The 70,485-nt window shown below is 36.0% G+C and overlaps 1 protein-coding gene across 1 annotated transcript; it reads right to left on the reverse strand.

Annotated features, from left to right (window-relative positions):
- Positions 1-34,023: 34,023 nt before the first annotated feature.
- On the reverse strand, positions 34,024-37,139 carry LOC105035372 (cytochrome P450 71A1). The gene is made up of 2 exons (XM_010910919.4): positions 36,156-37,139; positions 34,024-34,968 (listed from the first exon to the last, which is right to left on the reverse strand). The coding sequence occupies exons 1-2, from the start codon at positions 37,032-37,034 to the stop codon at positions 34,351-34,353; spliced, it is 1,497 nt and encodes a 498-aa protein (XP_010909221.3). The 5' UTR covers positions 37,035-37,139; the 3' UTR covers positions 34,024-34,350.
- Between the last annotated feature and the right edge of the window lie 33,346 nt (positions 37,140-70,485).

Consider the following 70,485-nt stretch of genomic DNA (forward strand, 5'->3'; position numbering starts at 1 on the left):
CTTGAGAACTTAGTTTGCTATACTGGCTTACTTATTTTTCTTTGTTATTTTATTTAGGTCATACTTTTTAAATGAAAAAAATATCAAAACAATTGGAATGCTGGACAATTGAGGAAGTTTCAAGTTTGGGTTATTTAGTTTCGAATGGTAAAATTTGGCTCTCGATATAACATACCTTATGTGAATTATTTGAGTTATTTGGTTTTTTTGAATGTGGTTGGAGATGGGTCCTTGCTTATTAGTTTCGTATGCAAATTTATAGTAGCCTTACCATCATCACAGTGGATCTACTACCACTTACTAGTTACCACTTATTAGGCTCTTGGCATAGCATAAATTAAGTTTTCACCTACATATGTAACTTCTATATCAAAGATAAGTAATTATAAGAAACAATGTCTGCAACAGTATACGTTAATTGCTTTTGGCTCCTATAAATAATCAAAGAGATCTTTAGTATGACTTAAGGAATGAATTTTTTTTAGAAATATATGTGTATGCTTGTAAATGTACCTAACATTAGATGCCAGTTCTCAAATGAATGTACACATTGAACCTAATAAATGCACAAGTGGTGGTAATCAGTGCATATATAATATTGGTCAATATAAATTTTAAAAATTTTTAGTTAATAATCAAAGCCTATAGGGACAGAATTATAATAGTTTAGTGGTAAAGTCCAAAATATATTGTTTCTACAAAATAAAAATAGAGCAAACTACTTTATAATATGGATTCCTTTTGCTAAACATCTCTATTAATAATATAAATATATACTCTAGAATCATCATAATTTAAGTACATTCAATAAAAAATTTTACATTATAACTTTGAGACACTATGAAAGCAAAAAAGAAAAATAATAATAATCTGTTGGACACTTTTGTCTGCTGTAATTTACAACCAAATCTGATGTTAACTGGGAGCAAAACCTCCTAGCTACATTGAGAGATCTAGTAGGTTCTCTTTGCTAGTTTGTTGCTACAATAACTATTGCTACTAGTATAATGTCAAGTTTGCACTAAAGAGTAGCTAATATACTTTGGTATAAATTTTTTTGACGTGACTCATGGTAGATTTATAATACCTTATAGTCTTCAGCAATATCATTTTTTATGAATAAATTGCAATATGTGCAGTTTCCAGCATAGGAGACAGGTTATAAAGGTAACACTTGAACTGCATTTAAATTTGAACCTTCAATCGCAAAGTTTTGCCGTAATATAATGTAATTGGTAAGATTTTTGATCATAAATATAAATTCTGGGTCTAATGACAACTAGGTGTCTATTTTAATATAACAAATGGAGGAAACTGAATTCTTCCCCCTTTTTTCTTCAACAGGAATAGAAAGCAGCATTTTTGATGAATTAGAGTTGGATTTTCAGCAGGGTTTCAAATCTCCCAACTTTTAGTTTTTCTCTTGGTCTCATATTTTTTGCACCATGAGTTTCTTGAACTAATGCTTTTAATGGAAGGGTACTTTTTTGATAAGTGTGTTTCAGTATAATATATTGTTCAAAAATAGAGATCTGTATGCAAATTGAAAAAACTTATACTGCAACTTTTTGAGTAATTGCATCAATTATGTTGTTGCAAATTTCATAGTTTAGTAATATATAAAATCTTTTTGGATACTTATAATTGATCTGAGAAGCTGACCAACAACAATAGACCAACAATAGTAGATATCAGATAGGAATTATATGATGCCAATGAATATCAAATAAGAGATTTCAGCTATTTTTAGAGCAACAATCTTGCAGCTGTTGTCTACTACCATGGCAATGTAATCAAGTCAAAGTAGATTATATATAGTGGAAATGATACCACAAGCTATCTTTTGGATAATTATGATTCATGTATATGTTTCTCTTTTGACTTCTGCATTTTTGTTAAGTAGTATGTGCCTACATTTAATGATTGACATAGACTTGATCCCTATTATAGTTATCTCAAATATTTGAGAGGCAAGGAATTAAAACTATATGTATAAATAATTGGAGTTATATATTGGTGGATCATATCTTATTTTTGTTTTAATCTAGCTTTATTACTCTTTCTATCAAAAAAATTTATATAGTATACCTATTTTTAAATTTTAATGATAATTGTTGCGGCTGTAAAAGCTTAGATTTAGAGGCAATACTCACAGATTTTAACGGCATAAATATTTGCTAGTTTAAGGTTTAAAAAAACTTTTTTCGATGATTATAATTGCCATAATATATATTCTAACCGTTGGTTAACTCATCCTATTACGGCATTAACAATTACCAGCTTAAAATTTGAAAATCTTTTTTCAACAATTATAATTGCCATAATAGGTGTTCAAGCTTCATCTGCCCAGTGCCCTATTACGACAAAAATAAATGCCGCAAACAATTGCAGCCAAAAGTTCTAACCTTTTGCGGCAATTAAAAGGTCTTTACTGACACTACCCTTAATCGCCGATAAAACCTTTCCTGACACTGCCTTAGGTGGCAAAATATCTTTTGTCGGTAAATACAATAGCGGTGAATATAATCGCAGCTAAAGGCAATAAAAATTGCCACCAAAATCTATTTCTATTGTAGTGCCACCCCTCCCCACCGTCACCTCCCCAACCGACCCCCTCCCCGACTGACCCTCTCCCCGTCGTCACCTCCTCGGCCGACCCCCTCCCACCGTCACCTCCTCGGTCGGCCCACTCTGTGGCTCTATGGTGCCATCGTATCATGGCCAAACCCCTCCTCGCACTGTTACGCCCCTAACTGCCAGTCGCCCCCTCTTCGGCCCCATCTCCATCGGCCAACCCCCACCCCGGCCTCATGGCACCACTGGTAGTCCACAACCCCCTCCCTGCCCCCATCTCGCCCCCGGCCATCCCCCACCCCCATTTCATCCCCGACCACCAACCGCCCCCTTCCCAACCCCATCTCTATCCGTCGACCCCCTCCCCGGCCCCGTGGCACCATCGGCCGGCCACGGCCCCCTCCCCGCCCCCATCTCACCCCCGATCACCTCCCGACCCCATCTCAACCCCGTTTCACCCTCGATCGCCCACCGACCCCCTCCCCAGTCCCGTTGCATCACCAGCCACCCATCGCAACAACCCCCCCCCACCCCGCAATCCCCTTCTTCCCCCGATGGCCCGATCAATACAAAAAAAAGGGGTTGGAACCTTACCTCCGGCGGATGGCAGCAACAATGGTGGAGAAGGGCTCGCCAGCAAGAAGAGAAGAGGGGGAGAGCACGGAGAGGGAGAGGGGAGATGGGAGAGATCAGGGAGAGCATGGAGCAGGAGAGGGAGAGGGGAGAGGGAAAGAGGATAGGAGAGAGGAGAGGGGAGAGGGGAGGGGGAGGGGGGAAGGATTTCACGCGAAGGGACGTCAAGTTGATGTGCATTGAATGCAGAACTATTAGCGATAAAAATTTTCGTCACTAATACAATTATTAACGATGAAAAATTATTTTCGTTGTCAATAATTTCTACCAAAAAAAATTTCTCCACTAAAAAAAAATTTCCACTAAAAAAATTATTTACATCAAAAAAATTACATCATTAATAACATTATTAGCAATAAAAATTTTATTTTCGTTGTCAATAATTTCTGCCAAAAAATAAAAAAATTTCTCCACTAAAACTATTTTCTCGCTAAAAGAATTATGCCCAAAAAAATTATTAGCAATAAAAAAAATTCATCGTTAATAACTTTATTAGTAACAGAAATTTGATTTTCGTCGTCAATAATTCCCATGAAAAAAAAAATTTCCCACTAAAAAAAAAAAATTATTTACGATGAAAAAGAGATATTTCATCATTAATAATATTATTAGCAATAGAAATTTAATTTTTATCATCAATAATTTTTGTCAAAAAAAAATTTTCCACTAAAAAAAATTTCTCCCTAAAAGAATTTCACCCAAAAAAATTAATTTTTTTTTAATCTAAAAAAATTTTAATCTAAAAAAAATTTTCAAAATAATTTCATCAAAAAATTTAATTTTGATTAATAAAAAATTATATAAATAGTTAATTTATGATTTTTTTTCTAAAAAAAATTATGTACATAAAAAAGCAACTTGGCAATCCTTTGTAATACATGCTTTTACAGATCTAAAACATGATAAAGAGCCTAGTTGATTTTCATATGGTTTTGTTAGGGTTGATCAATTAAGTGATCTGAAAATTCAGTGATATTTTTCATATGATTAGGAACTGTGGTGGACACAATGATTTGTTATCCGACAGAATTTGATTTTTATCTTTACAGCCATGCTAGTATAAAGATAATATTTTTTTATTTTTTTTCTCATTATTTTATTTTTTTAGGTAATATTTTTTTGGATGATAATCATTTTTTTGCTGATACATTGCAGATGTTAACAAACAATCTTTGTTACACGTGAGTTAAATTTTGATCATGTTCTTATGTTTTGACAGATACCTTGTTTGAACCAATTTTTAGGTGATCTGCTGGCCTTAATTTTTATATAGAGTCTGATCTTTCTGATGGAGGATCGATAACAATTGATGGTTTCAGAGATCGGACTGATATGGTACATCATCTGCCACAGATCAAGGACAGTATTTAAGAAGTTATGTTTTTCTATTAAAGATGTTATAGGATTTTATTGTCACAAAAATTTATTGACCAAACTTTTTTGGGATAGTTTAGAAGTAAATGACGTAATTTAGTCCATCAAACAGTTAATAAAGTTTTATTTTTTATACAGTTGTAAGTTGACATTTTTTCTAAATCAAATTCTTTACATTTAATTTTTTGAGGTGGTTTGCTCCTGGATCTTATAGACAGTTGATTCAATTGTGGGTAAAATATTTTATTGCATCATCTAATAAAGTTTGAATATTGAGAGAATGATTCTTTTTTAGTGTTGAAAATTATTTTTTTTTATTTTTAATTTTTTAATTATTTTTATAATTTTAGTAATTTTTAAATTTTTTATTTTTTTTGAAATATTGATGATGAAAAAATTTTTATCATAAATAATTGACTATTTATGATAGAAAATAAATTTTCATCATAAATAGTCAGATATTTATAATGCAATATTTTCATCACAAATAATCAGTAATTTTTATTTTTTAAAATTTTTTATTTTTTTTAAAATATTGACATTGAAAATATTTTCATCATAAATAATTGAATATTTATGATAAAAATTTATTTTTCATTGCTAAACTTAAGTTATTTATGATGTAATATTTTCATCATAAATAATTCATAATTTTTTTAAAATTTCTTATTTTTTTCAAAATATTGATGATAAAAATATTTTCATCATAAATAATTAACTATTTATGATAAAAAATTATTTTTTATCATTAAAACTAAGTTATTTATGATGCAATATTTTCATCACAAATAATCCATAATTTTTATATTTTTTAAATATCTTATTTTTTTAAAAATATTGGTGATAAAAATATTTTCATCATAAATAATTGACTATTTTGTTAAAAAATAATTTTTTATCATAAAAAATGAATTATTTATGATATAATATTTTTATCATAAATAATCTAAAATTTTTATATTTTTAAAATTCTTAATTTTTAAATATTAATGATGAAAATATTTTTATCATAAATAATTAACTATTTATGATGAAAAATTATTTTTAATCTCGAATACTAAGTTATTTATGATGCAAAATTTTCATCACAAATAATCCATAATTTTTGTATTTTTTAAATTTTTTATTTTTTTTAAATTATTGATGATAAAAATATTTTTATTATAAATAATTGACTATATATGATAGAAAATTATTTTTTATTACTAAAATTAAGTTATTTATGATGCATTATTTTCACCATAAATAATTTGTAATTTTTATATTTTTTTTATTTTTTTATTTTTTTAAAATATTGATGATGACACTATTTTCATCAAAAATAATTAAATATTTATGATGAAAAATTATTTTTTATCATAAATAATTAATTATTTATGACATAATATTTTCATCATAAATAATCTATAATTTTTATATTTTTTATTTTTCTTAAAATATTGATGATGAAAATATTTTTATCATAAATAATTGATTATTTATGATAAAAAATTATTTTTTATCACTAAAACTAAGTTATTTATGATATAACATTTTTATTATAAATAATTTATAATCTTTATGTTTTTTAAATTTTTTATTTTTTTCAAAATATTGATGATAAAAATATTTTTATCATAAATAATTAACTATTTATGATAAAAAATAATTTTTCATCATAAATAGTTAATTATTTATGATGTAATATTTTTATCATAAATAATCAATAATTTTATTTTTAAATTCTTATTTTTTAAAAAATATTTACAATAAAAATATTTTTATCATAAATAATTGACTATTTATGATGAAAAATTATTTTTCATCACTAACATTAAGTTATTTATGATGTAATATTTTTATCATAAATAATCTATAATTTTTATATTTTTAAAATTTTTTATTTTTTTAAAATATTGATGATAAAAATATTTTTATCATAAATAATTAACTATTTATAATAAAGAATTATCTTTCATCAATAAAACTAAGTTATTTATAATATATTATTTTCATCATAAATAATCTATAATTTTTATATTTTTTAAATTTTTTATTTTTTTAAAATATTGGCCATAAAAATATTTTCATCAAAAATAATTAAATATTTATGATCAAAAATTATTTTTTATTATAAATAGTCAGTTATTTATGATGTAATATTTTTATTATAAATAATTCATAATTTTTGTATTTTTTAAATTTTTTATTTTTTTCAAATATTGATGATGAAAATATTTTTATCATAAAAAATTAAATATTTATGATGAATAATTTATTTTCATTATAAATAGTCAATTATTTATGATGTAATATTTTTATCATAAATAATCTATAATTTTTGTATTTTTTATTTTTTTAAAATATTTGTAATGAAAATTTTTCATCATAAATAATGGACTATTTATGATGAAAAATTATTTTTTATCATTAAAACTAAGTTATTTATGATGAATTATTTTTATCATAAATAATCTATAATTTTTATATTTTTTAAATTTTTTATTTTTTAAATATTGGTGATTAAAATATTTTAATCATAAATAATTAAATATTTATGATGAAAAATTATTTTTCATCATAAATAATCAATTATTTATGATGCAATATTTTCATCAAAAATAATCTATAATTTTTTTATTTTTTTATTTTTTTCAAAATATTAGCGATAAAAATATTTTCATCATAAATAATTAAATATTTACAATAGAAAATTAGTTTTTATCATAAATAGTTATTTATTAGTGATGCAATATTTTTATCATAAATAATTTATAATTTTTATATTTTTTAATTTTTTTAATTTTTTTAAAATATTAGTGATAATAATTTTTTATCATAAATAATAGACTATTTATGATAAAAAATTATTTTTTATCATAAATACTCAATTATTTATAATGTAATATTTTTATCATAAATAATCTATAATTTTTGAATTTTTGAATTTTTTTTCAAATATTAGCAATAAAATATTTTTGTTGGAAATAACATTATTTTTGATGAAAAAATATTTTTCATCATAAATACTTAAATTATTTATGATGAAAATATTTTTATCATGAATATTTAAAAATTTAAAATTAAAATAAATATTATATTATTTATGATGAAAATATTCATCATAAATAATTAGTATTTGTGATAAAAAATTTTCATCACTAATAGCTAACTATTTATGATAAAAAATTATTTTTATCGTACATATTTTATTTTTTATAATAAATTTAATTTTTTATCATAAATATTCTTATCTACGATGAAAATATTTTTGTCATAAATAATTCTATTGTAAAAATATTTTTTTCTTGTAGTGTTAGCAATTAGGTCATCTAATAATCAAATCGGATTGAACCTAATTAAATCTAATTCAATTAGACTTGATCTAATTCTCTTTGTTCAATCAAATTGAGCTAACTAACAATCTAATTATTAATTAATTTTTTTTATAATTTATTAATCTTTAGCAAATTATTAGTTGCAATCTTTGCACAATGTTAATCATCAATCATATTGATGATTATATCTTTCAATGATTCTCAATTATCGATCAGCCATTAGATTAGACTGAAATTTTTATTGTCTGTGATCCCATAGGTTCGAACTTATATCGGTAGCACAAAATTAAATTTTTATACTAATCGAAGTGGCCATCTGACAATGATATCTGATATTTAGATAGGTCAAATGATTACAAAACAACATTCAAGAACTTAAGATATGGTTACCATATAATTCATTTCTTTGACCCTCGATGCTCAGGATGACTTAGGATTAAATTGTCAACCTTCAATCAGTTCATCCATATTATTTTTCAATCCTTTTCAAATCCTGTGGCTCTTCACAAAGATTATCCTGACCAAGATTTTACTGGATTGAAACATAGTGATGCATTAACTCCTATAATCTAGTGGAGGTCAATCCCATCTTGACTCACACACTGACTTCACAAGTACTTGACTGTATACAGTAGCCTTCCATCACTGTATTAGAAATATAGGTAGTCCGATACCAAAATATAATGAGTTGCTTGCAAGTCATCATGGTGATCTCAGGTCTAAGAAAACTTATACCTATATCCTTCATGAGCTACTCTTGACAATAGAGTACTCTGCAGTTTGATCACTATTCAGTGATAATGTACTCCTACATCTCATCTATATGCCATACCAGTATCTTCACACTCTTTAGTTAAGAGAATAACCAATCTATATGACACACAATTATCTATACTCAATAAATATTATTATCTTTATTAATAATATATCATTTGGTCGTGAATAAGTTTAAAAACTATACGATAAATCTTTCTTTATTGATTATAAGTAGTTCTAAGGATTTCATCACTACATAAGAGTTTAATTAAGGAAGATGCACACCTTATGATAAATTTGCCAAATAACTTATATTAATTTATAATCATATACATATAAGGAGCACAATCATCTACTACCTAGATGATTGACTTTAGAATATATTTTTTAATAAAAATTTAATATACTTAATTATAAATTAAAATATGATTATTAAAAGATCTAGATTTGAGAATTGAAGATTTTAAGACACCTCATAAACCGTTAGAGCTATGAGTTAGTTCGAATTAGGTCATCTAACTGAGTTAGACCTAGGATTAGTAATAAATATTGATCAAATAGAAAAATTTATTTAATCTAATCAATAGTTGAATTAGATTAGATTAAGATTTCTCTAAGATCAATCTCAATAGTTGTAGCTTGATCAAGTCCATATTTTTGACCATACCAAATGAACCTGATTATGACTTAGTGGTCTAGCTCAAATCCTTTGACTGATCAAATCAAAATTAATCGATCAATTGATGTCTAAGATAAGTTTGACAGTATGATCGATGGTTTTTAATTGGAGGCATACTTATCTAGCCTATATGGTATCTAATACAAGCATTGGCAACCCTCCCATCAATCTCACTTATCTAACCAATTTGGTAGATTATGTTAAGATTAGGTCACTGAATGATTCGACTTGGCCCATGCCATTAAGGTAAATCAGTGTGACTGATTCAAGTATTCTTAAGCTAGCTTGTTTCTGATCCTCTTTGATGACTTGGTGAAGTCAGTGGGAGGATCATTGAAATGCTAGTTAACCTCTTCTCCTTATTCTTAAATCAATTAGTTAAATCTTCTAAATTATTAGGTCCTTAAAGTGACATAGTTATGGAGATAACTAGTTCATAGCCTCCCATTAAGGTGCATGACAATAGATCCAGTATTTTAAATAAATATTGGAGGCACAAATGCTTGATGTTTATTAGATATTAGAATTATCATTCATCATATAACAATCTTATTGTATTTTTCAGATCAATGGTTAGGTTGGCTGAGCAAACTTGAGCCTGAATATTCGTTTGTTGGATGTACTGGGTATGGTCATATTAATAGTTAGACCTAATCGAGATTTTCAGTGGAGGCACAATGTCTACTGAAGAGATGCCTAAGGTAAAATATATTACTAAAAATTATTTAAAGAAATAATTGATTAAGAACGTACCTATAAATGCACAAAGGTTGGTCGAGCAAACTCGGGCTCGATAGAGTTTATGTGGATTTTAGTACCTACTAAAGAATTAATGTAATTTCTTGAATTGGAGATAGAGGTTACCAATTCATATAAAATAGTGGAAGAATTTTTAAACTAAAGTTCAAGTCTTTAGGATTAAATAATTTATATACTAATAAGTTTTGTATTTTTTTTCAGAAATGGATAACACTTTATCGCTCCACTCGCTGTTGGACAGCAACAAGTTCTCGAACCTAATTTCGATAGTTAGTATCGAAAGCTCAAGATTGTTTTCGAGCATGAGAAGATTTTGTATGTACTTACAGATCTAGCACCTGAGGAGCCCGCCTCGAACACTCATGGTGCAATTAGAGATACTTATCAGAAGTAGCTCAATGATCGAGTCATTGTGCGTTGCATTATGAGGGTCACTATGAATGATGAGTTTAGTTGCAAATTTGAAGATGCTCAGCTAGAGAAAATTCTTCAAATATTAAATGAGTTTTTTGACACTCCTGATGATATTAAGAGGCATAAAACATCTTGTGCTGTCTTCAACGCATAGATGAAGGAAGGGGCGTCTATCACTGATCATGTATTGTACATGATCGAGCACTTGAGCAAACTTAGATTTCCCTTACATGAGTAGGTAGGAAAAAATGCGATCCTAAATTCTTTGTCCAAGTCCTACCTACCCTTTCTTAGTCATTATAGAATGACTAAACCTCTAGTAAACTATCATAATTTGTTAGGGTTACTATAGAACTTTAAGAACGATAACCAACCTCAAAAGGAGTCGATGAATATGTTAGGTGGCTCTTCTTCTAGGCATCATCTCTTTAAAAAAGGAAAGAATAAGAACAAGAAGAAGGTGCAGCATGCTGGGGCTTCAAAGCCCAGTCAGAGCAAGAAGTCAAAGGTCGATAAGAGCCAGATAGAATACTTCTTCTGCAAGAAGTTAGGACACTAAAAGAAAAATTATCCTTAATATATAGCCTCCCTTGATCTCAACAGGCCGAACAAGAGAAAGTAGCAATCTATTACTGGATAAGGTACTTATATGATAACTTCTTATAATTTTTTTATGTGTGACACTACTATCGAGTATTGGATACCAAAAGTCCAATTAACATTTGTAATTCATTGTAAGGACTTTTAGGTCAGTAGAAAATTCAGAGATGGCAAACAGTTCCTGAACATGGAGATGGAAGCTTTGTTCCAGTTCTAGCTCTAAAAACTATTCAGCTTATTTTTGAGTATAGACTTGTCATGTTAGATGATTGTCATTATTATCCTTCTTTTTTTATGAATGTCATCATAGGCCTTTTGGCCAAAGTTTGTTTCAAATTTTTAATAAAAGATGAATTTTGTGATATTATTTTGAATGGTACTATAATTTTGCATGGATAATTAAAATATAGTATATACCTACTATTACAGTCTGTTAGTGTAATATACATATCTAATAAATATTCTAAAGTGGATAATGTCAGCGATGCTTATCTTTGATATTGTCGCTTGATCAATTGAACAAGAACAGGATGGACAGGTTAACTAAAGAGAAAATCCTTAACATTGACAATTGTGAATCGTTACTGACCTATGAATCTTGTCCTCTTGGTAAGATGACAAAGTCACCTTTTAAAGAAAAAGATGAGCGAGTTGTTGATGTTCTTAGTATATAGTGATGTATGTAGATCCATGAGCACAAATGACAGAGGTGGGTATAATTTCTTCATTACTTTCACTGATGACCTATGGATACGTTTATCTTATGAAGCATAAATCTGAATCATTTGAAGTATTCAAATAATTTTATAATAAAATAGAAAAATAAACTGAAAAGAGTATTAAAACTCTTTGATCAAATCAAGGAGGTGAATACCTTTTCAATGAGTTTCTAACATATCTAAAAAAGAATAAGATTCTCTCATAATGGACTCCTCTGGAGATACTGCAACATAATGGGATGTTAGAAAGAAGAAATCGAAAACTACTAGACATGGTTCGATCTATGATGGGCTTTGTGACTCTATCAATCTTCTTTTGGGGATACGCTCAAGAAACTGCATGCTATGTATTGAACAGGGTTTCAAGCAAGTCTATAAATAAAACTCCATATGAGATATGAACAAGATGCAAGCCAGTACTCTCATATGTTAGGGTTTGAAGATGTCTGACTTATGTCAAATATTTAAAGATAAATAAGCTTGGATCCAAATCTGATAAGTATTTATTTATAGGGTATCCAAAAGAAATTAAAAGATATTATTTCTATCTCGCTGAAAAACAAAAGGTGTTCATCAGTAATAGGACAGTCTTTTTGGAAAGAGAGTTTCTTAGAGAAGAAACTGATGCCATTAAGATCGAATTTGGTGAAGTTTGTAAGGTAGAAAATCAGACACCTCTAAGTAAAAATACAATACTAGATTTGATTGAAGAATCAAATCCAGAGCCTATCATAGAGGTGCTATTAAAGAGATCAGGTAGAGTACTATATCAACCAAACAGATACTATGATTTTTTAGTCCAAGATAATGATCCTGTCGAATTAGATGAGAACGATGAGGACCCAATCATCTATATGAATGCCATATAGAGGTCCAATTCTAAAAAATAACTAAAAGCTATGAAATCTAAAATGGAGTCCATAGAGATCAAGGTGTATGGATACTTGTTGATCCATTTGAAGGGATTAAACTCATAGGGTGTAAATAGATCTTCAAAAAAAAAAAAAAAGCGGACAAAAAGGTAGAGACATGTAAAGCCCATCTAGTTGTTAAGTGATATCATTAATGTTATAATATTAACTATGATGAGATATTCTCTCTTATGGCAATGCTCAAGTCCATTCAGATTATACTTGCTATAGTGGCATATCTAGACTATAAGATCTGATAAATGAATGTCAAAACTATTTTCTTTAATGGAGAGTTGAAAGAAGAGGTGTATATGACACAACCTAAAGGATTCACATCCATGAACAATTCTAAAGTATGTAAGCTAAACAGGTCCATTTATAAACTGAAGCAAGCTTTTGGGAGCTGAAACATGCATTTTGATAAGATGATCAAAAATATATGGCTTCATTAAGAATGGAGAGGAGCCTTGCATCTATACATGGGCTAATGGTTCTATAGTTATCTTTCTTATATTATATGTAGATGACATACTATTAATAGAAAATGACATCCCTGCTTTACAAAGTATAAAGTTGTGGCTATTATCATAGTTCTCCATGAAGAATTTGAGAGAAGCATCCTACCTCATAGAGATGAAGATCTATAAAGATAGATCTAAAAAGATACTTGGACTGTCTCAATCCACATACATCGATACCGTACTTAAGTGATTCAGTATGAAAATTTCAAGAAGGGCAATCTACTAATAGGCCAAAGAATTATTTTCTCTAAAAAAAATTATCCGATAACTCCTCAAGAGAGAGAGCATATAAGTAGAATCTCATACATCTCGGTAGTGGGATCTATCATGTATGCTATGATATGTGTGAGATCGGATATAACCTATTCGTTAGGAGTAATAAGCAAGATCAGTCTGATTCAGATGAGACCTATTGGAAGGTTGTGAAGATAATCCTTAAGTATTTAAAAAATACTAAGGACCAATGGTTAATCTATAAAAATACTGACTTTAAACTTATGAGATACACTGATTTTAATTTTTAGTCAAATCATAATAATAGCAAAAATATGTCTGACTACCTTTTCACCTTGTATGGAGGAGCGATATGCTGGAAGAATTTTAATCAACACACATTAGTTGATTCTATTTGTGAAGTGAAATACAATGCAGCATTCAATGCTACCAATAAAAAAAAAAACTTAGCCAACCTATTTACTAAAGCTTTTGGGACCAAAGAGTTTGATGATCATAAGTGAAAGATGGATATTAGATATAGTCCTGATTGACTTTAGTTCAAGTGGAAGTTATTGAGAAATGTGTTCTAAAGTTGATTATCTATTTGTAGATGATTGAGCTCTTAGTAATTTATATAATAAATTATTAATAAATAAAAATTATTTTTGACAAGTTCATCATAAAAGTGTATCTTTCTTTAAACTCTTGTGTTATGATGAAGTCCTTAGAACTATAATATAATCGATAAAGAAGGATTTATCAAATAATTTTTAAATTTATTCGTGATCAAATGATATGTTATTAATAGGGACAATAATATTTATCAAGTATAGATCATTGTGTGCTATATGGATTGGTTATCTTCTAAACCAAGGAGTGTGGAGACACTGATATGGCATATAGGTGAGATATAGGAGTACATCATCACTAAATAGTGACTCACCTATGTAGCGCTCTGCTGTCAAGGACAGCTCATGGAGGATATGAACATAAGTGTCCCTCCGACCTAAAATCATCAAGTGACTTGCAAGCAACTCACTATGCTTTAGTACCAGACTATCTGTATTTTTAATATAGTGATGGAAAGCCACTGGATACAGTCAAGTACTTGTGAAGTCAATGTGTGAGTCATGATGGGATTGATCCCTCTAGTTTACAAGAATTAATGCATTCTTATATCTCAATTTAGTAAAATCTTGACTCACAGGATTTGAAAAAAATTGAAATACAATGTGGATGACTATTCCAGAGTTGACAGTTATATCCTAGATCATCTTGAGCATTAAGATCAAAGTGATGAATTATGCGGTAACTATATATCGAGATTCTTAAATATTACTTTATAATTATTTGATCTATCCAGACATTGGGTATTATTGCTAGATGGTCACTTTGATTAGTATAGAAAGAGATTCCTATACTATTGACTTAGTGTTCGAACTTATAGAGTTATGCACAAAGTCAAACAACATAGAAAAGAATTAATCGAATATTTATGTGTTCAATTTAGAAGTATGAGATTTGATTGAATATATAGATTTACTTAATTAAGAATTAAATTATAGATTATATGAAACTAAACACTAAATATGTGCAGCTAGCACTGCACATGAGGCGCAGGTTTAATTTTAAGGATGAATTTGATCAAATCTATGATTTGAAGAATTATGAGAGTTTGGATTCAAGTCTTAATTATTTTTGATCAGATCTAATTTAATTGGATTTGATTTTATTGAGACTAAATTGGATTAATTATTCAAGTTAGACTTAGATCTAAATCTTAATTGGATTAAGATTATCAGTTTTTTCAAATTTGATTCGGATCGGATTTGAATTAAATTCAAATTGAACCCAAATCTGAACCAAATTAGATTTGATGTACTTAGCCATATTTCTCATGCATTCTCTCACCCATATGGTAGATCAAGATGGAGGAGAGGGTGCTGGAAACTGCCCCCTCCCCTTGGGGATGCAGCATGGTGAAGGGAGATGCAAGTTAGCATCTCTTCTACTTCCATTAGGAAACCTTATGGTTTAGGAAGTTTTAATTTGACTCAAATTTGGAGGGTCCTATTCCTAATCTATGAAGGTATTTGATTTGATCTAGAAACTCTTGTCTATTTAAAGAGGGGTGTTGAGAAGAGAAAAAGTGATCAAGCAATTAATATTGGCATGGAGCTCTCTCTTGATGTGGGCATCACCTATCTCTTAGGCGTCCCCTCTCTTTGGGTGTCTCCTCTTTTAAAATGTGGTAGCATGTAGAGTCCTCCAAGGCTTTAAGATCAGATCTCAAGCCTCTCTTCTCCTATCCTCCTGAAGAATTCTTCATCCCTCTCTCCAACTGTTTGGCATGCGAGCGAAGTAGAGGGTCTGGACATCCGGATCTCGTGAAGCAACTCAATTCAGGAATCAATCAACCTTGATTATATCTTCCGCTATGAATCAAGGTGAGATTTCAAAAATATTATAAAAATTTTAATTGCTAATCTATTTAATTTTCTTTCTAGCATCTGATGCGATCGAACTATTTTTCCTTCAAAGGTAGAGCCATTAAGGGGCTCAAATAAAGTTTTGAGAGTTGCACTCTGATCTTCTTCTTGGTAGAAGCCAGTAAGGAAGGCCTTTTGACATGAATCCAGGAGTTCCTTATAGAAAGCCTTGCTCCTCCTGAAGTCCTCCATGCCTTTAGCTATAGCTTTAGCAACATGATGCTTGACAATCGTAGCTTCATCCACCAACTGAGATCGGGCCACCCTAGTCTGGGTTGCCTCTACCTTGGCTTGGGTAGCGGCTTTCTCAGCCCTTCCAGCTTGATCCCATGCTTGAGTATTTTGGCTTTACTTCTTGAAGTTAAGCCATCTTTATCCAAAGGTTCCTTTTGAAGGAAAGCATGGTGGGTGATGTGTATGCATTTTAAATTTTTTTTTATAGCGGAGCATATATAGATTAAATAATTTAATCTATAATGCATTCATAGATTAAATCTACATCACCATACAGGATCTATGACATGAACTAATATGCATGTATGCACATCTGAAATCTAAAATTCAACAAATACAGAACATATCTAATCTATATTTAGATAATATCTAAATATTAATTGAATACAAAACTTTATATCTGAGTGCGGATAGCAGATCATCACATTCAAAATTTATGGTAGATAGTTTTTCATGATACTTGACAGCCGCACATGCATTCGGTCTCTACGGGTATCCACACAAAGTCCTCGTGCTGATCGAGCTCCTTAGGAGTGCTAGCTCGCAAAGATATCATCTTTTGGCTGATCTAAGAGGAATATGATAAAATTGAAGAATAAGAAGACCCTCTCCTTTTTCTTTCTAAATTCATGCATCTGATCTCTATAATAGAGATCAAGAGAAGAACTCTTTCTTCTCAATTTTTCATGCATAAGAGAGAATCTTTCTCTCTTCCTTTCACATCCTTAAGAAAAACTTTTTTTCTCTAATTTTTTATGATAAAAATTAGATCTAATCTGATTTTTCATACTAAAAATCACATGAAATTATGAGATTTAGAAAAATCTAAAAGAGAAATCCAAGAGAAGAGCCATTCTTCTCTCTTCTTCTCTCTTTTTCTTCTTGATCTAGAATTCTAGAGATCCCCAAATGCCCAATCAAATTTTTTTGATATTTTTTCTCTAAATTTTTATATTAAAAATTAGATTTAATCTAATTTTTATCTTAAAAAATAATAAAAAAATTTTAAAAAAAACTCCTTCTTCAAGGCTGCGCACAAGAAAGAAGATCCATCTTTTTCTTTGATCTAAAACTTCAAGAAGCCTCAATCCCCATTCAAATTTTTTTTGATATTTTTTATTTAAATCTATATATTAAAAATCAGATCTAATCTAATTTTTATCTTGAAAAAAATTAAAAAAAATCTGAAAGAAGAATTCCTTCTTCTTCAAGGCTGTGCACAAGAAAGAAGACCCATCTTCTTCCTTATCTTTCTCTCGTTGGGAAGAACTTTTCTTTTTTAATTTTTTGCTATATAACCAACAGAGAAGCCTCTTTTTGATGCCCAAAAATCAACAAGAAAGAATCTCAAAAACATACCAAGATGGGAAGGAGAGCAGGGGTTGGCGTGTGGATATTGGGGCGTCCAACTCTTGGACGCCCCCTCCTTATTTTTGGTGACAAGAAAAGAAGGAGAGATGCCCTTTTTTCTTACAAAAGAAATAAGGAGGTGCACATCTCTTTTGGGGCATGGGATCTCATGTTAAAAGGATTTGAGGCATGGAGAATTAATAGCACATGGGTTGGTTCCAAGTTGGTTAAGTCCTATTCCAAATAGGATTCAAGATCTTGGTTAAATTCTAACTAATTCTTGAATTCAATCCCAACCAATTTAGGAATTAGTTATAATAAACTAATTAATTGAATCCTAGCCTAATTAGGCCCCAATCCAATTAAAAATTAGTTAGATTAAAATCTCATTGATCCAAGAATTGATTCTTAATGGATATTAGGAAAGTTTTTTAATAATAGGGCTTCATCCAATCAAGCCTATTATCAAATGATATTTGATCAAATCAAAGCCTATTATCCAATAGGATTAGATCCAATCCAACTCTATATAAAATAATTTTATATTCATGCATCCCTAAGATCAATTGGAATAAGCTCTGTAATTCAACAGGGCTGCATCCAATTAGTCCAAATCTAATCTAATTGAATTTAATTCAATTAGATCTAATCTAATCTTCATTACTTAATCAAATTGAGTTAATTAATAATTATATTATTAATTAATTATTTTTTAATTTATTAATCATTAGTAAATATTTATTGTAATCTTTGCATAGGATTAATCATCAATCAAATTGATAATTAAACCCTTTAATGATTCATAATCATCAATTAGCCATTTGATCAGATAGGTACTTCTATGTGTGTGACCCCATAGGTTCAAATTTAAGTCGGTAGTGTAAGAACAATTCTTATACTAATCGATGTAACCATCTAGCAATGGGATCCGACGTCCGAACAGACCGAGTGTATGCCTAGCAACACTCTAGAACCTATGTGGATATAGTTACTGTATAATTCATTCTTTTGATACTTGATGCTCAAGGATGACTTTGGATTAAACTGTCAACCCAAGAAGAGTGGTTCACATTGTGTCTCAACCTCAAAAATTTTGTGACTCCTCACTAGGACTACTTTGACCAAAATTTTTCTGAATTGAAATACAATGATGTATCATCTTCAATTTTACTTGAAGCAGTTAATCCCATCTTGACTCGTACTCAGACTTCATAAATACTTGACTGTACCCAAAAATCTTCCATCATCGAATTAAAAATTTGGATAGTCTGGCACCAAAGCATAATGAGTTGCTTGCAAATCACTAAGACAGCCTCAGATCCGAGGGACACATATACCCATATCCCATCAGAGCAATCTTTGATAGCAGAGTACTCCAGAAGTGATCACGTTCAGTGAAATATACTCCTACATATCATCCGTATGCCATACCCGTGTCACTACACGTCTTGGTTAAGAGGACAACCAACTAATATGGCATACAACGACCTATACTCGATATAATTATCGTCCTTGTGATAATTGTATCATTTGGTCACAAGTAAGATTTAAGAACCATATGATAAATTCTCTTTTATCATTTTGAAAGTAGTTCTAAGGACTTCATCATAATATATGAGTTCTATTTTAGAAGATATATTCCTTATGATGAATCTGTCAGATAACATTTATTATTTTATAATTCATATACTTATATAGAGCACAATCATCTATAACCTCGATAATTGGCTTTAGGACATATTTTCCAACACTTTTCAGCTTTCTCTGAAGAAATTTTGTTCTCTTATAGGGCCTCTGGATTTTCCTACAGCAAGCGCCTCCTTGGCCTTATCTTACTTCTCCTCAACTACTTGAAGATAGCAACAAAGTTGATGCAACCTGCTAAAGTAGATTCCATATTGTGAAGGCTTCCTGAAGGACCACCACCTAGTTAGGAACTAGATACACCGAGAAGAAGAATGTAACCAAGACCTTACCTCAACAGCACCTTGAAGATACTCCTTAAATGATCATGCCCACAGCCTTGCTATTTTGGGCAGAGACATCAATTCCCTCAATAACTCTATATAGGCCTCAGCCAATGGCATGAAACCATTGGTCGAGGATGAATGAACGTTAGGAAGGGTTAGAGCATCTTCTCTCATGGCCTCGAGAGGACCAATAGGGATCAAGTTTCTTTTCTTCTTCGATCGCTTCTCCCTCGATTGATCTGTGGCCCCCATTTCTTTGGGCTTAACTGTTAGATGTGTGTCCTAGATGCCAGATTGGCTGACACATTCTTGTACAAATTTAAAGATAAATTTATAATTTTGACTATAAATCAATAAAAGGATTATTCTTCTATCACATTGTGTATATTGTGTTTGTGATACATCCTTTGAGTTAGTAGGAATGTTAATTCATATTTTCAAGAGTTGAAAATTTAAGACATGAATTTACATAACTAACTCATAAACAGCTCCTGACCATAAGATCATCACGAGGATGGTGATCGATCCGGAAGGTTGGTGTACGATCGCTTTCTTAGGATAGATGTGTCTTGAGTCTACGGTGTGGAGACACCGGAGTGAGAGTACAGGTATTCATTGAGAATGAGAGTACTGAGCGTGATCACTTCGAGCAGTCATAAGAAAGTCTACCTTCTCGTCAATGACTAGCTCGATACTGTAGTTGTGTGTCTAGTTCTTTGATCTGAGGTGCATCGACAGTTCACCTTGAGTGTGTTATAGTTTGACTACACCATAACTCGATCTCCTAGCCATTCGGAATTCTGAGGTGTATGTTGGCCGTAGCATATTCATTGTAGAAACTAGGTCGCACCAAGATGGGATCTATCAACCTCGGTAGATGAGAGGAGTAGTCCTATGATAATTGGAAGATCGAGTCTTTAAGTCCATGGCCATGGTAGAGTGAAATAATGAAAAAGAAATTTTCATTAAGATTTCACATCGAACTCGAATCGATCGATTAACTCATATGACTGATGTTGGGTTTGATGAGTTTACCTTAGTCCTAATTCAGTCGGGACTCATGATAGAGAAACTCAATCACACAGGTAGCTGCACTGAGAGGTTCATCTTCAATTCTGATGGGTTGTCACCACATACTGCTAGGTGTTACTAATAGATTTTGGGAGCAATTAGAATGATATTGATGATCGATCATTCTAATTATCTGAATCAGAAGAGTTCTGATCTATCGAAAGGAGTTTCGATGATGTCGATGATGAGATCACGACATGTCTCATTACCATACAGAATTGAACCTAACTGGGTCACACAAATAAAGGTTAGGATCTGGATGTCATCAATTGGGCTAACTCAATTGATTTGGATTAGATCCAATTAGGTTCAAGAAAATCATGCTAGCACTCGATTGAGCCTAACTTTCTCCTCGTGTAATCTTTTCTGTCTCTACTGAGCCAAATGTGATTTGGCTTACCCAGAGAACCTTTGGAAGGTTTTTCTTAGTCTAAATGAAGCTTGTTCAGCTCAGAAAAAGCTTGTCTTAATTCATGAGATGAATTTAAGACAAGCACCTGCTAATTCCTGTCACTGGCCAATTTCATTTTAGGACATCTGTTAAATGTTGATATATGGGTCTTAAACTGAAGAGAGCTCATTGGAGGATTTTTATGGAGTGTCCACATGCCAAAATCCAATTGAATTGGGTGCCATAATCAGATTATGATGTGAGTCCAATTGGATTAAAGTGGGTGCCCCAAATGGATAAGAACCAAAGAGTCCTGATAAACATGGACTCTTTGGCGCCACCTTGCTTGAGCTTATCCAATGTTGGTGCCAACTTAGGAAAGTGGGTGGGGTTCTTATCTGATGTGATCAGATGACATCACTCTGCCAATCAAAATTTTTTTGAAATTTATTAAAATTTTTTGATTGGTTGAATGATGTAGCACTGCACAGCATACAGGATCTATATAAACCCTTCTGCGCCTAAGGTTTTGAGGTAGAAATTGTTTTATGCATAAAACCCAATAGCTGCCATCCCCTCCCCTCTTCTCTACATCCTCCCTGCTTTCCTTCCTCCCCTTTTCACATCCAAAGAGTTGGACATCCATCTAGCAAAGATCCAAGGCGTGGTGACGCCTGGAACAGAAGGTTGCAGGATTTCTTCGACAGGCTACCGCTCCAACTTCAGGAAGACTTTTGAAGATCATTCTAATCAGATTTAGATCTAATTTTTAGAGCATAGATTTATGAGGAAAAGATATTCTAGATCCTATCTGAGTGGATACTGGTAGATGTCAGGTGCTTGCGTGGCTACATCAGAACCTCGGGCTGTGCAGAGATCATCTACAGAGTAATCAGATTATCCTTGAGGTATTACTTATTTTCTCATCCCTTTTAGATTTATTTTAGACTTAATATTAGATATGAAGATTAGATCTAGAGATTTAGATCTAAAATATATGTAGGATAATTTTTTTTTAAATTATTCCGCCCCAGATTTGATGAAATCTAGAAGATCCTACGAGGAAAAGTGGTTTTCCTCCTGCAACTGGTATCAGAGCCAGGTTGTTGGCTCTATTTCAGATCTAATTTAGATCTGATTTTAATTTTTATTTATCTGATATTATAGATTTTAGATGTCACATCAGATGTGATAGGATCTGAAATCAAAATATTTAAAATTAAATCTAAGAAGATCTAACATGCATAAGATGCATGACTAGACTAGGATTAGTTGAATCCATGAATAGTCTTAAGCCTTATATTTTAATGAGATTAAAATATGAATTAAATCTAATTTATTTTTTATTTTTTTTGATGTTATAATTATTATAATCAGATCAAAAAATAAAAAATAAAATTTTAATTATTTTATAAAATTGATCTATTGCATGCCTAGACTAGTTGTAGAATTATTCTAGTAACTTATCTAGAATAGTTTTTATTTTGAATAGTTCAATTTAAATTCTATTTTTTAGATATTACATGTGACATATCAGATCTAAAAGCATGTTAATTAGATCAATTTTTGATACATGAGATGTATGCAAAGCATGTATTAGTTAGATCTTAAATTGTATATGTGATATGTTAATTTAGATCTAACTAGTTTTGTAGTTAAATTTATATTTTTGATTAAGGTATTCCTTATGGCCGTCCGATCATAAGAACGAAGTAGGATTTTAAGATCCTCTCTTTCTATTTAATGGGGTGTTCATATGATGTGTAGGGGTGCCGCACGTTCATCCTTAATCAAAAATCAAAACTTACTTTTCTGCAAAACCATAGATCCTGAAACCCTAGGATTTATTTTACATGCTTTGTTTATGAACCCAAACTTAATTAATGAATTAAGCTTATGAAATTAAGTTAGATCTAAAATTGAGAATTTCAGATCTAAGATATTTTCATAAAATTAGGTTCGGGCTTGGGTAGCTCAATTAAGTCTAGCGGTTGATCAAACCGAATCAAGAGTTGGTTAGGTAGAATCATGAAAGCTTATAATTGACTAGCCTAATAGGATTAAGTCTGGGTCAAGGTCGAATCACATTTAGATGTGACTCGATCAAGTTAAGACCTAATTTGGCTCAGTGGTTAGAGCCTAGATTGTAGGCTAATCCAATTAGTTCTGGTTTGACAATTTGGTATCTAAGATAAGTTGGGCAGATGCGATCGATTGATTTTTAATTGAGAGCTACTCGACTCGAATGCATTCTTGTCGAGTTAATGGCATATCCCTCCCACCGATCTCACTTACCTAGCCATATGTGTTGATTCAGTTTTGATTAGAGGTGGCTGACAATTCGAGCTAACCTATGCCACTAGGTTAGTCATAATTGTTATAACTATATCAAGTCAAGTTTAAAGAGACCTAAATCAAATCTTTCTAAGAAAATATTAAGTCTAGGTCTTCCACCATTATAGATGTACGGGCCCTTTTCGGTGTTGATTGTTCTCGGTTGGTTACAGTGGCTGGTTACAGTGGCTCAGTTGCACTGGAAAGATGCAACCATATCCATTAGGCATTGGATGCTACGAATTAGAGGATGGGTTGGGCTCAATATTTTGAATACGATGAGGGACCCAATCAGGAATCTAGTTCGTGCAAATGGTGGGTCAGACTTAACTAAGGATTGGAGCAATATTCCGAGCACGGTGAGCTTCATGAATTAGAGACCAAATTTTGGATGCACCATGATTAGAGAATCATTGGACAAGAGTTGTCCACTTATCAATTAACCCATCACCAATAACTATTAGGTGAGATGGTGAGCCAGTTGATGAGACCGCACCACCCACTAAAAATCACTGATCACGGAGATTTTCACATCTCTACCAAGGGAGTGTAGAGATATGAGAAAATAGTGGGAGCTTAATTTGTTTAAAAATAAAACCCTAAATAAATTAGTTAAGTCTGATTACAAAATCTAACTAGAAACTTTTGACTCTCTACAAAAAATATGTCTGCCTCAAACCCCCTGACCAAAATACTAGACAACCACAGATTGACTTGACCCAATTTCAAGGACTGGTTGAGGAACTATAGAATTATTTTGAGTTTCAAAAAATTGACTCATGTCTTGGACCAGGACCCATCTGCCATACCAGCACGTCCGACTGCTGAATAGAGAGCATTTCTGGAAAAGTAGACGGATGATGATAACAAAGCAAGGTACTACATGTTGGGTGCAATGACTGAGAATATTTTGACTACCCACCAAATGTTGGCTCACCTGTAAGAGTTGTTTGGTGAACAGAGTCGCGTGGCCAAGTATCAAGTCTGTCAAAGATTTAAGGCCAAGATGCGTGATGGACAGTTAGTCCAAGATCATTGTTTAACAATGATCAAGGACCTTGAGGAGCTTGAGAAGCTCGGTATCATCTTAGACAAAGATTTTCAGATTGATGTGATCCTTCAGTCCTTGTTCGATGCATATGGTCAGTTCATCATGAACTTCCATATGCATAAGATGCAGTGTACCTTGGCCGAGTTAATGAACATGCTGGTTATGGCTGAGCTTTCAATGAAAGGTTCAAAAGGTTCAGTTCTTACTATGGAGTAGACTTCTACCAAGAGAAAGTCTTTTGGGAAGAAGAAGAAGTCTGCGAAGAAGCAGAAGGTGGATGAAAAAAAGAAAAAGATAGAATTGAAGAAGAAGGCTGCTGATAAGAAAAAATATTTTCACTGTCAATCAGACGGCCATTGGAAGCGAAACTATCCTCAGTACCTGGCCACCCTGAAAACAAGAAGGATGGTCCTTCTGGAGGTATGCTTATTTTAGAATCTAACCTTATGGTTTCTTCTGCATCCAGTTGGGTGCTTGACTCTGATTCTAGTGCTCATTTGTGCACTTCTATGCAGGATCTTAAGGAGAGCAGGAGGTTGAGGGATGGAAAGATGATCCTACACATCGAAAACGGAACAAGAGTTGCTGCCATGACCGTGGGAACCTACCCTCTGTGATTACCGTTAGGATTAGATTAGTTTTAAGAGACTGTTATTATGTGCCTACAGCAAGCAGAAATTTAATTTCAGTTTCATGTTTAGCACAAGAAGGCTATGTGATTAGCTTTCATAAGGATCATTGTAATATTTTTTATGAAAATAATAAAGTTGCAAATGATTTTGTCATTAACAATCTCTATCAGTTACATGTTGATGTATCTGTATTTAATATTGAGCAAAATATGAATGCCATAAGAATTAAAAGGCCTAGAGATAGTCTAAATAATAAGTATCTGTAGCACCTAAGGCTAGGTCATATAGCGGAAGACAGGGTTAACAAATTAGAGAAATCTGGGCTATTGAGTCCGTTGACTTTCGAGTCATATCCAGTTTGTGAATCATATCTTCAAGGCAAAATGACCAAACTTCCTTTTGTGGGATATGGGGAAAGGGCCACAGACCTACTTGCCCTAGTACATACGGATGTGTGCGGTCCATTTGATGTGCCGGCTAGAGGTAATTACGTCTACTTCATTACCTTTACCGATGATATGTCTAGGTATGGGTATGTGTTTCTAATGAAATACAAGTCTGAAGCTTTTGAAAGGTTCAAAGAATTCAGACATGAGGTAGAAAAACAAACAGGAAAGTCCATTAAGGTCCTTCGATCAGATCGAGGAGGTGAATACCTTAGTCGAGAGTTCCTAAACTATCTTAAGGACAATGGTATAGTCTCTCAATGGACTCCACTTAGAATACCTCAACTCAACGGGATTTCAGAATGGAGAAATCGGACCCTATTAGATATGGTCCGTTCCATGATGAGCTTCACGGACCTCCCGAAATTTCTTTGGGGACATTGTCTCATAACAGTAATTTATGTATTGAATAGGGTTCCCTCTAAAATTGTTCCTACCACACCATATGAGATATGGGATGGTAAGAAGCCAAGTCTGAATCATCTCAGAATTTGGGGTTGTCCGGCTCATGTCAAGAGACAACAGGCGGACAAGTTAGAGTTCAGGTCTTTTAGAGCTCGATTCATTGGATATCCTAATGAGTGATTAGGATACTATTTTTATATTCTGAAAGACTATAATGTGATTATGAGTCGAAATGCTATTTTTCTTGAAAAATAGTTTATTCAAGATAGTGGCATCGGAAGAATAATTAAGCTCAAGGAGAATGTCTCTCAAGAGCAACGAGCTAAAGAACCTGAAGAACCAAATCAATCAGAACCAGTCTTAACACAATCTCTTCCACCTCGTAGATCGACTAGAATTTTTTGTCCTCTTAAAAGGTACTTAGGTACCATACAAGAGGATGTAGAGAAAATATTCCTCATGAAAAATGGGGCTCATGGTGATGACCCCAAGACCTATGATGAGGCGATATCAGATATCGACTCCAAAAAATGGTTAGAGGTAATGAGATCAGAAATTAACTCGATGCACTCAAACCAAGTCTGGACCTTGGTAGATCCACCTAAAGGTATTATACCTATTGGGTGTAAATGGATCTTCAAGAGAAAGATAGGTGCAGATGGAAATGTGGAGACATTCAAAGCTAGGCTTGTAGCGAAAGGTTATAGTCAGCGTGAAGGTATTGACTATCAGGATACCTTCTCGTCTGTAGCCATACTAAAATCCATCCGCATATTGCTTACTGTTGCAGCCTATTTCGATTATGAAATATGGCAGATAGATGTAAAAATGACATTCTTAAATGGATATCTTGAGGAAGATATCTATATGGAACAGCCGTTTGGTTTCACATCCAGTGATAATGATCACAAGATCTGCAAGCTGCGAAGGTCCATTTATGGACTTAAGCAAGCATCTCGAAGTTGGAATACTCATTTCAATGATGTGATCAAAATATTTGATTTCATCAAGAACGAGGAGGAACCATGTGTGTTCAAAAAGGTCAGTGAGAGCGCAGTTGTCTTCCTCGTATTGTACGTAGATGACATCCTCCTAATTGGGAATGACATTCCCATGTTGACCTCAGTCAAAGTATGGTTGTCTAAGGAGTTCTCTATGAAAGATATAGGAGAGGCATTCTTTATACTGGGTATTAAGGTCTATAGAGATAGACCAAATAGGATGCTCGGACTTTCATAGAAGATGTACATAGAGGAGGGCTAAAAAGATTTAGCATGAAAAACTCCAAAAGAGGTTTATTACCTTTTAGACATGACATTCATCTCTCCAAGAAGATGTGTCCTAGCACACCTGAAGAGATTGAACGCATGAGAAAGATCCCTTATGCTTCGGCAATAGGGAGCCTCATGTATGCCATGCTATGTACACGACCTGATATAGCCCATATTGTGAGTGTCACAAGTAGATATCTGTCGAATCCAGACGAAGAGCACTGGACTTCTATGAAATGTATCCTTAAGTACTTGAGAAGGACTAAGGATATGTTTTTAGTCTTTGAGAATGGAGAACTCCAGATTCAGGGATATACAGACTCAGACTTTATGTCTGATATAGATGATCGAAAGTCGACATCTGAGAGTTTGTTCATTTACAATGGTGGTGCAGTCAGCTGAAAAAGTTCCAAGTAGATGGTGATTATTGATTCCACCATAGAGGCAGAGTACATTGTTGCATCGAAAGCTGCAAAGGAGGTATTTTGGTATAAGAAGTTTGCCGCAGAGCTTGGAGTGATGTCATCGGATGCCATACCTCTTTACTGCGACAATAATGGCGCCATAGCCCTAACTAAGGAGCCAAGATCTCACCAAAAGTCCAAGCACATTGAGCGGTGATTCCATCTGATCCATGATTACCTCAAAAAAGGTTATGTCGAGGTCAAGAGAGTCGACTCCATAGATAATGTGGCAGACCCATTGACAAAGCCATTAGGCCAGTAAAAGATCAAAGTCCACCTTGAGAAGATGGGACTTAGATATGTAGCCAATTGGCATTAGATCATGTGAAAGTTTGTTAGATGTGTGCCCTAGATGCCAGATTGGCTGACACATTCTTGTACAAATCTAAGGGCAAATTTATAATTTTGACTATAAATCAATAAAAGGATTATTCTTCTATCACATTGTGTACATTGTGTCTGTGATACATCCTTTGAGTTAGTAGGAATGTTAATTCATATTTTCAAGAGTTGAAAATTTAAGACATGAATTTACATAACTAACTCATAAACAGTTTCTGACCATAGGATTATCACAAGGATGGTGATCAATCCGAAAGGTTGGCATATGATCGCTTTCTTAGGGTAGATGTGTCTTGAGTCTATGGTGTGGAGACACCAAAGTGAGAGTACAGGTATTCGTTGAGAATGAGAGTACTGAGCGTGACCACTTTGAGCAGTCATAAGAAAGTCTACCTTCTCGTCAATGACTAGCTCGATGCTGCAGTTGTGTGTCTAGTTCTTTGACCTGAGGTGCATCGACAATTCATCTTGAGTGTGTTATAGTTTGACTACATCATAACTCGATCTTCTAGCCATTCAGAATCTTGAGGTGTATGTTGGCTGTAGCATATTCATTGTAGGAACTAGGTCGCACAAAGATAGAATCTATCAACCTCGGTAGATGAGAGGAGTAGTCCTATAGTAATTGAAAGATCGAGTCCTTAAGCCCATGGCCATGGCAGAGTGAAATAATGGAAAAAAATTTTCCATTAAGATTTCACATCGGACTCAGATCGATCGATTAACTCATATGACTGATGTTGGATTTGACGAGTTTACCTTAATCCTAATTCAGTCGGGACTCATGATAGAGGAACTCAATCACACAGGTAGCTGTACCGAGAGGTTCATTTTCAGTTCTGATGGGTTGCCACCACATACTGTTAGGTGTCACTGGTGAATTTTGAGAGCAATTAGAATGATATTGATGATCGATCATTCTAATTGTCTGAATCAGAAGAGTTCTGGTCCATCGAAAGGAGTTTCGATGATGTCGATGATGAGATCACGACATGTCTCATTACCATATAGAATTGAACCTAACTAGGTCACACAAACAAGGGTTAGGATCTGGATGTCATCAATTGGGCTAACTCAATTGATTTGGATTAGATCCAATTAGGTTTAAAGAAATCGTGCTAGCACTCGATTGAGCCTAACTTTCTCCTCATGCAATCTTTTCTGTCTCTACTGAGCCAAATGTGATTTGACTCACCCAGAGAACCTTTGGAAGGTTTCTCTCAGTCTAAATGAAGCTTGTCCAACTCAAAAAAGGCTTGTCTTAATTTATGAGATGAATTTAAGACAAGCACTTGCTAATTCCTGTCACCTGCCAATTTCATTTTAGGACATCTGTCAAATATTGACATATATGTCTTAAACTGAAGAGAGCTCATTGGAGAATTTTTGTGAAGTGTCCACATGCCAAAACCCAATTGAATTGGATTCCATAATCAGATTATGGCGTGAGCCCAATTGGATTAAAGTGGGCATCCCAAATGGATAAGAACCAAAGAGTCCTAATAAACATGGACTCTTTGGTGCCACTTTGCTTGAGCTTATCCAATGTTGGCACCAACTTAGGAGAAAGGGTGGGGTTTTTATCTGATGTGATCAGATGACATCACTCCATCAATCAAAATTTTTTTGAAATTTATTAAAATTTTTTGATTGGTTGAATGATGTGGCACTGCGCAGCATACAGGGTCTATATAAACCCTTCTGCGCCTAGGATTTCGAGGTAAAAATTATTTTATGCATAAAACCCAATAGCTGCCACCCCCTCCCCTCTTCTCTACATCCTCCCTGCTCTCCTTCCTCCCCTCTTCATGTCCAAAGAGTTGGACGTCCATCTGGCAAAGATCTAAGGCATGGTGATGCCTGGAGCAGAAGGCTGCAGGATTTCTTCGACAGGCTGCTGCTCCAACTTCAGGAAGACTTTTGAAGATCTTCCTAATCAGATTTAGATCTAATTTTTGAAGCATAGATTTGCGAGGAGAAGACATTCTAGATCCTACCTGAGTGGATATCGGTAGAGGCCAGGCACTTGCATGGCTAGATCAGAACCTCGGGCTGTGCAGAGATCATTTACAGGATAATCAGATTACCCTTGAGGTATTACTTGTTTCCTCATCTCTTTTAGATTTATTTTAGACTTAATATCAGATATGAAGATTAGATCTAAAAACCTAAATCTGAAATATATGTAGAATAATTTTTTTTAAATTATTCTACCTCAGATTTGATGAAATTTGGAAGATCCTACGAGGAAAAGCTGTTTTCCTCCTTCATTAACAGCCTCGACAACAATGATCCCAACTTCAGCAACAGTGACTTTGATTTTCTCAGGAGAAGAAGACACAATAACCTTCTTCTTCTTCTTTTCCTTCTTTTGCTCAAGAGGACCAGATGGCTCACTTAAAAAAAGCACTATGCCTGCACCAACACTAAAATTAGCATGATCAACCTTATAATCAAGGGACTCAAGGTGTTGACACTCACCTCCAGGTGTCAGACCATCAAAATACAGCCTCTTAAGGAGATCCTTATGAAGGAGTTTGGTCTACGATAGCATTTTAAGCCGCTTCAAGCTCTTCACTATTACCTTCTTTCCTATAGATAGCTTTAGAAGTTCAAGCAATACAGACTTCATAGATGATCTCCACGCTATCGGAGACCCCCATGCAGTCGGAAGCCTCCATGAAGTTGAAGAACATAGGAAGAAAAAATGACTCTTCCATTCATTAATGGAAGAGAAATTAGAAGGAATGTTGATCACACCTTTTTAAGGAGAAGTGTACCACCAGCTACTGCTCCAGGGATGCATCTTCATTTGAAATAGTGCTTGGAACAACTTCGCTTGGAGCGGCATGCTTTGGTGTAGATGGAAACAAAAGAACTGAACTATCATCTACCAGATATTGGGAATGAGTTGGGTGGGTCAAAGCTGATACCACTTGAGCAGCTCAATGAAGACATCAGGAATTGGAAGCCTTGGGCCTGCCCTGAAGGCTTCTTCATACAAAGCCACTCTACCTTCTTAGGAAGAGGTAACCCTTCTAGAAAGGAGGGGTGCTTCAAGAGTAGTATCTTTCGGAATCTCGTATTCCCATTAGATTCACTCAAGGTCTTTTTCACCCTCTAAAATGGATTTAACCATATCTGGAGCTTGAGGGACCCAGCACTGCCACAACAGATCCCTCATAAACACAAATAGGTGGATTTGGGTCTCCAAATCCTTATTCCAATGATTTTTTTTAGGAGAGAAGCCATGGAAACAATGAAGAAGCTAAAAAAAAGGAGTAAAGAGAAGCCAACCCAGCAGTAACCTCAAACAAGAAGAAGATGATAGCTACAGCACTCTCTTTTCTTCCACTCTAACTCTACAAGCAGGAATCAGCAGGTGACACCCATTCATCTTGTATCTCTTATGACATGGCCCTGGGGTGACAATTCAGATGGATGGTCCAATCGATGCCCACAAGTCAACTCTTCACTAGACAACAAAGCATCTCACAGATCATTACTGTAGAACAACCACTGCACTGACAATCCACATACAATGATAATTTCTTTCTTGAAAGAACGAGCTCATGTCCTCTATAAATGCACGCGTCCAATTAGCTCCCTAGGTGGCATGCAATGTCAAAATTTCCCATTTTCTCTGGCTAGCTATTCGAAGCCAAATCTACTGCAGCCTCATCCGTAAGGTTCGGCCCTCATCAGTCTCGAAGAGTAAGAGACTTGGTCCAAAGCTTTAGCTACCAACACACACTAATTCTCTGGATCCTTCAGATAAGTAAATACTTGCTCCATATGTCATTTCTCTAAGATGGACTCTATACACACTAGATTCGTCTCTCCCATCTACTCTAAGCTCACCTTGAAATCCATCGGTACACTCCAAGTATCACTTGGAGCCTGCTAGACTTCCTTACTCCATCTCTCTATCTACACTCCACTTCTTCTCGTACTCGATCTTGATCATCAGAAATCCAACTCAAAAGCTCAGAACTCTTTTATTTGCTTCTGCAGGAGACTGAGTTAGGCATCAGACTATTGAAAACATCTGGCATGAGGACTTTTTCTATTTTTGGTGGTTTTGCATGACCTGGCTTGAGGGATCACTCGAAGACTAAAGGCCAGTCTGCGTGCTTGGAAAGGTCTGACCAACCCTCTAGAGAACACTTCATCCCATCTTTTAGGCTACAACTCAATGGCCTAAGCTAGATCATCTCCTCGACTGCAACACCAAGCACTTGCAATATCGTAGATAGGACCATTACACTTAGGGTGGCTCTGAAGTATGCATTTGAAGCTAATAGTTGATCTCATAATAAAGTAAGATGCTATCTTGATAATCCTCTACAATCTATCATCACTCTATGGGTATTCAAATCGCTCATGGACTTAGTGCATCTATATTTAATGGTAGGATTTGAGAGAATAGTTTCTATTTTAAGACTATTTTAACAAGAGTTCAATTTGCCAAAAGGGGTTGACAAAGACACTCAGCATCTTTCTCCACTAACTCACAGTCTTGTCTTATCCTTAACTAAAACAACAAGAAATTAGGCTCAACGCCATCTCTTTTGAAGGAAATCAACCTAGGCGTCACATTTGAGAAACTATTCTCCAGTAAGCTTCATGTATTAGAATTTTATGGGATAATAAAACTTACATAAATATGAAACCATCAAAGCCATCTAGAATCTCTCCCATCAATCTATCAAATCAATATGCAACAACCAACAACCATAAGAAATTACTAAGCTGGATATGCTCCTCACTATCATCGAGCAGCATGTTGATTTCCTAATCCCAACTCTAAGTATATCTGATGGAAAAGATCTCACAAGCTTTCGAGTGAGTTGGGGACCACGTTTGTGAAAAGTATCCTTTTATAACATGTCTCACCTATCAGATGGACATTATCCACAATAGTCTGTAAAGGTTAATATCACAATAACTATCAAGTATATCCTTATTATTTTATTAGAGGCTTATCTTTAGTCAGAGTCCAGATCCATTAAAACAACTAAAATAAATCCTGATACATGTTACTGTGGGCCATATCCGGATGGGGCTAAATCGGATAAATTCCAATATCCTGATGCTAATCCACTTGCTTATTTAAAAAGGCCAGCTCAAGCCATTCAAATTGTTACAAATTTTTGCATGTAATGATCCTTGGGAAACTTTGTTTTGATGTAAAATTATTTGAAATTGTTAGATAATGCATGCAATGCTTGGGGTGCAGTTTTTTCTTATGTTTTCCAAACCATTCTTGACATACAATATAAAATAGATATAATATAATAGATAACAGGAATTGAATAAAAAATAATAGATATAAGAGCTTAATTAATCTCTAAAATAAATAATTAATCATATTAATGATAATAGTAATATGATGTTCATGTGGTGAATGGAAAGCTTAGCATAAATCGAGGCTCCATTTTAGTTATGTATAATATATTAGTTTCTTGATGAAGAAGGGCAAGAATTTTTCTTCAAAAGAAAAGTGGATCTCAGGGCTGAGATACGTGACCATTACTTTTCCAATATATTTTGGAGACTGAAAGGTCTTAGCATCTTTAGGGTGTGGCATCCTGTGGACATTCTGTAGTCTCCAGAGAAGGCGCCAACCTGAAATTGTCATGGACTTGCCAAATTTTTTGGACTCTTTCTCATTTTGGATACTAAAGCGAGGGATTTGAATAATTGAATCTGAACATGGTTGTAGAACTTTGACATCTTGATGCATATATAGTTGTATCTTGCTAGGAGGTTATTTGGAATTATATATTTGTATAATTGATCAATCAGTTGCAAACATTAAAAAAAAACAAAAAAAACAAAAAAACAAAAAGAACGTCCGGCTCTCTCTTGAAACTGCATTGCTGGTAAAATAGGCATATCTTGATATACCAAGTAGGCTGTCACTCCAGTGCATAGACCTGGTACTTACTTGACCTGGACCTGATCAAAACCTAAAAATGAATGGTGTTGGATATTGAAGCAGACACATCAAATTTTTAGATTGGGTATGGACCCAAACAGTATAAATTAGCCGGTTGATTATATCCATACGTACATATACATATGCAAACATAATAAATTCATAAATATATGCACAAATGCGTATACATACCATATTAGTTTAATGCATATAATAAAACATTGTTAAACTTGTAATACTTAGATTCCAACCAATAAGGATAAGGCATAACCTTAATGAACTCTTGAAATCAACTGACCTTCTTCCTAATATGGATTTCTTTTTCCTTTGTTCCTAGGAAGAGATTAGGCAAAAGCCCAAGCAGATTCATTACGATAAGAGTATATATTCTTATCATGTCATCTAGAAGCAATCTATCCATCCTTAATTATAGTTACAATCAACCATGATGGTGCTGATAAGTGCGCTTGGTTCATAGAGGAAGCTCTAGGCAGCGATAGATGTTGGGGTTGCCACTAGAATAAGAGGTGATTTCCGGTGAATTACCAAACCAAATTGCTCTTCCATGTCCATATCTTCTTTGCTCATTCCGTTAGGCAAATCCCAATTGAACTTATAGAGAAGATTGGCAAGTGCAAGCTCGGCAGAAACTATACCCAATGACATGCCTGGGCATATCCTTCGGCCACTCCCAAAAGGTATCAACTCAAAGTGTTGCCCCTTGAAATTGATATCATTGTCCTCAAACCTTTCAGGGATGAAGGCTTCTGCATCAAGCCAATACCGGGAATCCCTACTAATAGCCCATACATTTATGTATGCCCTCGTCTTCTTAGGAATGTTATATCCTTTTATCTTGCAATCTTGCATGCATTCATGAGGAATCAGCAATGGAGCAGGAGGGTGCAATCGAAGAACTTCTTTAATTATGAGCTTGAGATAACGAAGTTGTTGAACGTCATCCTCTTCCACCTTCCCTTTGTTTCCAAGCAGTCCTCTAACTTCATCTTGGGCTTTCTTCAGAACCATTGGGTTCCTCATGAGCTCAGTCATTCCCCATTCTAAGGTAGATGCAGAGGTGTCTGATCCACCAACGAACACATTCTGCGAGGCATGGAACTGATTATCAGATCAAGTATAAAATAATTATTGACGTTTTTCTTTGAGGAATCGATATACTTGTGTGGATAATATAGAAAGAAGCATGTACACGTATCATAATTATATAGAGTTCATGTATAGGAGAGGAATATAATAGCATTTAGCATAGGAGAAATTATTTATGCATCATTATTAATTATATAGTGCTGAATTTGAAGGTGGTGCATATCTTATAAAAATAATCAAAAGTATGACAAAGAAAGCTGATATAGGGCAAACTATTTATTCATCATTATCAACTAGACAGTGCAGAATTAATTTGTAGGTAATGCATATCTTATACTAGAAACAATCAAAAGTATGACGAAGCTAGCTGATCCAACTTTTTTAGCATAAGACAAATTATTTATGCATCATTATCAACTACTCGGTGCAGAATTTGTGGATGGTACATATCTTACAAAAACAATCGAAACTACGACAAAGAAAGCTGATCTAATCTTTCCCCATATAATCCCTTCTAATTCCTTCTTGGGACCACATTCCCACACCCTGCATGTCTCACTCGGAAGTTGCCAAATATGTGCATTTCTGTGCTATCTTTTCGTACTTCTAACCAAAAAGCGAATCTGATTTTTTTTTTTTCTCTCTGATATTATCTTTTCTGGTTCTGTATGGAGATCTTCCATCACATGAGTTGTCACTTTGTAACTATTAGGCGATTTTTATCCTCTCGTGCTGGTATGGAGACGGCTCTACTCTGTGGAAAATCCAATTATACTAGTTTCACGTTGCGAGAAATCATTAGTCAGATGGTTGGTCACGAAATTTTGAAATCAAAGCTTCTAGCAATATATGTGATAATCACAAGGCTGGTTTCATTATAATTGTAATCGATATATCATACATAGAGGTTATTGTTGTTGTTGTTATTGTTGTTGTTGTTGGCCCGTATTTGTCCTGTATATGGACTTTGCCTCAGCTATGTTGGACATGCTTGGTATACTGTTAAGAAAGCTAAGCTAGCATGCATGTGTCTGCCTACACAATTTAATCATGCAAAAAAGAAAATAGTTGAACTATCCATGCATACGTGTCTCAAAGATGATAACATAATTGTATAATTTCTATAAACATGTAGGTGTGTAAAACAACTCACAGCACTCTATATGCACAACAAGGTTACTAACCATGACGATGCCTTTGATATGATCTTTTGTGAGGGGGAATCCAAGGCTTAAATCCTTCTGAAGCTCGAGAAGAACACCAATGAAGTCATCTCGGCTTCCTCCATGCATGTGCTTCTCAATCTCCTCCTCAAGAAGCTCATCCATGCCATGGAAGCTCCTCTCGAGCCTCGCTCTCGTGCCCGTGAGCACATCCAACCACTCCATCCAGGGAAAGAAGTCCCCTAAAATAAACCCACCCAGTAAAGACATCATCTCCCTTAGGAGATCATGGTATTTGCTCCTAGTGCACTCACCATCCCTCGAAATCCTCTTGCTAAAGATTTCTCGAGTAGTGATATTATTAAAGAGGCAGAAAGACATCTCACTAAGATTCACTAGACCACTCGAGGATTGTCTTAATATAGTTTGGACTAGGGTATTTACTTCTTCCCTCCTTATGGACTGAAAGGCTTGCACCCTCTTTGCACTGAAGACTTCTAACATGCCAATCCTCCTCAATTGTCTCCACTGGTCGCTGTAGGGTGAGAAGGCCATGTCTCGTCCGCCATAAGAGTATCGCTTGTAGGCGACGAGTGGAGGCCTGGTGCAAAAGATGTGATCTTGGTTCTTCAGAATCTCGGAGGCCATCTCCGGGGAGGATATGATGATGGTTGGTATGCAACCAAGCTTTAGGCTCATGAGGGAGCCATACTTCTCTGAAAGCAGTCGGAATGAGCGATATGGATGCTCACCCAACTGATGAAGATTGCCGATGATTGGGAGCCTTAACGGGCCAGGAGGGAGCCTCGGGATCGGCCAAGTGGCCTTGACACACAAGAATACAGCTATTGGAAATAGGAGGAGACATGAGTAAGCTAAAAGAGTAAGCAAGGACTCCATTGTGTTCAATGCCCTGTATAGTAATTTTGGGAGGTGAGCTCTCTCTTCCTCATATTTATAGCGACCCTTCGAGGGGTTGTGAGGTCTAGAGTCGTGTTGAGAGATGAGAACGGATCCATTTTGCTAACGGCAGCTGGTGCAGAGTAAAGGTGAGGCCATGTTCATTTTCCCAAGGGCTAAATGGACAAATAGGCATGTTCGAGGGGTGAAGTACGGGAGAAATTTCGTTTTCCCAAGTCGTAAACGGACAAAGAGACGTTCATGGCGTGAAAGACGGGAGGAATTTGATTTTCCCAAGTCCTAAATGGACAAAGAGGCATGTTCAAGGCCTGAAGTACCTTCCCAAGTCCTAAATGGGCAGAGAGATGCTCAAGTGGCGCACGTCAGAGATATTTCAGTTTCCCAAGTGCTAAATGGACAAGAAGACCTGTTCAAGGGGTGAAGTATGGGAGAAATTTCATTTTCCCAAGCGTCAAATGGACAAAGTGACGTGCTCAAGGGGTGAAGTATATATGGGATCTCATTTTCCCGAGCTACCTCCGGCGATCCAGAAAGGAGAACCCAGCCTTTGGGTAAAAACCCAGCCATGTATACAGTGCTTTATTTTTTCTTCCCTCATCTTAGTTTTGTGGTGGCGGGTTTTCTTTTTCTTTTGTTTTTTTTTTTTTGGTAATGTTTTGTTGCGTGTGTTGAGGACCACGCAATGTCGTTTTCAAAAGGCAGCTATGGTGCTATGGGACATGGCTTCATTTCCCCGTTTTTTTTTTCCTCGATGAGAGGGACGTGTGGACCACCTGTATTATTAACGCAGATTATAAAGCAGTCACGTCAAGGAGACCTAAATGGACTGGGGTGCTAAAAAGGTGGTCCCTCCTGAATTTGTGCAAAAGACAAAAAGTTAAGCATTCTTAAACCATGCAGCGGATATTTTTGCATGGGAAGCAAAGGCAGCAGCTCGTAGTGCGAAAGCTCCCCCATGCTCCGTACTCACCCTCTTAATTCATTCCGTTACACTTTCGGCTCGAAGTTTAATCATCCTCCCCACTGCTTGTCAGATAACCTTTGGAGGATTTCAGTGATACTGGATTGATATTTCCCCTCCTTTGGCTGTCCATCTATGAAGGTAAAAAATAATCTGCTCCATAAACAAAATTGGGGCTTTTGCCTCGAAGCGGAAGATTGTATAGTTATGTTCTCTCCAAAAGCACTAGATTGCAATTGCTGGAAGGTTTCTTCTTGCTACTCTCAAATCCGAGTTTATTGTTCCCGGTAACTAAGGAAAAATTATTGCATGCACGGGTGCAAGTGAATTAGAGCAAATCCTGAAACATATGCACGGTGGATAACATACAATCGAGAATTGATGAAATACAAGAAATAACGTGATGGAGTAATTCTTTGTACACCACATGCAGTGCAGAAAAAATGCACCGTCTCATCTGATTGGACCACATAACTACCACTTTCCAACACAGATTTAACACATGTAGTTCTTTTTTTTTATTTAAAATTTTGAATAATAAAAATATTCTTTCTTTTCTGAAAAATTATAATATCCTGTGGCCATATTATAATATCCTGTGGTCAAAGTATGACTTTCTATTCATAATTTGACTATAGGATAGAGGAGTATTTTTGTCATTTAAAAATTTTATAAATTTTCAATGATAAAAATTAATATCCTTTCCTCTTTATGACTTCTAAAAAAAATTATGACTTAAGTCATAATTTGACCGTAGGATATTATAATATGATCTAAGATATCATAATTTTTTCAGACTAGAAGGAAGATTTTTGTCATTCAAAATTTTAAACGAAAAAGTAGAATTATGGATATTAAATGTATTATTAAATACGTGTTGAAAAGTAATGACTACGTACTTCAATATGATTGAGTAGTGCACCTCACGTTAATTTTACAAAGACTTTCTCTAACATGGTCCAATTGCACCTGGTGCAATATGGTTGCCATACCATGGCACGATAGCTGCCTTTTGAAAACGACATTGTGTGGTCCTCAACCCATACATCAAAACATTACCAAAAAAAATCAAAACAAAAAAAAAGGAAAACCCGCCACCACAAAACAAGGATGCGGGAAGAAAAAATAAAGCACTATATATATGACTGGGTTCTCCTTTTTGGATCACTAGAGCTAGATCGGGAAAATGAGATCCCATATATACTTCACCCCTTGAGCATGCTACTTTGTCCATTTGACGCTTGAGAAAATGAAATTTCTCCCGTACTTCACCCCTTGATCGTGTCTCTTTGTCCATTTAGCACTGGGGAAAATGAAACATCTCTGATGTTGGGTATCGCTATAATTTTTACTTTTAATTTTTAACAAGTGTTTAGTGAAGAGCCACCATATGTAACAAAACTTCTTGTTACTCTCCCTTCCAAAAGGATCATAACTACAGGACAATCTTGCTAGCTCCACACGCATGGGTGACTGTAGTTATGATCCTTTTGGAAGGGAAGGCAACAAAACTTTTTGTTACATACGGCGGCTCTTCATCAGACACTTGCCGAAATCCGGTCAATTTCCAACCGGATGTAGACCTGCCCATCGAAGCTTGTGGGGCCGACAAGATTGTCCGTTTCCCAATACTTTGGAATTCTTGGGGGGCTAACAAGAAATTTTGTTACATAGGATGACGGACAAGGTTTGTTTCTTTCGCACGAGATGAAGAGTCAAAATCCGCTCCAAGATTATCCGATAGCTACTTCGACATCTATACAAATAAATAAATAAAATTTAAAATATTTTAAAATTTATATAGGATACAATTCAATGGACAATCTTATAAAAGATCAACCATCTTTTTGAATGAAAAATACAACCCAAATCCTCCAATAATAAATAAAAACTCGTGGCTGGATGCTAGCTTGGCAAAAAACATCTATACTTTCGCGGCACTATTTTTTCCTTCTTTTTTCAAAAAAGAAGATAGGCGATGCTTATCAATCATTTCATAGTAGAAATTAAACAAAGTATAATATTTTAAAAAAAAATTACTGTTGTGGATCTCCACCTCGGTCTTGGCCAAGTGCATCCTCGGCACCGATCAAAAACCTCAGAGACCAGATTACAGCGAGTTGGGAAACTTTTTCTGGCTAGCCTAAGGACATCAGGAATGTGCCTTAAAACTTGAGCACACTCGCGAGGAACATATGGACGACAACTCGAACCACAGTTTCGGCCGAAGTGGCCATACTTCGGCCATTGACGAGGTATGTTTCAGGTCAGCCCAAGCCGACCTCCGACTAAGATGTGTAGCTTTCTTCATTGACAGATTGCACCCCCTCTTTCGACTCTGAAATGTCTTGATAAGGAAAGGTATCTTTGTGATTGAATCATGCCCCCAATGGAAGTAATCATCACCAGCTTAATCTACACATAATAATCAAAAACTGGCCAAACTCCAAGGCATGTACGACTCTAATTCTCCCTTTATAAATAAAGAGGCATGGGGGACCCCCAAGGTAAGCTTTTAAAAAATTATTCTCTCCTCTTTATTTTTCACTTTCTGACTTAAGTGTCGAAGGATCCTCACTGGAAAATATGTCAATCAAGACTTTTTGTAGGTATTTAGAGTCAGTCTCCACTCAACCTCATCACCTCGGCTACCAGGATCGTCTCCAACCTCGGGCATGGGATTTCAACAATAATAGTTGGTGCCAGAGGAAGGGCACCTAACTTGATTTGGGATTCTAATATGAGAAGGAAAGTTCTCAAGTTCACCATGAGGCCACGAAAAGAAACATCAAATGCATCTTGTCATTCAAGCGGAGGATGGGCTAACAACATCTGGCAGGAGGATGTTGCACTCGAGTCGATTCAGAAAAATTCTTACCGACCATCGGTGCTGATAATTTTTCATAAGTAACACAATAGCCTTGTCTAGTAGATATATATAGGCTTTGGCCGTGGTTGCATGGGGGATGCAACAGACTACCGCACCTCACCCTACCTCAGAAGTTCTGCATCAAGATAGGAGTAGCCAACCGACCTTCTCTCTCACATAGCCCTAGGGTAGGTAGTCACATTAGCCAACCAGCTAGTCTCATCCGAAGAAGACACAGGCGCTTGCTAACTCCATTGTCAAGAAGGGATTCTACACCGAACAATTTTTCTCCTCATCATCACTTTACTTAGGAAGGTGAGATAGAGAGGAAGCTCCAGGAGATGAAGTGTTGGATCGATGCACTACAAAATCAAACCCCGCAACAACAACATATGAAGCTCGATTTCAATACCAACCCCCCATTTACTCAGAGGATTATGAAGGAACCACTGCCACCTCGGTTCAAAATGCTTTAGCTAGAGCCTTATGATGGGACCATCGATCCTGTTGATCACTGAAGAGAGAGAAAGTCTGTTTCTATCAAAAACACAATGGATTGCTAGGGTTGCATCTAAAATTTTCTATAACAACTTGATAAAGACCAGATCTTTATTTGATATGCAGTAGAATGGGGATCAAATCTCTAAAGAATCTGAATCCAAAGCCTCGTGTAGGTCTGAATTCATAAATCCTCTACTTCGCGCACACGCCAAGCTTCGCAGGAAAGTATGATGAAGCTTCAGATTGAAGTACCTTTGCAAGGCACCAAAGGGAGGGGAGAGAGCCTCTGATGTGATGCCTTACACCAGCAAGAGGGACACCCAAACAAGCTCTACGCCAAGGAGGATGGGATGCCTAAGGGGAGGTGACGCCAAGGAGAAGGGAAGGGGACACCCACTAGACCTTCACACCTCCTCTCTCTCTCTCTCCTTAGCATATAATCCAATTATTTTATCATGATAGTTAGAGCTCTCTCATATTTATAGATGATTTTTCATAACCCATAAGACTAGGATTTCTAATTCAGACAAGCTTTGAAGTAATCCACATCTTATCAAAGGAGTCCTAAGGGAGGAAGGATTGGCGCCTATATGCACCCACACCCACATCTCATGTGAGGCGGTAACTGTTGAAAATTATATTCTAAAATCAATCGTGTGACCATTGAGTTTCTCTTTATATATGAATTATAGATTAATGAATAAAATTTATTCTGATATTTTTTCACCACAAAGTTATATCTTCCTTGTAGAACTCTTGTGTTGTGATGAACTTCTTAGAACTATATTAGTGTATGATAAAGATAGGATTTATCATATAGTTCTTAAACATGTTCGCGATCAAATGATACATCATTATGGGATGATGATGTTTATCGAGTGAAGGTTATTGTATGCCATATAGATTGGTTATCCTCTTAACCAAAGAGTGTGGTGACATTGGTATGACATATAGGTGAGATGTAGGAGTACATCGTTGTTGATCCATAAATTGATTTTAATGATTACAATACATTTGAGGGGGTTACTAATGATTTTGGCTTGAAAAAAGATTTATTATATTTCAGGAATAAAATCATAATTTTATCAAATTCTGATTCGAGAGCCTCAAAAGTAAGAATAGAAGATTTGTGATATATTGGAGGTAATTTCATATTTTTTGGATATATATTTTTTGAGAGAAAATCAAGTTAAAAAAAAAAGTCGATCCTATGAGTCGACTCCTATCAAAAGGGACTGAACGGCACGCTATTTTTGGCTGGCACACCCAAAGGAGACAACCTTATGAGTCGACCTCTATTGTTGTATAGGCCAAAGATATAGAACAGTAATTTTCTGTTCTACACCACAGAGGTCGATCCTATGAGTCGACCATTGCGACAGAAAATCTCCGTAACGACTAGTTTTTCAGCTCATTTTGATCGTATTTAATACTTATTTAATGCATTTCAATGGCTCTATTTTAGCCCAGATCACTCTCTAGCATCCATTGAAGATATAAAGGGTCTTAAAGGAGGGAAAAAAAAAAAATTTCAAGAGATTTCAAGAGTTCATTTCAGCCTTAAGCAAAAAGTCATCTTCAAGCAAAAGAAGGTTTCATTTCAAGTTCGTCAATCCCCTAAGAGCTCATTCAAGTCTTCAACAACCTTGAAAAAAATCAGAAAAGCTTCTTCCTTGTTGTGTAAAATGTATTTAAGATTTTATTTGCTCATTAAAGGAGCTAAACTTGTATTTTCGTGTGATTAACTCTTATACTCTGTTTTTATCTTGATCTTTAATTTTGGAAGGATTTTAAAACTTAGAAAGATTGGTCCGAACCTTGAATCAGATTGTATTGAGTTGGATTATATCTGAGAAATAAGTGTTCTAGTTTGGGATAGCTAGAATCGGAGGTACCGATGTTGTATTCTTGTTGAATACATTTTAGTGAATTTAAAGTCTCAAGTAGGAGCTTGGAGAGTAGATATAGGTGCAAGGTTGGCACCGAACCACTATAAATCTTGATTGTTTGTGGTGTGCATACTTGCTCTCTATCTAAATTTTTTTATTTTCTTACATTCTTGCATCTCATTTTTATACCTAGCTTAAATCACTTACTACACATAATTTACTTATTATTACTTAATCCTTGTGGTTCTAAATTAATTTTAAAATTTTAGAAATCTAATGCACCCCCCTCTTGGATTGCATAGCTGGACAATAAGTAGTATCAGAGCTCGGTGCTCTAACCCTACTTTGATTTAACCATCAAAGAGCTAAAGATCTATGGCAACTCAAGTTGGTGCTTCACTAGCCGAGGGGCAGTCCACAAACTGATCTTCACTTTTCAATGGGTCAAACTATACCTATTGAAAAGCTTAGATAAAAATTTTTATCGAAGCTCTTGATTATGATATATGGAGTATCATAGTTAATGGACCACACACACCTATTAAGATAATTGATGGTGTAGAATCAACCAAACTCGAAAGAGAAGGGATGAGATTGACAAGAAAATGGCTCAACTCAATGCTAAAGCCATGAATATTTTATATTGTGCTTTAGATACTAATGAGTTTAATCACATTTCAACATGCATGTTGGCTAAAAAAATATGGGATAGATTAGAAGTAACACATGTAGGCACTAATCAAGTTAAGGAATCAAAAATTAACATGTTTGTACATAAATATGAACTCTTTAAAATGGAACATGATGAATCAATAACTGAAATGTTTACTCATTTTATGAATATTATTAATGATCTAAAAAATCTTGGTAAGTCTTATTCTAACAGCGATCTTGTGAGAAAAATTCTTAGATCTTTACCAAAGACTTGGGAGGCCAAAGTGATCGCAATCTAAGAAACCAAAGATCTGAATGTTTTACCCTTTGAGGATCTTCTAGAATCGCTAATGACATACGAGCTAAGCATGAAACAACATCAAGAAGAAGATGTCAAGAAGAAGAGGACAATCGCTCTCAAATCCACCACTCAATTCGATGAGAAATCCGATGAAACAGAAAATGAAGAGAGGATGAAGAAATAGCCCTCATCACTAGAAAGTTTAAAAGATTTATGAAGAAAAGAAAATAAGAGATGAGGAAGAGGCCACCTACAAAAGGGGAGCATAGCAAGGAGAAGGACAAGGAGCAGTTTCTTATTTGTTAGGAATGTAAGAAGCTAGGGTACTTTAGGTCTGAATGTCCACAACTTAAAAAGGACCTCAAGAAGTACAAGAAAAAGGCTATGGTAGCTATATGGAGTGATAGTGATGAGTCAAGCTTCGAAGAAGAAGATTCATATGAACAAGCCAACTTGTACTTATGGTACATGAAAATGAGATAAACGCTGAAACTCTTAGTGACTTTATCTTTGAAGAACTTCAAAAAGTATTTTATGATCTAGTTGATGATCAAAAGAAGTTAGAGGTAAAGAACAAAGAATTGAAATCAAAGAATCAATCTTTACTAAAAAAAATGAGATTAATTATTTCAAATGAAAAATTGATCTTGACACAAAAAAATCTGAACTTGAAAAATAAAATTACTAAGTTAAAATCTATGATAGAAAAGTTCAGTCTAAGTTCAAATAAACTTCAAATGATACTTGATAATCAAAAGGCCGTTTATAATAAAGTTGATCTTGGATACAACCCTTTAAAGAAATAAAAATTTTTGAAAAATATCTTTGTGAACTTATCAAGTAACAAGTTTTCAAATATCACTTACTTTAAATGTGGTAAAGTAGGACACAAATCTTATACATGTTTCTCTAGCAAATCAGAAAATTTTAATGTAAAGAAAATATGGGTTCCAAAAAGAACCATTGTGACTAACCAAAGAGGATCCAAGAAAACTTGGGTACCTAAAGTGAAAACTTAATTTTTGTATGTAGGTATGTCTTGCATCCCAAGAAATAAATCAGAAATAGTATCTTGATAGTGGGCGCTCAAGACACATGATCGGTGATGAATCTAAATTTATCACACTTGATGTAAAAGATGGAGGGATGGTCACCTTTGGAGACAATAGCAAAGAAAAGATCATCGATATAGGTAATATTGGTATCACTCTCTCCAAGTATATTAAAAATATTTTATTAGTAGATGGTTTGAAACATAATCTATTAAGCATTAGTCAATTCTGTGACAAAAGATACAAAGTTATTTTTGAATCTTCATAATGCATAGTAACTAGTCCCAATGATGAAGGTATTAAATTTGTTGGGCATAGACATGGTAAATTTATATGGTAGTGTTGGGTATAAAATACCCCCAGCCGAAGTTCGTAGGAGGCCGACCCTCCCAGGACTCTTCCGACTTCCGACCTTGTGCGACATCTTTCCGGACTCCTCCAGCAGCCGACCTTCCACAGTGTCCCCCAGATTCCTCCGACGGACGAACTCCTACCATACCCTCCGGACTTCTCTAATAATAAGCTCCTTCAGTCATCTATCGGACTGCTCCAAATGCTCTCTGGGCTCCACCATCAGCCGATCTTCTACAGCGACTGACTATTATCCGAACCTCTTCTAGACTTCCTCTTATCATGATTGACTCTACTCTGAGCTTCTTCCAGACTTCGTCAAGGTCCAGGCCTCTCCAGCAGCAGGACTTCTACAGTAACCAGACTCCATCCAAGTTTCTACGATGGTCGACCACCTTTCGAATTTCATCCAAACTTCTACAGTAAGCGACCTCCATCCGGACTTCCACGGCAACCAGTCTCCGTCCGAGCTTCTGCAGCAAGCGGCCTCCCTCCGGACTCCTACAAGAATCGGACTTCGTCCGAACTCTACAACAGGATTGTAGAAGTTTGGACGAACTTCTACAATGGATGGGCTCCAGTAGATGGATTTCTACGGCAACCGACTGTCTTCGATGTCTTCCGTACCTCTCCAAGCCATCAGCCTTCTACAAGTGCCAATCGAACTCCTCCGACGAACGAGCTCCCACAATGCCTTCCGGACTCTTCTATCGGACCACCTTCTATAGCGCTTTCCGAATTTCGGACGAACTTCTCTAGCAATCGGACTCCAGCCAGACTTCTCCAATAGAGAGTCTCCGTCCGGACTTCTACAGCAGATGGCCTTCGTCTGCAGCATCAACGTCTAAGGCGCCCGACAATAGTTAACCCGTCAGCAACCTCAGAAACATCCAAGCTTCTTTTAGACAGAGAGCTACCCCGCTCCACCAGATGCCCCAACCGAGCTTCAACCGTCCATCCCGAACTCCCCAGCAAGTCGCGACAATGGACACCACTACTCTCTGTAACAAACTCCATATGGTCCCACCACACTCTGGCAAGTCGCGACAACGGACACTACTCCACTTTTCGTAACAAACTCCACGTGGCCCCGAACAGCCCACACTACAAGAAATTTGACTTTTTGCGATGAAATTTTTTCATCGCTAAAAATCATATTTTCGTCGCTAAAAGTATTTGCGACGAAATATATCATCGTTAAAAATTTGTAGAGAAAGCCTCGTAGCAAAAGACCTTAGCGACGAAATGATTTTATTTCGTCGCAAAAAATAGTAAACATAGACGACGAAGTATGTGTTGTATTAGCGACGAAAATATTTTATCGCAAGAGCTTAAATTTTTGTCGCTAAAATTACAACGAAAAATAATTTCATCGCTAAATATTATGATTAAAAAAAATATTCTCTTATTTTTGGCGATGAAAACGAAATTCATCGCAAAACTTAGCGACGGATTTCGTCGCAAACAAAATTTGTCACAAAAATTTCATCGCAATAATTATGATGAAAAAAATATTCGTTGCTATAATTGCAATGAAAAAAAAATTTCGTCGCTATAATGGCGATGAAATAAAAATTTCATCGCTATAAGGGCGACGAAATAAAAAAATTCGTCACCATAATTACGATGAAATAAAAATTTCATCGTAAAAAGTTAAAATTTTTAGCGACGAAACTATTTTTTCGTCACAAAAATAGCAACGAAATAAAAATTTCGTCGCTATAAGGGCGACGAAATAAAAAAATTCATCACCATAATTATGATGAAATAAAAATTTCATCGCAAAAAGTTAAAATTTTTAGCGACGAAACTATTTTTTCGTCGCAAAAATAGCAACGAAATAAAAATTTCGTTGCTATAAGGGTGACGAAATAAAAAAATTCATCGCCATAATTGCGACAAAATAAAAATTTTGTCGCAAAAAGTTAAAATTTTTAGCGACGAAACTATTTTTTCATCGCAAAAATAGCAACGAAATAAAAAATTTCGTCGCAATGTATAATAAAAATTTTACTTTTTTGGGTTCACAAATTTTTTGCGACGAAATTAATATTTCGTCACTAAAATAAATTTTGGATAAAAAATAAAATTTTTATTTTTTTTCAAAAAAAATCTGCTCAAATATAAATTCTCTGATCAAACATATTTTAAATAAACAATATATTAACACAATAAAAATATTCTAAGTCAAAAGATCAATTCCAAGTATCAAAAAGTTTCATAACCATCTTTGTCATATACAAAAATATAAGTCCATACACCATTTTAAATTTAAAATAACTACAAACTAGGTATGATCTGACTCGTTGGCCTCGTTCCCTTCTCCAAGCGTCGATCCCTGATCCGATATGTATCACGATGGTGGTGCATGAAGGAACCAGATCTAGGGTTTCAGGGTTAGATCTTGAAAAAGAGGGTTAGATCTTGAAACTTTTTCAAGATCATACAGCGGAAGACTAAAATAAATCAAAATTTATTTTCTAAGATCAGAAAATTCCTAGATCTAAGATCCTATTACATGATTATTACATAGCATTAAATCAAAAATTAAAATATATAAATATAGCATGAACTACATGTTGATCATATCAACATGTTTCTATACTACATCTAATGTATGTATTAAACAATAGATCAGATCTATTACCTTGTAAGTTAGACGTTCTAACCTTGCTGATCTGGGCTTGAAGATGATGTTGCAAGCCGCACACGCGTCTGGCCTCTAGGAGTCATCCACACGAGCCCACGAATCTCGATCAGAAGTCCTGCTTCAGGAAATCAGCGCAGTATGCTAGTACTGCACTGATCCTTCTTTGATGGTTGATCAGGTACCTCCTTCTTCTTGATTTGGACTCTTCCAAAGATGAAAAGTAAAAGAAGGAGTTTCAGATCTGAGACACTCTCAGGAAACTCAAGATGGAGGGAGGAAAGATATGAAAACAAAAACCCAAGAAGAAGACCCTCTTCTTCTTCACGTTTTTCTCTCTAGATACCCAAACTTGCATCTTTTATATCTCCACGACCCAAAGGTATTTCTCTCTGATTTTTGGATGGAAAAAAGGTCTATCAAATTTCTAATTTTTTCTAAAATTTTACAAAGAAACTCATCTTATATAGAGAGATATGATAGAGTCCTTGTCTAGGTCAAACACCTAGTCAAGGCTTATCCAAACATGGCAAGTTAAGGGACGCCAAACTCTTGAGCACCTCCTTCATATTTTCATGTATGGATCATCAGAAAAGGGTGCACAATATATACCCTAAAATCCATAAAAATTTCAAAAAAAATTTGGATAAATTCGATGCAAAATTGAAAGAGTTTTGGATTTCTAAAACTCTATCTCACAGAATTCGAAATCCAAACTTATTCCTTTTAGATTTGATCCAAACCACCTTCCATGTAAGAAAGAAGAGAGGAGACCTTTTTCGAACGTGAGAGAGATCTGAGAGAGGGCTTTTATCGCACAAAATAAGTGGAGATTGGCGTTGAATAAGAGAGAGGGCGTGGAGAAGGCTTATGTGGCGCAAGGTGGAATCCTAGTCTTACTAGGATTCTGTCTTATGACTTGTTTTAATTTGGTTTCCCAAACCAAATCAAATCAAAATTAGATCAACCCAATTAAAATAGGTTTTAACCCAATTAAGAACCTAATTTAATCAGATTAAATTAGATTTAAATCTGATTTAATTTTCTAATCAAATTAGAAATTAGATTGACCCAAGTCCTAGTTGAACTAGGACTAGTTTTTCCTTGCACTTGGCTTATCCAATAAACCAATTGGACTTGATCCAATCAAGCCCAAAATAAATCTAATTAAATTATATTTAATTAGACTTAATCTCAGCCCATTGGCTTAATCAAATTAACCCAATTAGCAATCGAATTGCTAATCGATCCTCCTGCAACTCTTGCACTGGGTTAAATGTCAATCGTATTGATCATTTAACCCTAGAACGATTCTTAATCGTTGATCAACCATCTGATTGGATCATGAACTCTAATGTGTGTGACCTCATAGGTTTGAACCTAAGTCGATAGCATAGGAACAAATTTCTATACCAATCGAAGTGATCATCTAGCAATGGTACCCGACGACCGGATAGGTCGAATGTGTAGAACAACATCCTTAGAACCCATGTGGATATAGTTTTCATATAATTCATCCCCTTGACCAAAATGATCATAGGACACCCCAGAGTTTAACTGTCAACTCTAATCAGGTTGTCCGCATTGTATTTCAAAATATCAAATCCATCTGATGGATTACCCTGGCCAAGATTTTGCTAAATTGAAATACAGCGACTCATTCTTCTCCAACTCTTGGAGTGGTCAATCCCATCTCGATCACACTCTGACTTCGCAAGTACTTGACTGTGCCCAGAAGCCTTCCGTCCCTGAATTAGAAATTCAGTTAGTCCAGTATCAAAGCACAGTGAGTTGCTTGCAAGTCACTGAGGTGATCTCAAGTCTAAGGGACACTTATACCTATATCCCATCAGAGACATTCTCGACAGTAGAATACTCTGGAGTTAGTCACGTTCAATGATGATGTACCCTTACATCTCACCTGTATGCCATACCAGTGTCTCCACACTCCTTGGTTAAGAGGACAACCAACCCATATGGCCTACAGCGACCTATGCTCGATAGAAGCTGTCGTCCTTATTAACAGCCTATCATTTGGTCGTGAACAGTTTTAAGGACTAATCGATAAATCCTCTCTTTATCAAACCTAAATAGTCCTAAGGACTTCATCATAACAACGAAGTTCATTAGAAGATGAAAGCTTATGATAAAGATGCCAAATATATTTTATTTATTAACAAATCAATTACAATACTTGGTTGCTCAACCGTCAACAGCTTGACGATTGGCTTTTTGGGACACATTTTCCAACAACTCCCACTTGTCCTAAAGCCACTCGGCACAGTATCTAATACCCATCTTCGACTTGTGGTTGTCGAACTCCTTTATTGCCAGGGCTTTAGTGAAGGGGTCGGCTAGGTTCTCCTTTCCGTCGATCTTCTGAAGGTCGACGTCACCTCGATCTACGATCTCTCGGACCAGGTGGAAGCGGCGCAAGATGTGCTTCGTCCGCTGATATGCTTTGGGTTCCTTCACCTGAGCTATGGCACCAGTGCTGTCGCAGTAGAGCAGGACTGGACCATCGAGGGAGGGTGCTACTTCGAGCTCAGTGATGGATTTCCTCAGCCACACAGCTTCCTTTGCAGCATCCGATGCTGCGATGTACTCCGCTTCACAAACAGAGTCCGTCACAATATGCTGCTTGGAACTCTTCCAGCAGATGGCTCCATCATTCAGAGTAAAGATATAACCCGACACGCTCCTGCTGTCATCATGGTCAGATTGAAAGCTAGAGTCTGTGAACCCCACAAGTTTCAGATCTGACTCACCATAAACCAACCATTGGTCCTTAGTATTTCTCAAATACTTAAGGATGGCTTTAACCACTTTCCAGTGATCTTCTCCAGGATCAGATTGGTATCTACTCACTACTCCTAGTGAGTATGCCACATCTGGTCTTGTACATGTCATGGCATACATGATAGATCCCACGGCTGAAGCATATGGGACTCTACTCATACGCTCTCTCTCTTCAGGAGTTGTCGGACAATCCTTCTTAGAGAGAGAAATTCTTTGGCCTATCGGTAGATAGCCCTTCTTAAAATTCTCCATGCTGAACCTCTTCAGCACAGTGTCTATGTACATGGACTGGGATAACCCAAGCATCCTTTTAGATCTATCCCTATAGATCTTCATCCCTAGGATGTAAGATGCTTCACCCAAGTCCTTCATGGAGAACTATGATGACAACCAAACTTTTATTCCCTGTAGTGCGGGGATGTCATTCTCGATTAAGAGAATGTCATCCACGTACAAGACAAGGAATACCACAACTGGACCATTTGCCCATTTATAGATGCAGGGCTCTTCTCCATTCTTAATGAAGCCATACGTTTTGATCACCTTATCAAAACGCATGTTCCAACTCCGAGAAGCTTGCTTCAGTCCATAAATGGATCTCTGAAGCTTGCACACCTTGGACTCATCTGTGGATGTAAACCCTTCAGGTTGTATCATATACACCTCTTCAGTCAGCTCTCCATTCAGGAAAGCTGTCTTTACATCCATCTGCCAGATCTCATAATCCAGATGGACAGCTATTGCAAGCAATATCCGAATAGATTTGAGCATTGCCACAGGGGAAAACATCTCGTCATAGTCAATACCATAACGTTGGCGATACCCCTTGGCAACCAGACGGGCTTTATAGGTCTCCACCTTTCCGTCTGCGCCCCTCTTCCTTTTGAAGACCCATTTACACCCAATGGGTTTAACCCCTTCAGGTGGGTCAACCAATGTCCATACATCGTTGACCTTCATGGACTCCATTTCGGATTTCATGGCTTCAAGCCATTTTTCGGAATCAGATCTCTGCATAGCATCCATATAGGTGATCGGATCCTCATTATTCTCATCAAGTTCGATGGGATCACCGTCTCGGATCAAGAAACTGTAGTATCTGTCCGGCTGACGCGATACTCTATCGGATCGCCTTAATGGTGCAGGTATATAGGGCTCCGGATGTGATCTAATCATATCCGACTCAGGTTCAGCTATTGGTGTCGGTCCTTCTACCTGTTGAACTTCATCAAGTTCAACCTTAGAGGCAACGGTTCCTTCACCAAGGAACTCCTTTTCTAAAAAGATTGCCTTAAGGCTGACGAACACCTTTTGTTCATCAGCATGGTAGAAAAAATATCCTTTTGTCTCTTTGGGGTACCCTATGAATGAGCATTTGTCAGACCTAGGTCCAAGTTTGTCTGTGACTAATCGTTTGACATAGGCTGGGCACCCCCAGACCCTAAGGTGTGAAAGTACTGGCTTACGTCCTGTCCATATCTCATATGGAGTCTTAATTACAGACTTACTTGAAATCTTATTTAACAGATAACAGGCCGATTCGAGTGCATATCCCCAGAAGGATATCAGCAAGCTAGCAAAAACCCATCATGGATCAGACCATGTCTAACAAAGTCCGATTCCTCCTTTCAAACACACCATTATGCTGTGGTGTTCCTGGAGAAGTCCATTGGGAGAGAATCCCATTCTCTCCTAGATATGTGAGAAACTCACTAGAAAGGTATTCTCCTCCTCGATCAGATCGAAGAGTTTTAATACTCTTCCCAGTTTATTTTTCTACTTCACTTCAGAATCGTTTGAACATTTCAAATGAATCCGACTTATGTTTCATCAGATAGACATATCCATATCGGGATAGGTCATCCGTGAAAGTTATGAAGTAGAAATATCCACCTCTAGCACTGGTGCTCATGGGCCCACATACATCAGTATGTACTAGGCTCAAGAGCTCAGTAGCTCTCTCACCTTTTTCAGTAAAAGGTGACTTGGTCATTTTACCAAGAAGACAGGACTCACAGGTTGGAAGTGATTTACAATCACTGACTTCGAGGATTTTCTCTTTAGTCAACCTGTTTATTCTGTTCTTGTTTATATGACCTAGCCTACAGTGCCATAAGTAGATATCTGACATACTATCTAATCTAGGATGCTTGCCAGTAGAATAGACTCTTATCGGGCTTGATCTTTCTGGTCTGGCTCTGCACTGATGTCCCAGCCTGAACTTGCACCTTCTTCACTTTCTTCTTCTTGTTCTTCTTTCCTTTCTCAAAGGGTCGAGAACCAGAAGACGAACCTCCCACTGAGTTCACCGACTCCTTGTGAAGTTGGTGATCCTTCTCAAAGTTCTGAAGCAACCCCAGTAACCCGTGGTAGTTTACTTCAGGCTTTATCATTCTATAATGAATGAGGAATGGGAGATAAGACTTGGGCAGCGAGTTCAGTATTGCATCTTTCCCAAGCTGCTCATGAAAGGGAAAGCCGAACTTGCTCAATCGTTCCATCAGCTTGATCATGTACAATACATGATCAGTGACAGAGGCACCATCCCGCATTTTGGCGTTGAAGATGGCACAACTAGTCTTGTGCCTCTCCACGTCATCGGGTGTGCCAAAGGCATCCTCCAACACTTGAAGCATGTCTTTTGGCTGAGCCGTCTCGAATCTACGACTGAACTCGTCGCTCATAGCAGCCAGCATTATACAGCGCACCGTGGTCCGATCACTGAGCCACTTCTGGTAAGTGTCTCTGACTGTTCCACGTGCATTGACAGCTGGCTCCTCAGGTGCAGGATCCATTATCACATATAGGATCCGTTCATGCTCCAGGACTATCTTCAACTTTCGGTACCAGCTACTGAAATTGGGTCCCACCAACTTATCATTGTCCAACAATGATCGGAGCGATAGCAAGTGGCCATATTTGCACAAAAGAGAACCATAACCTAATTAGTAATTGATTCATTAAACCTAAAGATTTAGACTTTAATCAAAAGGTTTCTCCCACTATTTTATTCGAATTGGTAGCCTCTACCTCCAACTCGAGGAATTACCCTAATTCCTTAGCGGGTACTAGAATCCACTTAGACTGCACACAAGCCCAACTTTGGTTGGTCAACCCATGTACATCTAAGGGTAGGTTCATAACCAATTGTTTCTCTAAACAATTTTTAGTAATTTTAATTTTGCCCCAGAAACCTAATCAGTAGGCTTTGGCCTCCACTGTAAGGATCCGGTTAGGTCCAACCATTAACATGATCATACTTGGTGTATCTAACCAACGAATGATTAAGTCCAACTTTGGTTGGCTCACCTAACCACCATTAGAGAGACACTTTCAAGTCATCATATGATGAGTGATAATTCCATTAGTCAACAAGCACCAGGCCTTTGGGTCTGCAATGATTATTGAGTTAATGGACTCATTATTAAACACCTTAATGGGAGGCTATGACTCAGTTATCTCCATAACTTTATCATTTTAAAGACCTAATAATTTTAAAAGATTTAAATAATTTAGAGGATGAGGTCAGATGAACCAGCTTATCATGATCCTCCCACTGGCTTCACCAAGTCAGCTTAAGGGAGACCAGGGCTGGTCTAGGAGCACCTAAATCAGTCACACTGATTTACCTAGCTGACATGGGTCAGCTCGAATAGTCAAGTGATCCGATCAAAACATAATTTCACCAAGAGGCCAGGTAAGTTCGATCAGTGGGAGGGTCTGCCAAAGCTTGCCTTAGACACCATCAGAAATGGCCAGGTAAGCGGGCTCCCAATTAAAAACCACCGGTCTGGTTTACCTTAGACACCAACTGGTTTAATTAGTTTCGATTAGATCAACCTAATAGTTCATGCTAGACCGCTTAGCCAAGAATCAAGTCTATTTGGTTCTCGTTAAAGACATGGACTTGACCAACTACAACTATTGTAATTGATCTAGAGAATCCTTGATCTAATCTAAGACAACAATTGATTAGATTTAGTCAATTCTCTAATTAAGTCCATCTTTAATCTAACCATAGGTCTAACCCAATTAATGGACCTAATTCCCACTAACCCATTAACCCAATGTGTTATGATTTGTGTCTTAGATTCTTCAATTCACAATCCTAGAACCTAATCAAACAACTTCTTAATTCTTAATTAAGTTTTGGGCTGAGGGTTGGGTTCGGCTTTTCAAAAAATAATTTTTATATTTGTAAAATAATTTTACAATATGATTCTACCAACCATATTGCATGTTTGATTCATAATCAAGATGCAAGTGAAATAAACATGAAACTACTTTAGATCTAATCTAAACAGGTTCATGTAATTGAAATAATTTCAACTTTAAATAATTTTTTTGCATAAAAATTATTAACAAAGAGATTTTATTTCAGATTTAAACATCTTTTAAATCTAATAAATCATAAATTTAATCTAGATCGTATCTAATAAATTTATAATTAAAGATAGATCTACACAAACTAGGACAACTTTTGCATTGTAAGGGGTAAACCTTACAGCAGGACAACCTTGCAGTTTGTGATTGATCTAAAATTTTAATTTCAGATTTAATAATCAGATTATAAATTAGATCTAATCTAAAAAATAATCTAAGCATGTATAAATAATCATGTAATAAAGAACCTAGGCTCTGATACCAATTGAAGGAACCAGATCTAGGGTTTCAGGGTTAGATCTTGAAAAAGAGGGTTAGATCTTGAAACTTTTTCAAGATCATACAGCGGAAGACTAAAATAAATCAAAATTTATTTTCTAAGATCAAAAAATCCCTAGATCTAAGATCCTACTACATGATTATTACATGGCATTAAATCAGAAATTAAAATATATAAATATAGCATGAACTACATGTTGATCATATCAACATATTTCTATACTACATCTAATGTATGTATTAAACAATAGATCAGATCTATTACCTTGCAAGTTAGACATTCTAACCTTGCTGATTTGGGCTTGAGGATGATGTTGCAAGCCGCACACACGTCCGGCCTCTAGGAGTCATCCACACGAACCCACGAATCTCGATCAGAAGTCCTGCTTCAGAAAATCAGCACAGTATGCTAGTACTGCGCTGATCCTTCTTTGATGGTTGATCAGGTGCCTCCTTCTTCTTGATTTGGACTCTTCCAAAGATAAAAAGTAAAAGGAGGAGTTTCAGATCTGAGATACTCTCAGGAAACTCAAGATGGAGGGAGGAAAGATATGAAAACAAAAACCCAAGAAGAAGACCCTCTTCTTCTTCACGTTTTTCTCTCTAGACACCCAAACTTGCGTCTTTTATATCTCCACGATCCAAAGGTATTTCTCTTTGATTTTTGGAAAGCACAAAGGTCTCTCAAATTTCTAATTTTTCCTAAAATTTCACAAAGAAACTCATCTTATATAGAGAGATATGATAGAGTCCTTGTCTAGGTCAAACACCTAGTCAAGGCTTATCCAAACATGGCAAGTTAAGGGATGCCAAACTCTTGAGCACCTCCTTCATATTTTTATGCATGGATCACCAGAAAAAGGTGCACAATTTATACCCTAAAAGCCATGAAAATTTCAAAAAAAATTTGGATAAATTTGGTGCAAAATTGAAAGAGTTTTGGATTTCTAAAACTCTATCTCATAGAATTCGAAATCCAAACTTATTCCTTTTAGATTTGATCCAAACCACCTTTCATGTAAGAAAGAAGAGAGGAGACCTTTTGTGAACGTGAGAGAGATCTGAGAGAGGGCTTTTATCACACAAAATAAGTGGAGATTGGCGTTGAATAAGAGAGAGGGCATGGAGAAGGCTTATGTGGTGCAAGGTGGAATCCTAGTCTTACTAGGATTCTGTCTTATGACTTGTTTTAATTTGGTTTCCCAAACCAAATCAAATCAAAATTAGATCAACCCAATTAAAATAGGTCTTAACCCAATTAAGAACCTAATTTAATCAAATTAAATTAGATTTAAATCTGATTTAATTTTCTAATCAAATTAGAAATTAGATTGACCCAAGTCCTAGTTGAACTAGGACTAGTTTTTTCTTGCACTTGGCTTATCCAATAAACCAATTGGACTTGATCCAATCAAGCTCAAAATAAATCTAATTAAATTATATTTAATTAGACTTAATCTCAGCCCATTGGCTTAATCAAATTAACCCAATTAGCAATCGAATTGCTAATCGATCCTCCTGCAACTCTTGCACTGGGTTAAATGTCAATCGTATTGATCATTTAACCCTAGAACGATTCTTAATCATTGATCAACCATCTGATCGGATCATGAACTCTAATATGTGTGATCTCATAGGTCCGAACCTAAGCCGTTAGCATAGGAACAAATTTCTATACCAATCGAAGTGACCATCTAGCAATGGTACCCGACGACCGGATAGGTTGAATGTGTAGAACAACATCCTTAGAACCCATGCGGATATAGTTTTCATATAATTCATCCCCTTGACCAAAATGATCATAGGACACTCCAGAGTTTAACTGTCAACTCTGATCAGGTTGTCCGCATTGTATTTCAAAATATCAAATCCATCTGATGGATTACCCTGGCCAAGGTTTTGCTAAATTGAAATACAGCGACTCATTCTTCTCCAACTCTTGGAGTGGTCAATCCCATCTCGATCACACTCTGACTTCGCAAGTACTTGACTGTGCCTAGAAACCTTCCATCCCTAAATTAGAAATTCAGTTAGTCCAGTACCAAAGCACAGTGAGTTGCTTGCAAGTCACTGAGGCGATCTCAAGTCTAAGGGACACTTATACCTATATCCCATCAGAGACATTCTCGACAGCAGAATACTCTGGAGTTGGTCACGTTCAATGATGATGTACCCTTACATCTCACCTGTATGCCATACCAGTGTCTCCACACTCCTTGGTTAAGAGGACAACCAACCCATATGGCCTACAGCGACCTATGCTCGATAGAAGCTGTCGTCCTTATTAACAGCCTATCATTTGGTCGTGAACAGTTTTAAGGACTAATCGATAAATCCTCTTTTTATCGAACCTAAATAGTCCTAAGGACTTCATCATAACAACGGAGTTCATTAGAAGATGAAAGCTTATGATGAAGATGCAAAATATATTTTATTTATTAACAAATCAATTACAATACTTGGTTGCTCAACCGTCAACAGTTTGACGATTGGCTTTTTGGGATACATTTTCCAACAGTGCAGAGGCGGCATCATGTGACTGTAGAGGTGCTAACTCAGAAACATCAATACCGAGCCGTCCCGCCATCGCAGCTACTATCCTCTCGAGCGTCTGACTACGATTCATCCAGTAACTAATCTGATCTTGCATCATGGTCATGGATGTCCTAACTGCCTCTGGCACCGATGCATCATTAGACCGGCCGGATGACGAACTGCGTGATTTTTTGGACCGCATGCTATGACCAGATCCTAGCTGCCGTCCGAGGACGATATCCAAAATCGTATCATCTGTCATCAAACAAACCTGCTACGATCCTGTATCACCGTCAGATCCCACCTCCCTCGTCGCTTGGTCTCTCAATTCTAACATTTTTTCCTTCACAATAAACCAAATAAAATCATAAATTTTTTTCAAACTCTTTAAAAGTATTCAAAATGTAGAGTAATGAACATATATCATGTATCACTAAATGCATATAACAAAAAAATATATATGGTTTATAAATTGATAGAGATGTACCTGTAAGGAGATGATGCTGCGGTACCATGACCTCCGGCTGGGCAAGCTCTGACTGAGCACTAGTCTGCTCTGTAGACTCGGGCAACTGAGTCTCATCTAAATCCTCTGACTCATCATGCAAAATGCTAAACTGAGGATGTGTATCATCAAGCGGAGCCTGCTGCCTACCTCGTGAATGTCTACGTCCAGGACCAGTCATGATGCTGCAATGATGACATGGCAAGTCTTATTACATCATCAGAAATCACATGGCAAGGTGGCCCTCAGTTAAGTTGCTGGAAGATCATGCTTTGCAACAACTTTGGATTGAAATGCACATGAGTAGGGAAGAAGTACGATGGTTATGGGAAAAAAATGCAATTTTCTTAACCTTTAGAATGTATTGTAATGTTATCACTTACTGATAGAACTCATCCCCGCCCATTTCCATTCTTAATAGCTATATAGCAAGAACCGTGCAAAGAAAACACTTAGGTAAAAGGCACGAAATATGCGCTTAATCAAACTGAACCCGCGCTAATTGACCAGATCAAAAGCTTGGACTCATCTCGTAATAAAGTCCATTAAAATGAATCCTACATTGAATAAGTGGTTAGAAAGAAAATTGTTTACTGTTGCATACATATCCATATGCATATATGCACCTATTGATGCACAAAAATATATAGACACGCAGCTGCTGCCCCAACTTGATGGTTCCATCATGTGACACAAAAGATCCCAGTGTTTGTTCATTAAAATTTTTGCAAAAATAAATGCAGTATAAGAACAAAATTAGACCAATAATCTCATTCCAGCCGACAAGAATGAGTGGGTGTGATTCAGCAAGTTCCTGGGTGTCCCACTAAATTGCATCACGACACCACACTAGATTCCTTCTCCATCAGTAGAACCTGAAAATGCCGCAACATTTTAGTCCCATACTAGCTAGAGAACTTGAGAGAAGAAAGCAACGCGTTCATCAAAGATAAATTGATACAGACGGCAGCTTCTTAGTACAGATTCTCCCCTGAAATTGGCTCAGAGACAAATCTAAGTTCCTTTACGAAGACAAAATATTGCATCCAGAAATACTGACAACCAACCAAATTTAAAGCAAAATTCAGTAAATATTGAGTTATAGCTACTTATCCAAAATTTTCTACCTGTTTAGATTCTTCAATTGGAATGAAGATTATGTCCTGCTCAAGAACTGACAAGAAAATGAGCAGGTCTATTGATGAATTCAAGGACAAATACAAAAATAGACAACAAAAAAATAAAAGGAGACAGTTCTATCTATATCTTCATAATCTCCAAATGATTACCACATCTCCTCTTCGACCACATATATAGCAACATTTCTTTTTCAATATTCTCTACCTGGTTCAAATACCAGAGCCTTTTAATAAATTTGCATTCAGGTAATTAGGTTCAAAGCTGTCCCTTTTAAGTTTTATCATCAGCTGACCATACTTCATAGCATAACAAAAACTTCAAGTCACTTTATGTACGATTCCTGTTTCCAGACAATCTTCCACCTCTGGTGGTAACTGGTTCCACTTACCTATACAGAACTGGCTTGCTTGGTTAAAAGTTAAAACACAACATGGAACCTCGATAACTTTCAACCAGAAATGGGGTCAAAAAAGATAGTAGAGTACTGTTAGAATCATAATAATCTAATTGGAGCTCCGTGCAGAGGAAACTTGCCCAAAAGATTGAAGCGTTGCCCCACAGTTTGGTATAATTTCTCAACAGAAGTTTCCACAAGCCCAAGGCAGAAAATGTTTAAAATGCTATAATTTGATAGGTACAATGCATATAAGAAAATTTCTCACAGAAAGGGTAATTGAAAAATTAGATCCATTTCAAAAATTAGACTAACAAAATTGAAAGGACAGAAAGGAGTTGGTGAAAGAATCGAAGGAGGGAGTTGTCATCATGGTGTGGGCTGTCTGTAGGAATGAACACCTGTGTTGAGACACACATAGTAAAGCAGCAAGATGCTATTGAAAACAGACAGAGGAAACGGCACCCATGAGTAGAATTAGTGTAGGACCTTTCATTCTATTATGGACGGTAGGCGGCGGTAGGCCGAAGCGGTAGGCGGCGGCGGGGGACGGGAGGCCGAAGCGGCAGGCGATGCCGCGGAAGGGGGCAGCGTGGGCGAGGCGGAAGAGGGGCAGAAGAGGAAGAAGAAGATGAAGGAGAGGGCTCTAGGGTTAGGGTTTCAAGGGATTGAAGGGAACCGGAGAAAAGAAGGCAGAGAAGAGGGAGGATTCGAGGGACCGGGTTTGAGAGGGGAGGAGGAGGAGGTCGGAGTCGGAGAGGAAGCGGAGGGAGAGGAAAACGGTGGAGGTGAGGAGGTAGAGGACAGGCGAGGAGGGAAATGGTGGGGGAGGGAGGGAGATGGCGACACAGTGGAGATCGAGAGGGAGACGGTGCGCGGAGGAGAGGGTGGCGAGGCGGGAGGGAGATGGCGCGCTGGGAGGTGGGCTCGATCAGCGACGGGGGGCGGGAAGGATGGTGGCGGGGAGGGAGAGAACTTACCGGGAAGGACGACCGGCAATCAGAGAGGGAGGACTGTCGCCGGAGATCGGGGAGGGAGAAAATTTGGACGACTGCGGCGGAGATCGGAGAGGGAGAAATCAACAGGTTTATTTTCAATTAGGGCAAAATATCAAAGGATTTTTTTTTAATTAAAAAATATGTAGCGACGAAATACATTTGTTGCTAAAAATAAATATTCTGTCGCAAAAAAATATTTTTTTTGCAACAAAATTTTTTTCGTCGCAAATGATTAATTTTTTACAACGAAAATTTAATTTCATCGCAAATATAAAAAATGATCGTAAAATCAAGTTTTTCACAACGAAACAAATATTTCATCGCATAAAATCAATTTTTTTGCGACGTAATTATTTTCATCGTAAAAAAAAAATTTAGCAACGAAAAATTTTTTCATCGTCAAAAAAAAATATTTTTTTGCGATGAAAAAAATTTCGTCGCTAAAGATCAATTTCTAGCAACGAAATTTAAATTTTCATCGCAAAATATTTAAATTTTTTCAACAAAATAAAATTTAGCGACGCAATAGTTTCGTCGCTAAATATAAATAAAATTGATCGCAAAAGCCTTTCTTTTTTGCAACGAAATATCAATTTCGTCATAAAAAATATAATTTTTTTGCGATAAAATTTTTTTTTGTCGCAAAAAAATATTTTTTTACTACGAAAAAAAATATTTCATCACAAAAAAATTTATTTTTTGCAACGAAAAAAAAAATTCGTCGCTAAAAATCAACTTCTAGCAACAAAAATAAAAATTTCGTTGCAAAAGATATAACTTTTTGCAACTCAATTTTATTCGTCGCAAATACCTGATTTTTGGAGACAAAATTTAAATTTCATTGCAAAAGCTTAGTTATTTGTGATGAAATAAATTTCGTCGCTAAAATTTCATCGTTAAAAGTCAAATTTCTTGTAGTGCCACTACCAGGTGGTTACAGACGTCGCTGTCGATCAGTTACGCTCTCCCGTCTATAAAAGAGACCCCCCAAATGTTGGGAATAGTGTCCCAAAGCCAATCGTCAGTCTGTTGATGGTTGTGCTCACTTTTGAATATGTACATGAATTATGAATTAATCAAAATTATTTTGGTATTTTTTATCACAAAATGTTTCATCTTCTAATGAACTCCTATGTTGTGGTGAAGTCCTTAGGACTATTTAGACTCGACAAAGGAGGATTTATCGTTTAGTCCTTAAATCTGTTTGCGACCAAATGATATGTTGTTACCAAAGATGACAACGTTTATCAAGCATAGATCATTGTGTGCCATATAGGTTGGTTGTCTTCTTAACCAATGAGTGTGGAGACACTAGTATGGCATACAGGTGAGATGTAAGGGTACATCTGCACTGAACGTGACCGACCCGGAGCTATTTCTGCTGTTAAGATTTGCTCCGATGGAATATGGGTATAAATATCCCTCCGACCTGAGACCGCCACAGTGACTTGCAAGCAACTCACTACACTTAGGCACTGAACTACCTGAATTTCTAATTCAGTGACGGAAGGCTGCTGGGTGTAGTCAAGTACTTGACTTGTCGGTGCGTATGTCAAGATGAAATTGACCACTCCAGTTTAGGAGCTGTATACAGTCGTGTTTTAATTTAGCAAAATTTTGACCAAGGTAGTCCTTGTGAGGAGTCACAGGACTGTTTGAGTTGAGCACGATTCGGATGATCTGATCAGGGTTGACAGTTTAACCCTGAGTCATCCTAAACACAGAGGTCAAAAGGATGAATTATACAATAACCATATTCACGTAGGTTCTGAGTGTTGCGATTGTGATTTTTCGACCTATCCGATCATCGGGTACCATTGCTAGATGGTCACTTCGATTAGTACAGGAATTGGTTCCTGTGCTACCGGCTTATATTCGAACCTGTGGGGTCACACACATTAATGGTTCCTATCTGATCTGATGGCTGGTGTAGAATCGTATATGTTTGAGACTCAGTGATCGAGAATCAGGATTCTCTGATCACGAGTTCCACACATTATGGGTACTGGGGTCAAGAGTCCCACTGGTTGGGATTTTTCGATCAGGGTTACATATCGATGAATTTTGATATCCGATTGCCCATCGAATTTGGACTCAATATTTATGAGAGGTTTAATTAGTGATTTAATCACTAATTAACTCAGTTTGATTGAGTAATTATTTTTGGATCAAGTCTAATTGAATTGGATTCAGTTGGATTTGACCCGATTAGGTTAAGAGTTGACCTAATCGTCGAGATGGTTTGGTCCCTGATTTGATCAGGGGTTGGGCTTAGTTAATTCCTGATTTGATTAAAATTTTATTGAGCCTAATTAAGCCTAATTAAGTGTTGAAAAATGTATCCTAAAAAGCCAATCGTCAAGCTGTTGACGGTTGAGCAACCAAGTATTGTAATTGATTTGTTAATAAATAAAATATATTTGGCATTTTCATCATAAGCTTTCATCTTCTAATGAACTCCGTTGTTATGATGAAGTCCTTAGGACTATTTAGATTCGATAAAGAAAGGATTTATCGATTAGTCCTTAAAATAGTTCACGACCAAATGATAGGCTGTTAATAAGGATGATAGCTTCTATCGAGCATAGGTCGCTGTAGGCCATATGGGTTGGTTGTCCTCTTAACCAAGGAGTGTGGAGACACTGGTATGACATATAGGTAAGATGTAAGGGTACATCATCATTGAACGTGACCAACTCCAGAGCATTCTACTGTCGAGAATATTTCTGATGGGATATAGGTATAAGTGTCTCTTAGACCTGAGATCGTCTCAGTGACTTGCAAGTAACTCACTATACTTTGGTACTGGACTAACTGAATTTTTAATTCAGAGATGGAAGGCTTCTGGGCATAGTCAAGTACTTGCAAAGTCAAAGTGTGATCGAGATAGGATTGACCACTCCAAGAGTTGGAGAAGAATGAGTCGTTGTATTTCAATTTAGCAAAACCTTGGCCAGGGTAATCCATTAGATGGATTTGATATTTTGAAATACAATGTGGATAACCTGATCAGAGTTGATAGTTGAACTCTGGGGTGTCCTATGATCATTTTGGTCAAGGGGATGAATTATATGAAAACTATATCCGCATGGGTTCTAAGGATGTTGTTCTACACATTCGACCTATCCGGTCGTCGGATACCATTGCTAGATGGTCACTTCGATTGGTACAGAAATTTATTTCTGTGCTACCGGCTTAGGTTCGGACCTATGAGGTCACACACATTAGAGTTCATGATCCGATCGGATGGTTGATCAACGATTAAGAATCATTCTAGGGTTAAATGATCAATATGATTGATATTTAACCCAGTGCAAGTGTTTCAAGAGGATCGATTAGCAATTCGATTGCTAATTGGCTTAATTTGATTAAGCCAATGGGCTGAGATTAAATTTAATTAAATATAATTTAATTAGATTTGGTTTGGACTTGATTGGATCAAGTCCAATTGATTTATTAGATAAGCCAAGTGCAAGAAAAAACTAGTCCTAGTTCAACTAGAACTTGGGTCAATCTAATTTCTAATTTGATTAGAAAATTAAATTACATTTAAATCTAATTTAATCTGATTAAATTAGGTTCTTAATTGGGTTAAGACCTATTTTAATTGGGTTGATCTAATTTTGGTTTGATTTGGTTTGAGAAACCAAATTAAAACAAGTCATAAGATAGAATCCTAGTAAGACTAGGATTCCACCTTGCACCACATAAGCCTTCCCCACGCCCTCTCTCTCATTCAACGCCAATATCCTCTTATTTTATGAGACAAAAATCCTCTCCCAGGTCTCTCCCACGTTCACAAAAGGTCTCCTCTCTTCTTTCTTACATGGAAGGTGGTTTTGGATAAAATCAAAAAGGAATAAGTTTGGATTTCGAATTCTATGAGATAGAGTTTTAGAAATCCAAAACTCTTTCAATTTTGCACCAAATCTATCCAAATTTTTTTTGAAATTTTTATGGCTTTTAGGGTACATATTATGCACCTTTTTCTAGTGATCCATGCATAAAAATAAGGAGGAGGTGCTCAAGAGTTGGGCACCCCTTAACTTGCCATGTTTGGATAAGCCTTGACTAGGTATTTGATCTAGATAAGGACTCCATCATATATCTCTATATAAGATGAGTTTCTTCATAAAATTTTTGAAAAAGATAGAGATTTGAGAGACCTTTTTGCCATCCAAAAATTAGAGAGAAAGACCTTTGGGTCGTGGAGATATAAAAGATACAAGTTAGGGTGTCTAGAGAGAGAAACGAGAAGAAGAAGAGGGTCTTCTTCTAGGGTTGTTTGTTTTCATATCTTTCCTCCCTCCATCTTGAGTTTCCTGAGAGTGTCTCAGATCTAAAACTTCTTCTTCTACTTTTCATCTTTGGAAGAGTCCAAATCAAGAAGAAGGAGGCACCTAATCAACCATCAAAGAAGGATCAGCACAGTACTAGCATACTGTGCTGATTTCCTGAAGTAGGACTTCTGATCGAGATTCGTGGGCTCGTGTGGATGACTCCTAGAGGTCAGATGCATGTGCGGCTTGTAACATCATCCTCAAGCCCGGATCAGCGAGGTTAGAACATCTAACTTGCAAGGTAATAGATCTGATCTATTGTTTAATACATACATTAGATGTAGTATAGAAACATGTTGATATGATCAACATGTAGTTCATGCTATATTTATATATTTTAATTTTTAATTTAATATTATATAATAATTATGTAATAGAATCTTAGATCTAAGAATTTTCTAATTTTAGAAAATAATTTTGATTTATTTTAGTCTTCCCCTGTATGATCTTGAAAAAGTTTCAAGATCTAACCCTAAAACCCTAGATCTGGTTCCTACAATTGGTATCAGAGCCAGGTTCTTTATTATATGATTATTTATATATACTTAGATTATTTTTTAGATTATATCTAATTTATAATCTGATTATTAAATCTAAAATTAAAATTTTAGATCAATCACGAACTGCAAGGTTGTCCTGCTGTAAGGTTTACCCCTTACAGTGCAAAGGTTGTCCTAGTTTGTGTAGATCTATCTTTAATCATAAATTTGTTAGATATGATCTAGTTTAAATTTATTATTTATTAGATTTAAAAGATATTTAAATCTGAAATAAAATCTCTTTGTTAATAATTTTTGTGCAAAGAAATCGTTTAAAGTTGAAACTGTTTCAATTACATGAACTTGTTTAGATTAGATCTAAAGTAGTTTCATGTTTATTTCACTTGTATCTTGATTATGAATCAAACATGCAATATGGTTGGTAGAATTATATTGTAAAATTATTTTACAAATATGAAAATTATTTTTGAAAAGTCGAACCCAACCCTCAGCCCAAAACTTAATTAAGAATTAAGAAGTTGTTTGATTAGGTTCTAGGATTGTGAATTGAAGAACCTAAGACACAAACCATAACACATTGGGTTAATGGGTTAGTGGGAATTAGGTCCATTAATTGGGTTAGACCTATGGTTAGATTGAAGATGGACTTAATTGGAGAATTGACTAAATCTAATCAATTGTTGTCTTAGATTAGGTCAAGGATCCTCTAGATCAATTACAATAGTTGTAGTTGGTCAAGTCTATATCTTTAACGAGAACTAAATGGACTTGATTCTTGGCTAAGCGATCTAGCACGAACTGTTAGGTTGATCTAATCGAAACTAATTAAACCAGTTGGTGTCTAAGGTAAACCAGACCGGTGATTTTTAATTGAGAGTCCGCTTACCTGGCCATTTCTGATGGTGTCTAAGGCAAGCTTTGGCAGACCCTCCCACTGATCGAACTTACCTGGCCTCTTGGTAAAATTATGTTTTGATCAGATCACTTGACTATTCGAACTGACCCATGTCAGCTAGGTAAATCAGTGTGACTGATTTAGGTGCTCCTAGACCAGCCCTTTTAATGGTCTCCCTTAAGCTGACTTAGTGAAGCCAGTGGGAGGATCATGATAAACTGGTTCATCTGACCTCATCCTCTATATTATTTAAATTTTTTAAAATTATTAGGTCCTTAAAATGATAAAGTTATGGAGATAACTGAGTCATAGCCTCCCATTAAGGTATTTGATAATGAGTCCATTAACTCAATAATCATTGCAGACCCAAAGGCTTGGTGCTTGTTGACTAATGGAATTATCACTCATCATATGACGACTTGGAAGTGTCTCTCTAATAGTGGTTAGGTGAGCCAACCAAAGTTGGGCTTAATCATTCATTGGTTAGATACACCAAGTATGATCATATTAATGGTTGGACCTAACTAGATCCTTATAGTGGAGGCCAAAGCCTACTGATTAGGTTTCTGGGGCAAAATTAAAATTACTAGAAATTATTTAGAGAAACAATTGGTTATGAACCTACCCTTAGATGTACATGGGTTGGCCAACCAAAGTTGGGCTTGTGTGTAGTCTAAGTGGATTCTAGTACCACTAAAGAATTAGGGTAATTCCTCGAATTGGAGGTAGAGGCTATCAATTCGAATAAAATAGTGGGAGAAACCTTTTGATTAAAGTCCAAATCTTTAGGTTTAATAAATCAATTACTAATTAGGTTATGGTTCTCCTTTGTGCAAATATGGCCACTTCCCTATCGCTCCGATCATTGTTGGACAATGATAAGTTGGTGGGACCCAACTTCGGTAGCTGGTACCGAAAGTTGAAGATAGTCCTGGAGCATGAACGGATCCTATATGTGATAATGGATCCTGCACCTGAGGAGCCAGCTGTCAATGTACGTGAAACAGTCAGAGACACTTATAGAAGTGGCTCAATAACTGGACCATGGTGCACTGTATCATACTGACTGCCATGAGCGATGAGTTCAGTCACAGATTTGAGATGGCTCAGCCAAAGAACATGCTTCAAGTGTTGGAGGATGCCTTTGGCACATCCGATGATGTGGAGAGGCACAAGACTAGTTGTGCCATCTTCAACACCAAAATATGGGATGGTGCCTCTATCACTGATCATGTATTGTACATAATCGAGCTGATGGAAGGATTGAGCAAGCTCGGCTTTCCCTTGCATGAGCAGCTTGAAAAAGATGCAATACTGAACTCACTGCCCAAGTCTTATCTCCCATTCCTCACTCATTATAGAATGACAAAGCCTGAAGAGAACTACCACGGGTTACTGGGGTTGCTTCAGAACTTTGAGAAGGATCACCAACTTCACAAAGAGTCGGTGAACTTAGTGGGAGGTTCATCTTCTGGTTCTCGACCTTTTGAGAAAGGGAAGAAGAATAAGAATAAGAAAGTGAAGAAGGTGCAAGTTCAGGCTGGGACATCTGTGCAGGGTCAGACCAAAAAGATCAAGCCTGATAAGAGTCTATTCTACTGGCAAGCACCCTAGATTAGATAGTGTATCAGATATCTACTTATGGCATTGGAGGCTAGGTCATATAAACAAGAACAGAATAAACAGGTTGACTCAAGAGGAAATCCTCGAAGTCAGTGATTGTGAATCACTTCCAATCTATGAGTTCTGTCTTCTTGGTAAAATGATCAAATCACCTTTTACTGAAAAAGGTGAGAGAGCTACTGAGCTCTTGGGCCTAATACATACTGATGTATGCGGGCCCATGAGCACAAGTGCTAGAGGTGGATATTTTTACTTCATAACTTTCACGGATGACCTATCCCGATATGGATATGTCTATCTGTTGAAACATAAGTCAGATTCATTTGAAATGTTCAAACGATTTCGAAGTGAAGTAGAAAAATAAACTGGGAAGAGTATTAAAACTCTTCGATCTGATTGAGGAGGAGAATACCTTTCTAATGAATTTCTCACATATCTAGGAGAGAATGGGATTCTCTCCCAATGGACTCCTTCAGGAACACCACAGCATAATGGTGTGTCTGAAAGGAGGAATCGGACTCTATTAGACATGGTCCGATCCATGATGGGTTTTGCTAGCTTGCCGATATCCTTTTGGTGATATGCACTCGAATCGACCTCTTATTTGTTAAATAGGGTTCCAAGTAAGTCTGTAATTAAGACTCCATATGAGATATGGACGGGATGTAAGCCAGCACTTTCACACCTTAGGGTCTAGGGGTGCCCGACCTATGTCAAACGATTAGTCACAGACAAACTTGGACCTAGGTTTGACAAATGCTCGTTCATAGGGAACCCCAAAGAGATAAAAGGATATTTTTTCTACCATGCTGATGAACAAAAGGTGTTCGTAAGTCTTAAGGCAATCTTTTTAGAAAAGGAGTTCCTTGGTGAAGGAACCGTTGCCTCTAAGGTTGAACTTGATGAAGTTCAATAGGTAGAAGGACCGACACCAATAGCTGAACCTGAGTCAGATATGATTAGATCAGATCTGGAGCCCAATGTACCTGCACCATTAAGGTGATCCGATAGAGTACCACATCAGTCGGACAGATACTACGGTTTCTTGGTCCGGGATGGTGATCCCATCGAACTTGATGAGAATAATGAGGATCCGATCACCTATATAAATACAATGCAGAGATCTGATTCCGAGAAATGGCTTGAAGCCATGAAATTCGAAATGGAGTCCATGAAAGTCAACGATGTATGGACATTGGTTGACCCACCTGAAGGGGTTAAACATATTGGGTGTAAATGGGTCTTTAAAAGAAAGAGGGGCGCAGACGGAAAGGTGGAGACCTATAAAGTCCGTCTGTTCGCCAAGGGGTATCATCAACATTATGGTATTGACTATGACGAGATATTTTCCCCTATGGCAATGCTCAAATCCATTCGGATAATGCTTGCAATAGCTGCCTATCTGGATTATGAGATCTAACAGATGGATGTAAAGACAGCTTTCCTGAATGGAGAGCTGACCGAAGAGGTGTATATGATACAACCTGAGGGATTTACATCCACAGATGAGTCCAAGGTATGCAAGCTTCAGAGATCTATTTATGGATTGAAGCAAGCTTCTCAGAGTTGGAACATGCATTTTGATAAGGTGATCAAAACGTATGGCTTCATTAAGAATGGAGAAGAGCCCTACATCTATAAATGGGCAAATGGTCCAGTTGTGGTATTCCTTGTCTTGTACGTGGATGACATTCTCTTAATTGGGAATGACATCCCTGCACTATAGAGAATAAAAGTTTGGTTGTCATCATAGTTCTCCATGAAGGACTTGGGTGAAGCATCCTACATCCTAGGAATGAAGATCTATAGGGATA

Source organism: Elaeis guineensis, chromosome 5, assembly GCF_000442705.2.
Source record: "Elaeis guineensis isolate ETL-2024a chromosome 5, EG11, whole genome shotgun sequence".
Classification (NCBI taxonomy): Eukaryota; Viridiplantae; Streptophyta; class Magnoliopsida; order Arecales; family Arecaceae; genus Elaeis; species Elaeis guineensis.

Excerpts from the sequence above, each read along its gene's own strand:
- LOC105035372 (XM_010910919.4), bottom strand. The coding sequence starts at position 37,034 with ATGGAGTCCTTGCTTACTCTTTTAGCTTACTCATGTCTCCTCCTATTT. Across the intron at positions 34,969-36,155 it reads ATATCAAAGGCATCGTCATG|AATGTGTTCGTTGGTGGATC; the intron begins GTTAGTAACCTT and ends CATGCCTCGCAG.